Source organism: Lepus europaeus, chromosome 11, assembly GCF_033115175.1.
Source record: "Lepus europaeus isolate LE1 chromosome 11, mLepTim1.pri, whole genome shotgun sequence".
Lineage (NCBI taxonomy): Eukaryota > Metazoa > Chordata > Mammalia > Lagomorpha > Leporidae > Lepus > Lepus europaeus.
The window spans coordinates 30928323-31000411 of record NC_084837.1 but is presented as its reverse complement, the minus strand read 5'-3'; the positions used below and the strand labels follow the sequence as shown (position 1 = coordinate 31000411).

Genomic DNA, 72089 nt, shown 5'->3' with positions numbered 1-72089 from the left:
AGCCTTTTAGCTACCTGTGACCTCATATAAGAGTTGTTTTTTTGATTGTACCTATGATCACAGAATATAAATATCCCAATATCACAAGCACTTTCTTTGCATTTCCAAAACTCTTCCCACCTAAATCTAGTGACCACTATTATTTGTGAACTGTGATCTTTTTTTTAACCAAGAGTTAATTAAATTTTCTGTTTCCTAAATTCCATTTCCTCAGCTCTTTACATATAAGAAAACTAAAGCTTAGAGAAAAGGAATAAGCTCAAAATCACATGAATCTTAATTATGAAGTCAAAACTTGAACCCAGATCTGTCTGACTTTCAAGCCCATTATACCTGCTACATTATTCTGTCTCTCTCAAACGTTAATAGAAAAGCTGAAACAAGAGGAAGTGAGGTTGATGTCTAAAGGGGTCACAGAAACCAGCTTTTTAACTCAAAGCTTTGGAAAACAAAGTATGATAAAAGGATCTTTCTTTCTCAAAGTTTCTTTCTGTACCCAAAAAGTACATGTGAAATTTCAGCAGCTATACAAAAATGCTAGACATACAAAAGCTGCGCCTTTATGATTGCCCAGAATAAAGCTAATGTCTTACTAGTAGAATCAGGATCTATATAGCGCAAGTTAGAGAAGTAAACCAATGATGTGTATTGGTACCCACTAGAGGCAGCATTAGGTAGTGGATAAGGTCCTGAAATCAAACAACTTAAGTTGTTTGAGAATTCTTGGTCTACTTCATTCTACTTTGTGACATCTGGACAAATTATCTAGCCTCTCTCTGCCTTGATTCCCTTACTTATTAAATAAGAAAAATAGTAGTATGTACCTCAGTTTTGTTTTGTGAGGATAAAATAAGTTAATATATAAAAAGTAATTATATGCATGCTTGTTATTTAACAAGCTCTCGATAAGAGTTAAACTTATCATCAACAATTGATATAGAATTGCAGGGGCCAGAGCTGTGGTATAGTAGATTAAGCATCTGCCTGTGGTGCTGATATCCCATATAGGCGCGAGTTCTAGTCCCAGATCTTCCACTTCCTATCCAGCTCCCTGCTGTTGGCCTGGAAAAGCAGTAAAAAATGAACCCTGCACCTGCATGGGAGACCTGGAAGAAGCTCCTGGCGGCTGGCTTCGGGCCGTTGCAGCCATTTGGGGAGTGAACCAGAAGATGGAAGACCTCTCTGTCTCTCCCTTTCTCTGTCTGTAACTCTAACTCTCAAGTAAACAAATCTTATAAAAAAAAAAAAAAAAAAGAAAAGGAATTTCAAGCTCCTAAGCTGACATCTATGTAGTTCTAAAAAAAAAAAAAAATAGAATTGTGAAGAGAAGGACCCACCCCTTATTATCTTAGATGAACTTGAAATAGGTGCACTGACGAATCAATCATTTAGCAACAAAGTTGGATTTCTTTTTTTTTTTTTAAAGTTGGTTTTCAACATGGAGGAAGGCTGCTGCCCACAGTAGACATCTTTGCTTAAAGCCTGGAAAGTCTGACAAGTAATTATTCTATATTAAATAAAGTACACAGCAAATTTTTCAGAGAATGTGTTGCTGGGAAGGGTTAATGTCAGACCTTCTCAGTGGGAACATTGGGAATTAAGCTATGCAGGCTGAATACTTGGATTCAATGCAGCAAGACTTATCTGACATAGACTGACTCCTATGAGACCACTGAGAAGCAGTTTATGTTATACTTAATTTAGTGTATATTTGTTATTTTGCCCACCAACCATTTATCTGGCCTTCTTTAGAGCAGCATGCTCTGAATTTTAATAGAGAATCACCCCTATCTATTTGGTTCCAGTGGTGACTCAACCTCACAAAAGATGGCATGGAATCCATGAAATACTAGTGCTTTGGTTCAAGGTGAGGCATATAACCCAAGTAATTCCAAGCAGAATGAATGTTGGGATTTGATCAAGTACTTTGATCAAGTACTCTCATTATGGATGGATTTTTACCCAGAAAAATGTAGGCTTAAAAGTTCTAGGTGACAACTCTACTCCCCACACACTTAAGTCTAAGAATGAAGTCAGCAGGAAAAGAGTCAAGAAGTAAAGAGGAGAATAAAGTCTTGATAGAATGATTTGAGCCCCTGACCAAGCCACACTGGAAATAAGATTATCCTCTGGATTTTCAAGTAATACTCATATACAATCCCAAAAAATCTACTTATTTTGTGAGTGACAGTTGTTTTGGGATCTTGTGCAATAGAAACAATCCTAGCTGATGTACTTGAGAACTCGAGGGACTAAATCTACTAGTTAAAGATCGTTTCTGTAGCTGGAAAATATAGAATAGTCAATTGTGACAAATCCTTAGCATATTCAATAGTGCCCCTCAATATATTTGGCTTTCTTTCTATTCTTATCCATGCCAGAGCTGTGCCATGTTGAAGACAAGAGCTTGGAGCTTCTTTCAGGTCTGCCACGTGGGTGCAGGGGCCCAGACATTTAAGCCATCTTCTGCTTTCCCAGATGCATTAGCAGGGAGGTAGATCAGATATGGAGCAGCCAGGTCTAAAACTGGTACCCGGGCCTGCGCCGTGGCTCAACAGGCTAATCCTCCACCTTGCACCACCGGAACACCGGGTTTTAGTCCCAGTTGGGGCACCAGATTCTGTCCCGGTTGCCCCTCTTCCAGGCCAGCTCTCTGCTGTGGCCCGGGAGTGCAGTGGAGGACGGCCCTAGTGCTTGGGCCCTGCACCCCATGGGAGACCAGGAGAAGCACCTGGCTCCTGGCTTCGGATCAGTGCGGTGCACTGGCCGCAGCGCACCGGCCACGGTGGCCATTGGAGGGTGAACCAATGGCAAAGGAAGACCTTTCTCTCTGTCTCTCTCTTTCTCACTGTCCACTCTGCCTGTCAAAAAAAACAAAAAACAAAAAACAAAAAACAAAAAACTGGTACCCATATGGGATACTGGCATCACAGGAAGAGGCTTAACCCACTACGCCACAATGCCAGCACAAAAATCCTGCTTTTTCTTAACATAACAAAATGAAAATCTTTTCAGTAGAAGAAATAAAATATCTTACACTAACACTAAAACTAATAGCTTTTCACTAATGTATCCCAGATGGCCACTTACTTTTTAGTAACATCTATAAGACTCACAGCTCAAAATTATAATTATATGACCACTTGAGCAAAACCAAAAACAAAATCATGTTTCTCAATATCAATAAGGGTGAAATTAAACACAAAATTTAGTGGCCTAAAACCCCCAAAATCAGACTTTTCATTAGGCTTTATTGTATTTTACTATATAAATTAATATAAATGTCCAGTGTTCCATATGTCACTTAATGCTAACCTGCAGAAGAATTTTGTATCATACACTGTAAACATCTGAGTCCAATCAGGAGATTTGGGTACAAGAAGTTCATGGATAAATGGAATTAAAATATAAGTGTTTTTGGTGCAAAATAATTTGAAATTCATGGATATTATTTTTTATGAACTTTGTGAAGATCCCACATGAAATCACATGATAAGTAAACAGAGGAGATTAATATAAAGATTATTAAATCAAATGAGTATAAGATATATGGAAACTGTATATGGCACCTAGGAATGAGGCAAGAGAACCCAAGGAAGGACAATTTAGGAAGATATTCAGACCTTGTTGGAGAAGCTGTCATTTGCCCAGCAGATAGCGAAGGATTTTCTTGGGTCAGTCAGACCTGAACTGCTTGTGAAATGCTCGGTAAGAAATTGATAGCCTTGCAAGTGCAGATGGAGGAAAAAGAAATAAAGCAATAGATGATATAGGTATACAATGGGAGTCTTAAAGATGATGGGAACAGAAGGCCTTTGGAGCACACAGAGTATGTTGTCTAGTTTCTTTTTTTTTTTTTTTTTTTTTTGAGTTTCAACCATTGTATTACATTGATACAATCTCTATCCAAACCAAAACAGAACATTGCCTTGGTACTACAATGTCCATTCCTGTCTCTTGAATTCCTATTCTTTTTTTTTATATATTAAACTTTTATTTAATGAATATAAATTTCCAAAGTATAGCTTATGGGTTACAATGGCTTCCCCCCTCCCATAACTTCCCTCCCTCCCGCAACCCTCCCCTTTCCCGCTCCCTTTCCCCTTCCATTCGTGTAAAGATTCATTTTCAATTCTCTTTATATACAGAAGATCAGTTTAGTATATATTAGGTAAAGATTTCAATATTTTGCCCATATAGCAACATAAAGTGAAAAAACTACCATTGGATTACTAATTATAGCATTAAATAGCAATGTACAGCACATTAAAGACAGAGATCCTACATAATTTTTTTTTTTTTTTTTTTTTTTTTTTTTTTTTTTAGTTTCTAAGATAAGAGGGCTGAGGCCAGTGCCGTGGCTCACTTGGTTAATCCTCTGCCTGTGGCGCTGGCATCCCATATGGGTGCCAGTTCTAGTCCCGGTTGCTCCTCTTCCATCCAGCTTTCTGCTGTGGCCCAGGAGGGCAGTGGAAGATGACCCAGGTGCTAGGGCTCTTGCACTCGCATGGGAGACCAGGAGGAAGCACCTGGCTCCTGGCTTTGGATCAGCATAGCCCCAGCCATAGAGGCCATTTAGTGGGTGAACCAATGGAAGGAAGACCTTTCTCTCTGTCTCTCTCTCTCTCTCTCTCTCTCACTGTCTAACTCTATCTGTCAAATAAATAAATAAAAATAAATTTAAAATAAGAGGGCTGTGGGAAGGTTATAACCATGCTGAGGGCTGCAAGGTCAGGGAGGAACTTTGTTTTGGGCCCATGGCTTGGGCAGAAGCCACCAGACATCCTCACATCACATAATCAATTAAAGTCTGCACAGAAATCTGCAAGAGAATTCCTTCTACTGAGAGTGATTAACATTGTTCTCAGTTTAAAGAAGAAATGAATTAAACAATGAATAAATTTCATTGTTTATATAGAGAAGATATTGAAGGGTACATGTGGAACTGAAAGGCAATTAAGAATTTGCAGTCAAAGTTTATTGGCTACGATATGGATATTTTCTCTATTATTCTTTCTCCATTTTTGTGTTATTTCAAAAAAATTAAAAAACAACATTTATTTTTCCCCAGAAATCTTTTATTTAAGGAATACAAACTTCACACTTTTCATAAATATAACTTTAAGAATATAATGATTCTTCCCAACATACCCACCTTCCCACCCACACTCCTAACCCTTTTCCTCCTCCTTTTCCTATTCCCATTCTTATTTTTTACTAAGATCTATTTTCAATTATCTTTGTACACATACAATTAACTCTATACTAAGTAAAGAGTTCCACAAATTGTATGAAAAAAAAAAAAACCTGTTCTTCAACAGTAGAGACATGTGCTGTTCAGTCATTGCATCTCAAAGTATCAATTTCACTTCTATAGATTACTTTTTAACTTGCTCTATTAGCTACCACAGATCAGGGAGAACATATGGTATTTGTCCTTTGGGGACTGGCTTATTTCACTAAATATGATGTTTTCCAGTTTCATCCATTTTATTGCAAACAACAGGATTTCATTTTTTTTAACCACTGCCTGGTATTTCATGGTATATATAACCCATAATTTCTCTATCAAGTCTTAGTTGACAGACATTTGGGTTGATTCCATATCTTAGCTATTATGAATCCAGCTTCAACAAACATAGGGGTACAGATAACTCTTTCATATGCTGATTTCATTTCCCTAGGGTAAATTGCTAGAAGTGGGATGGCTGGGTCATATGGTAGGTCTATATTCAGATTTGTGAGGCAGCCACTGTGGAAAAACAGCATTTATTGAGTACTTACTACTCACCAAGAAAAAAATGAGGAAAAAATTAATTCTATGACCTTAAGGAATACACGCCAAAAAGGAAACAGATAATTTAAATGTCATGTGATAAGTACTATAATGGAGTTATCTATACAAAAATTCATCTCTGATAGTTCATTTAAGCCAGTGAAACTCAAGAAATGATTTAGAGATTATCTTCTCTATGTTTTAGCATAGCAGTGTTGTGAGGTTTATAGAAAATAACAGGACTGGGCGGCACTGTGTGGTAGCAAGTAAAGCCACTGCCTGCAGTGACAGCATCCCATATGGGCACTGGTTCGAGTCTCAGCTGCTCTACTTCCCATTGAGCTTTCTAATGTGGCCTGGGAAAGTAGTGGATGGTGGCCCAAGTCCTTGGGCCCCTGCAGCCTTGTGGGAGACCCAGAGGAGGCTCTTGGCTCCAGGCTTCGGATCTGCGCAGCTCTGGCTGCTACAGCCATCTGGGAATGAACCAGCGGATGGAAGACCTCTTTCTCTTTCTCTGCCTCTACCTCTGCCTCTCTGTAACTCTGCCTTTAAAATAAATAAATAAAATCTTTTAAAAAAAGGCACTAAAAATGATTAAAGCGTTGGAGTTTACATGGCATGTTTTTTAATGTAAATTTGTTTGGTAAAGTGATAAGTATAAATACACAACCGATCAAAAAGATAGGGTATGTGTCGAAGAGATTTCACAAATAAGACCAGTGTAAGCAAAAAATGAAGGATAGAATTAAAGGGAGAGAATGATCCTGCGGGGGAAGCAGGACACACAGCAGATTCATAGAATGGCAAACGCCCAAAACAGCACTCCTGCCTCAGAATCAACCCTTGGGACATTTGGATCTGGCGAAAAGGTCCATGAGAGTCTCACAGGCATGGAAAGCCATGACACAGTGGCAAAAACAATCTAAATGAAAGATCCTGGTGAACAAGACCCCAGCAGAAGGAACAGGCCATCAAGGAGAGAGGCGCCTTTCTCTGAAGGGAGGAAGGAACCTCCACTGTGAAATGGCCTTGACTAAACAAGTTGAGTCAGTGAACTCAAGGGGCTTCCATAGCCTAGACAGCTCATGGCAAGAGTCTCGGGTGATTGCTGACGTCATAAATAAGAGTGCCAATTGTTAAATCAACAACAGGAGTCACTGGGTACATGCTCCCCACGTGGGATCTCTGTCCTTAATGTGTTTTACTATGAAACTTAAAGACAACACTACTAGTTAAACAATACCCTATACCTTGTGCGGTTGTGTAAGTGCAGCCTGTTGAAATCCTTGCCTAGTATATACTAAGTTGATCTTCAGTATATGAAGTTAATTGAAAATGAAACTCGATGAAGGGCAGGATGGGAGAGGGAGTGAGAGAGGGGAGGACCGCGGGAGGGAGGGAGGTTGGGGGGGAGCCACAACAATACAAAAGTTGTACTTTGTAAATTCACATTTATTAAATTAAAAAAAAAAACTATATAACAAACAAAAAAAAAAACAAGAAAAAAAAAAGAACTTAATACTTTACCCTTTTAGTATTTTTTATGTTCTACTTAAAACTATTGGTTGAACTCTGTAATTAATACACAATTATTCTTAGGTGTTTAATTAATGCTATAACTAGTACTCAAATAGTATTTTACACTTTGTGTTTCTGTGTGGGTGCAAACTGTTGAAATCTTTACTTAATATATGCTGAATTGATCTTCTGTATATAAAGATGATTGAAAATTAATCTTGATGTGAATGGAAGAGGCGAGGGGGTGGGAGAGGGGAGTGTTGTGGTAGGAGGGAAGTTATGGGGGGGGGGGAAGCTATTGTAATCCATAAGCTTTATTTTGGAAATTTATGTTCATTAAATAAAATTTTTAAAAAATGTAAATTTATTTGGAATCCAGGTGTTCCCTGTAATTACATCTCTTTCCTTTTCTTGGACAATGATAGGCTTTCTTAAGAGGGTGAAAACTTAAAGTTACTCTAAGAAGCCCTTTGAGGCAAGAACCAAACATGATGCAAGTCTGTCGTTCATACTGCCATCCACAGTCTTGCTATGTACATAGGAATATGTTCTATTCAAAAAACTATGGCATGAGCTAAGTTAATAGAGAGCACTGGAAGCTTTTGACTGGTCTCAAATTTTCACATTGCTCAAATTTCCAATTCAACACAATTATAAAGAACCAAGACACAGTTTTGTCCGGAGAAAGAAGGTGGTTCCAATTTGACAAAATCTAAAAATGCAGGCCACTGCATTTCTCAGTCTGGAATTTAAACGAGAGATATAGGCTGCAGGATATCAATTTGAAAGTCAGTGTATTAGCTTTTGTTCAGGCCACAGGATTTCCTAAAGAGGAGATGTGAAAACAAAGCCACTATCTTAACTCTGGTTCCCTAGAAGCACAGTCTTGGGGATTCTAGTTTAAGTTATTTATTGAAGGAGTGCTCTGAGGAGAAGTGCAAGTGGAGCCAGGAGATGAAGGGGAAAGAAAAGGCAGGAAATAGTGCTTAGCAAGGACAGGATCTCAGATGGAACCTAGCTTCAGCTTAATTCCAGGGAGATCTCCAAATCAGCAAAATACCTACAACTTGGCCCTATGTTGAGGCAAGTAGTCCAGTCTTTTACAGCCCTTGTACCATCAGAGAACTGTAGGGGGCCCGTTGCATTTGGAAGGGATTAGGACATAACTTCCCAGCGAGGTGGCTCCTTGTTCAGGCAGTTCTTTAAAAGGGGCTAACTGTGAGTCATTAGCAATATATTAGCAATATTTTAAAGCCAAAAGACTGATGAATTTGACAGTTAAAAAGGGTAGGGTGCCAACTATGTCCACAACAAAAACCTAAGAATGAACTTTAGGGAATCCACATGGAAGAAGAAAATCTTGAAGAGACACAAGGGAAGAGAAGGCTAAGACAAATGATGACAGTAAAAGAGAATGATTTTAGTAGCAGCCATAACATGAAACTACAAGATGGAGAATAGAGCAGAGTGGGGCAGTAATAAACAACTCTCTGCAGTTAGCTCATAATCAGATCTCTACTCTAAGTAGTAGATACTTTTATGATTACACATATTTTGTAGTGTTTTGCTGTATAAAAGAATTGGCATAAAATAAAGGGGAAACAATGTCTACACCTGACACAAACACAGCCACCACCATCTGAGCTGTGTAAGATGCCAATCTCAGGAAGTATGGTCAACAATTAGGCAATCAACCTGGAATTAGACAAATACCACGAAGGGGAACTTGGCTGTGGCTTCTACATCCCGGTTTCCCTAGGTGTTGTCACTGCAATGTTGTGGGGAGATGACAAAAACTTCTTATTAAGTGTCTGCAAAAGAGATGTTAAACTGCACTACAATAAAAGAGAATCTTGATTATGTAAAATTAAGCAAGAATGTACTCCATGACAATATCCTAGTGATTTTTTTTGTGATTATATCTTGATAAAAAGTCTCTCTGTAAGTGGTATGTTTATTTAAAGTGTATTGCTTTATTATATTAAGTAGATAAAAGTTTTGTACTGGGGCCAGTGCCATGGCTCACTTGGTTAATCCTCTGCATGAGGCACCAGCATCCCCTATCAGCGCTGGGTTCTAGTCCCAGTTGCTCCTCTTCCAGTCCAGCACTCTGCTGTGCCTTGGGAAGGCAGTGGAGGATAGCCCAAGTGCCTGGGGCCCTGCACCCGCATGGGAGACCAGGAAGAGACACCTGGCTCCTGGCTTTGGACTGGTGTAGCTCCTGCCGTAGTGGACATTTGGGGGGTGAACCAATGGAAGGAAGACCTTTCTCTCTGTTTCTCTCACTGTCTAACTCTATCTGTCAAATAAGTAAATAAAAAGTTTTGTACTGTCTGAAAAATTAACATTTTTCATTTCTAATTTTACTAAATATTGTTTTCCTTATTCAGATGTAACCAACTGAACCTGAAATCGGAAAAGACCGTCTAAATTTTACACTGGAATGTGGCCCCTTAAAGTTCCATAGAAATGCTACCTGGGGCGCCACATGTACTACCGGAATTTGGGGTGCCTTACGATTTCACCACGGGCTTATTACTAAATCCCCGATATTAATAAGCCCGAGAGGGTTCTTGCCTAATATTTAGAGAAGAATTCTAAATACCGGCACAGATAAACGAGGCAGCATGGTACGTTTTAAGCTTTTATTTAGTGAGAAAGATGCATAGGAGAGTGAGAAGTCTATTTAGGGGAGAGAGGTGAATAGGGATTCATACCAAGCACCAGGAACCAGCCACGTGGATGAGCATCTAGGCCAGGAAGCCTAGAGCACATGGCCTGAAGGCCATGCGCCCTGGAGGCGCAGGGCTACAGCAAGCCCTGTCCTGGCAAGAGGCCAGGGAAGAAGAGCAGGCCGGGCCACACTGTGGCCCAGCTTTTAACCCACTTCCAAAGGGGAGTGGTTAATTAACCTGATTGGCTGGTGGGCACCCAGGTGTGGCCAGGTAGGGGATGAGGCCACACAGGGGCGTGGCAAAGGCATCAGGTAGGGGCATGAGGCCACACAGGGGCGTGGCAAAGGCGTGGTCTTCCAGTTCACAAATCTGATCAATTTTAACCTGTATGCCTGCCTGCTTCAAACCAATGGGGATGAACTTCTAATTATTCAAGAGTATTAGGAATTATGCACATGGTATCTTACCAAGTAGAACTCACTCATGGGATAACATACATTATTATGCTTTTGCCTTCCCTGACCTCTAAATGTAGTCAAAGAAGCTCATTCATCCACTGCATTCGGCAAAAACCTCAGGCCCCACAATTTCTTTGACACTTGTGGACTTCACATACACGTTAGTCACCAGTCTGAAGTATGGAATATCAGGTTCTTCAGAGATGTACAGTATTAACATAGGCACTCACTTGTATTTCCTTGACCCATGCAAATTCTCTTCATCCCAGTGGTCCATAACACTTTCCTCAGCTTTATTTAATTAGCAGTCACCTCTACCTACTAAGGTGCTGTCTAGGCCATTGTAGGCAGCATTACAAAAACCCCTTTTTTAGTTGTCTTGGGCCTGTGACACACTCCTGTCTGTGATAACACTTCCTTGACTTTTGCATCCATTTCCTCTGGGAGTGTAGATTGACTCCATATCCCCTTCATCTCACTTGATAGCAGATATCCAAATCAAGTTTTCCAAGTAATATCCTTGAATTTGCCAACTCTTCACTAAAATGAAAGGTTACATGCTTCCTGGGAAAATAGATGCTCTGTAATTTTTTAAAATTCACTTTAAATCCCCTACAGTGTTTTCTTTCTCATGATTAATAGCTATCTGATATTTTGGTGTCTCAGTTAAAACCTTTAATTTAACATGCTTTTACATATAAAAGTCAATGAAAAATAAGCCCTGCATCTTAGGTAAAAGCTCTGAGGAGTTGCAAGAGAGAACATACCAATTTTAATAAGTCAAATTAGGGGTGATAATAGGAGAAGCCCAGATAAACTCTGGTTAAAGAAAATAGTCACGTTATGGTCTTCAGATTCTCCCTAACCAAACACATGGGTTTTAGGACTTCCTGAAGGTGTGGAAAGAGAATGGATTAGAAGGCCTATTCAGGGAAATAACAGCAGAAAACTTACCTAATTTGGTCCAAGAAAGGGACATCCAAGTACAGGAAGCACCTATAACTCCTAATAAACATGAACAGAAAAGATCTTCACAGTGATACATTGCCATCAAGCTTTCAACAGTAAAACAGAAAAAAGATTCAAAAATATGCACAAGAGAAATGCCAGATTACCTTCAAAGGATCTCAAATTAGAGTCACAGCTGATTTTTCATCAGAAACCCTACAGGCTAGGAGAGAATGCAGACACATAGTCCAACTCTGAAAATAAAAAACAAAAACAGAAACAAAAAACTGCCAACTGAGAATACTGTAGCCTGCAAAGCTCTCACTTGTAAATGAAGGTGAAATAAGCACCTTCCATAACAAACAGAAATTGGACAAATTTGTTGCCATTTGCCTAGCCTTACAAAATATGCTTAAGGATGTGCTACACAGAAACACAGAAAGCTAGTAATCATTATGAAAGAATATGAAAACTGAAAATCTCCTAGCAAAGGTACAAAGGGAATCCAAAGCACTCAAAAGGAATATTTATGGTAAAACAGCAGGACTAAGTCATTACTTATCAATAGTCACCTTGACTGTAAATGGCAGAAGTTCTAGAGTTAAAAGATACAGTGTGGTGAATGAATTACAAAATAAGGCCCATATATCTGCTGCAAGCAAGAAACACTCCTCACAATCAAAGATACACACAGACTGAAAATGAAAGGATGGAAAAAGATATTCCTTGATAACATAAAGGAAGAATCAGCAGGTGCAGCCATCTTAATAACAAACAAAATAGACCTTAACACTAAGATTGTTAAAAGGGAAGGGCATTATGTAATAATTAAGGGATCAATTCAACAGGAAGAAATGTCTATAATAAATATAAATGCACATAATCCTAGGGAGCCTGGCCATTTTAAATAAATGTTACTAAATGTAAAGGGAGCAGAGACTCCAATACAATGGTCATGTGGGACTACAACACCCCACTTTCATCAAAGGACAGATCAACTAGACAGAAAACTAACAAAGGAACAACAAATCTAATCTACACTGTAGAATAAATGGACTGAATTGATATCTACAGAACAATGCATACCACATCTTCAGAATATAAATTCTTTTCATCAGTGCATGGAACCTTCTCTAGTATAGACCATATGCTAGACTATAAAGCAAGTCTCACCAAACAAAAAAAAATGAAATCATTCCATTTATCTTTTCTGATCACAATGGAATTAAGCTGAAAATTAACAACTCAAGAATCTCTAGGAATTATGCAAACACATGGAAATAAAACAACATGCTCCTGAATAAACAATGAGTCATAAAATAAAATCAAAAGAAAATAAAAAATTCCAGAAAATGAGTGAAAATGACAAAAAATAGAAAATAAAAATTATGGGGTAGACCAAAGCACAGTTAAGAGAGAAGTTTATAGCAATTGTTTCCTACATCAAGAAATTGGAAAGACATCAAATAAATGATCTAACAATGTACATAAAGGACACAGAAAAATCACTATCAATCAAATCCAAAATTTGTAAGAGGAAAGAAATAACTCAAATTAGAGAAGAAATTAATAAAATTGAATCAAATTACAAAAGATCAGTGAAATTAAAAGCTGGTATTTTGAAAAAATGTACAAAATTGATAGACCATTGACCCAACCAACCAAAAGAAAAAGACCAGCAAGAAGACCCAAATTAAAAAATCAGGAATGAAAAAGGAGATGTAACAGCAGATACCACATAAATAAAACAAAGCATTGGGAATTACTACAAACAGCTATATGCCAACAGATTGGAAAGTCTAGAATAAATGGATAGATTCCTGGACACATGGGATCTATCAAAATTGAGTCATGAAGACATAGAAAACCTAAACAGTCAAATAACTAAGACAGAGATTGAATCAGTAATGAAGACCTTCTCAACAAAGAAAAACCCAGGACCAGATGGCTTCACTGCTGAATTCTACCAGACTTTTAAAGAACTATTTCCAATTCTTCTCAAGCTATTCAAAATAAATGAAAGTTAGGGAATTCTCCCAAACTCCTTTTATGAAGCCAGAATCACCTTAATTCTAAAACTAGAAAAAGACACATCAAAGTAAGAGAACTATAGACCAATATGCCCAATGAACATAGATGCAAAAATCCTCAACAAAACACTAACTAATTGAATCCAAAAACACATAAGAAAGATTATTCACCTGGATCAAGTGGGATTTATCTCTGGTATACAGGGATGATTCAACATATGAAAATCAATATAATATATCGCAATAACAAATTGAAGAATAAAATTCATATGATTATCTCAATATATGCAGAGAAAGCATTTTATAAAATTTAACATCCTTTCATATAAAAACCTTAAGCAAAAACGGATAGAAGAAATACAATCAAAGCACTAAATGACAAAACCACAGACAGCATCATATCGAATGAAGAAAAGCTGGAAGCATTTCCACTAAGATCTGGAAAACAGACCAGGATGTCCATTCTCATCACTGCTACTCAATATAGTCCTGGAAGTTTTAGCCATTATGCAAGAAAAAGATACCAAAGGGGTACAAATTGGTAAAGAGAGAGTCAAATTATCCTTGTTTGCAGATGACATGATTCTGTATATAGGGGAACAAAAAGACGCACTAAATAAACTATTGGATTAGCAGACACTAGTCTTGTTTATGTGATACCTTTGACTCTTAGACCTATCAATATGATCAATTGTGAACTGAAATTGATCACTTGGACTAGTAAGATGGCACTGGTACATGCCACCTTGATGGGATTGAATTGGAATCCCCAGACACGTTTCTAACTCTACCTTTTGGGGCAAGTCAGCTTGAGCTTGTCCCAAATTGTACATCTTCTCCCTCTCTTATTCCCTCTTATATTTAACAGGGATCACTTTTAAATTAAATTTAAACACCTAAAAATAATTGTGTGTTAATTACAGAGTTCAACCAATACTATTAAGTAGAACAAAAAAAATATTAAGGGGATAAAGTATTAAGTTGTTCATCAAAGTCAAGACAAGGGCTGATCAAGTCACTGTTTCTCATAGTGTCCATTTCACTTCAACAGGTTTCCTTTTTGGTGCTCGGTTGGTTGTCACCGATCAGGGAGAACATATGATATTTGTCCCGTTGGGACTGGCTTATTTCACTCAGCATGACGTTTTCCAGATTTCTCCATTTTGTTGCAAATGACTGGATTTCACTGTTTTTGACTGCTGTATAGTATTCTATAGAGTACATATCCCATAACTGCTTTATCCAGTCTACTGTTGATGGGCATTTGGGTTGGTTCCGGGTCTTAGCTATTATGAATTGAGCTGCAATAAACATTAATGTGCAGATGGCTTTTTTGTTTGCCAAATTAATTTCCTTTGGGTAAATTCCAAGGAGTGGGATGGCTGGGTTGTATGGGAGGGTTATATTCAGGTTTCTGAGGAATCTCCAGACTGACTTCCATAGTGGCTTTACCAGTTTACATTCCCACCAACAGTGGGTCAGTGTCCCTTTTTCCCCACATCCTCTCCAGCATCTGTTGTTGGTAGATTTTTGAATGTGAGCCATTCTAACCGGGGTGAGGTGAAACCTCATTGTGGTTTTGAATTGTATTTCCCTGATTGCTAGTGATCCTGGACATTTTTTCATGTGCCTGTTGGCCATTTGGATTTCCTCTTTTGAAAAATGTCTATTGATGTTGGCCCATCTCTTAAGTGGGTTGTTTGTTTTGATGTTGTGGAGTTTCTTGATTTCTTTGTAGATTCTGGTTATCAACCCTTTATCTGTTGCATAGTTTGCAAATATTTTTTCCCATCCTGTTGGTTGCCTCTTCACTTTCCTGACTGTTTCTTTTGCAGTACAGAAACTTCTCAATTTGATGTAATCCCAGTTGTGAATTTTGGCTATGACTGCCTGTGCCTCCGGGGTCTTTTCCAAGAAGTCTTTGCTGGTGTCTATATCTTGCAGGGTTTCTCCAATGTTCTCTAATAATTTGATGGTGTTGGGTCATAAATTTAGGTCTGTAATCCATGTTGAGTGGATTTTTGTGTGTACTGATAGAATTAAAAAGGGAGAGAAGGATCTAACATGGGAAGTGGGATACACAGCAGACTCATAGAATGGCAGATGTCCTAAATAGCACTCTGGCCTCAGAATCAGCCCTTAAGGCCTTCAGATCTGGCTGAAGAGCCCAAGAGAGTATTTCAGGCATGGAAAGCCAAGACACTCTGGCAAAAAAAAAAAAAAAAAACCACCACCCAAATGAAAGATCTCCGCGAGTGAGATCCCAGTAGAAAGAACAGGCCATCAAAGAAGGAGGTACCTTTCTCTGAAGGGAGGAGAGAACTTCCACTTTGACTAGGGCCTTGTCTAAATAAGATCGAAATCGGTGAACTCACAAGACTTCCATAGCCTTGGCAACTCATGACAAGAACCTAGGGAGATTACTGATGCCATAAATAAGAGTGTCAATTCGTTAAGTCAACAACAGGAGTCACTGTGCACTTACTCCTCATGTAGGATCTCTGGCCTTAATGTGTTGTTCAATGTGAATTAATATTATAACTAGTGCTCAAACAGTATTTTACACTTTATGTTTCTGTGTGGGTGCAAACTTTTGAAATCTTTGCTTAATATATGCTAAATTGTTCTCCTGTATATAAAGAGAATTGAAAATGTATCTTGATGTGAATGGAATGGGAGAGGGAGCGGGACATGGGAAGTTTGCGGGTGGGAGGGAATTTATGAGGGGGGGAAGCCATTGTAATCCATAAGCTGTACTTTGGAAATTTATATTTATTAAATAAAAGTGAAAAAAATAAATAAACAAATTGAAATTTAAAAAAAGAAAGAAAATTATTGGAACTCATAAAAGAGTTTGGTAAAGTTGCAAGATATAAAGTTAACACACAAAATCAATAGTTTTGTATGCACAGACAATGCCTTGGTTGAGAAAGAATTCCTAAGATCAATCTCATTCACAATAGCTACAAGAAATTAAATACTTGGAATAAACTTAGCCAACGAGGTAAAAGACCTCTATGATAAAAATTACAAAACATTAAAGAAAAAAATAGAAGACACAAAAATGGGAAAAAATCCCATATTTTTGGATTGGAAGAATTAATATCTTCAAAATGTCCATACTATCCAAAGCAATTTGCAAATTCATTGCAATGCCAATCAAAATACCAATGACATTCTGGCAGAATATTCAATAGCCAGGCTCCCTGGCATTGTGTGCAATTACATTTACTATAGACACTTCTTCCTGTTGAATTGATCCCTTAATTATTACATAATGCTCTTCCCTTTTAACAATTTTAGTGGGTTTTTTTTTAGTATTAAGATGGCTACACCTGCTCATTCTTCCTTTATGTTATCAAGGAACATTCAATGACATTCATAGAAAAAATGCTAAAATTCATACTGACAAACAAGAGACCCCCTAATAGCTAAATAAATATAAAACAAGAAAAACAAACCTGGAGGCATCATAATATCAGATTTCAAGACATACTACAGGGTAGTTTTAATGATAAGAGACTGGTATTGGCACAAAAATAGACATGTAAGACAATGGAACAGAACAAAATCCCCAGAAATCAATCCACATATCTATAACCAACTAAACTTTCACAAAGAGGGTAAAATAAATTCCTGGAGAAAGGACAGCCAAATGGTGCTGGGATAATTGGAGCTCCATGTGCAGAAGTATGAAACAAGAGCCCCACCTTATATCTTACACAGAAATCAACTCAAACTGGATCAAGGATTTTTTTTCAAAGACATATCTATCTATCTATTTGTTTATTATTTGAAATGCAGAATTAAAGAGAGAGAAAAGGAGAAACAGAGGGAGATTTTCTACCTGGTGGATCACCCCTCAAATGGCCTCAATGGCAGGGTGGGCCAGAACAATACTAGGAACCAGGAATTTCTTCCTGGTCTCCCATGAGAGTTCTTGGCCCAGAGACTTGGGCCATCTTTTTTATTCTTTCCTAAGAGCATTACCCGGGGACTGGATCAGAAGTGGAGTAGCCAAGACTAGAACCAATACCTATATGAGATGCTGGCACTGTAGGCAGTGGTTTAACCTGCTGGGCCACTGTGTTGGCCCCAGATCAAGGATATAAATCTATGATGTGATACCATCAAATGACTAAAGAACACTGGGGAAATTCTGCAAGACGTTGGCATAGGAAAAGACTTCTTAGAAAAGCATAGGCCATAAACACAAAAATAGACATATGGGATTACATCCAGCTAAAGAAGTTCCTGTACTGCAAAAGAAACACATAGCAAAGTTAGCAGTCAACCAACAGAATGGGAGAAATATTTGCTAACTACATAACTGATAATGAATTAATATCCAGAATCTATAAAAAACTCAAGAAACTCAACAACAACAAAATAATCCATTTAAGAAATGGACAGAGGATTTGAACAGGCATTTTTCAAAAGAGAAATTTTAAATGGTGCCCAGACACATGAATAAATATGCAGTACCACTAACCATCAGAGAAATGCAAATAAAATCCACAATGAGGTTTCACTCACCCCTGTTAGGATGGCTCTCATACAGAAATCAAAAACAATATATGCTTTGGTAGAAGACAATATAGAGATTCCTTAGAAAACTGAAAACAGATCTACCATATGACCCAGGCATCCCATTCCTGGCAGTTTTCCCAAAGGAAATGAAATCAGAAAATGAAAGATTTTTCTGTAACCCCATGTTTACTGCAGCTGAATTCACAATAGCTAAGATATGGAATCAACCCATCTAGTCATCTACCCATCAACCGATAACTAGATACAGAAAATGTGGTATATATACACTGTGGAATACTACTCAGTGGTATAAAAGAATGAAATCCTGACAGAAGGGGCTTGATTATAATCTGTTGGGCTTTAGGCCTTGTAAGTTAAGAGGCCCAGACCTATCTATCTCTTCACATGGGGTATATCCTAAGGGAGGTGTGAACCTCCTAGGGGAAGGCACTCTGTTGACTTTCATTACTTGGCTGGCCTGGGAGGAGAGCTGGCCAGGTAAAGGCAGGTGGCATATCTAACAAGAAATTTACAGTTCTGCCTGCAATGTTGCTGACCCTACTTGGCCGTCCCCTCAGCTACAGTGGTCACTTTGGAAGTTGGGCTGAGTGAAGGGCTTTTCAGCTTAGAGCCAATAAGATCTGTGGCTCTGACCTGGGCATCCTTCGACTCCAGGGCAGGTCCATTTCCAGTGATCCAACTCTTGGCAGAGCTGCCAGGGCTCTTCACAAGCTGACTTCTGCTGAAGCCCAGGCTTACCACATTGAAAGCCACTGCAGTGGACTGGCCTGTTGGGTCTCCTTGAGGGCAGATCACTGTACAGATCAGCCATTAATAGGCCTGCCACCCATTGCTTCTGATGCCTAGCTTTCTTTTCCTCCTGGTTTGTGTTAAAGCAGACCAGAGGATGCAAGTCAAGGGAGTGCCCATGTCCCATCTCTAATCTTAGGTGGCCTGAACTACAAGTCTATAGTCACAGGCATGTTCTGTAGTAGTTTTTCTAAGGTAGACAATGCCCATGAGGAAAATTATATTCTCACTTTAAAACTTTCTTTCCCTTTGGTCTGAAAGGGAGGGTTTTTTTTTACTTACTGTATACTTCACTGATGGCGAAGTGAATCTAGCTATGAGATTATTATTTAAGTTCTTATTTTGGCTATGCTATTACAGAAAAATGTTAGCCATCTCTTTTATAAGGTCTAAAGATTAAATTGTGCGTCCTACAGATACACATGATGTGAATGGAAGGGGAGAGGAAGCGGGAGAGGGGAGGGTTGCGGGTGGGAGGGAAGTTATGGGAGGGGGAAGCCATTGTAATCCATAAGCTGTACACTGGAAATTTATATTCATTAAATAAAAGTAAAAAAAAAAATGAAATCCTGTATTTTGCAACAAAATGGATGCAATTGGAAACCATTATACTTAGTGAAATAAGCCATTCCTCAAAAGACAGGCATCATGAGTTTTCCCTGAACTGTGGTAACTAAGAGAGTACAATATAACATATAATTATTTGCATTGCAATCTGCCTAAAATTATTCCTTTGTATAAACTGCTGAGGGGAAATGGCTTAAAGTCTAAAAATGAACTTAATTATCTTATAACCACACAGGAAGCATTTAGATGTTACATTATCATTGGTTATACTTCATTAAAAGAAATTATAATGACTAATTGACAAAAAAACTGTATATGGATGAAATGGTCACTTATGAATTCAATTACTGTTTACAACTATTATCTATTCCCACTAAACTAGGGACATTTTGCTTTTTACTTGTTACACTTATTATTCAGTGAAGTATTAAGTTTGAAATTTTGAAATATGCTATCTCAAAAATTAAAAATGCAAAAAAGATGGAAGGGTAGAAGGAAGGAGAATGGGAGGGGAGGAGGGAATATCATAAGTTGTTAGACTTGTATCTACAAATCGTATTAAATCTGTTAAAATTAATTAAAACTAAAATAAAAAGATTAAAATTTTTAAAAACAGAAATATGTTAGTAACCTGTCCCAGAGTGCAAATAGGAAGTCAGCTGGCATAAGGTAGCTATTAATCAGAAAGTTTCCTTTTAGTTCTTTTTTCACTATCCCCTGCAAAGAAGTCTTCTTTTTGCTAGTGCAAAAAAAAAAATTGTGTTAGGCATTAAATCTGAGCAGACATTGTGAGTGGGTTAGGGAAGAATGGCTCAGAGGTCACCCAAAACAACTTTTTTTTCAGCCTCATTAAACTCACTATTTAAGGGGAATCACTTTCTCACTTGAAATATTCAGGTAATTATTTTAATTTTGTTTCCCTCTAGTAATATGGAACTAAGCTGAACCAACTAGCAAGAAAAAAATCTGTGATGGAAATAAAACCAATCTTTATAAAATTTAGATAATTAACTTATAGGTTTGAGCCAATATAACACACCATCAAATTAACAAATTTTTGCAGTCAACCACAACTCATAAGGTTGCTTTACAATTCACATTGCCTTGCAATTCTAATAACATACTCAAAACTGCACACTTTATAAACCAAGAAGCTGAACTAATGTTTTATGTTTTTTTTTCCTTTGGTAGAAATGATTATCATGGGGCCTGCTAAGAGTATGAAATTTTTCTTCCAAAGTAATAAACATAATATTACACTAGAAAGTTAAAATATTACACTCATACACACACATCATATTGTACCAAACTCCATATGTGCTTGAAAAGTTTTTTACTTTCATCTAGAATACTTACAAAAACAAATAGAATTATTTTGTATAAAAATAATTCAGTCCTCATTAATTTTTCTTTATCATTGTCACTTAAAGGAATTGAAGAAAGAAAAAAATATAACCATTCAGCTTAATGAAAGAGATTATAAGGCTTATCAAAAATGCCCCTTTTTTTCTCTTTTAGTACCTGGCACCGGATAGCCTGTGCTCTTTTGATCTGCTGCTCCCAGCTCCCAGTACAGCGTATGCCATGAGATTCAGAGACCTAAAAAGCCTCACCTGTCTCTGGGTGCTCAATGATTACCTGGCAGACAAGAGCTATATCGGAGGGTATGTGCCATCACAAGTAGCTTTGGCAGTATTCGAAGCAGTCTCTGGCCACACCACATACCGACTTGTGGTCATACCCTATGCTGGTATATCACATCAAATTTTATGAGAAGGAGAAGCCCAGCCTGCCAGGAGTTAAAAAAAAAAAAAGCTCTGGACAAGAATGGCCCTGCAGCTGTGGAAGACACTACAGGAAGTGGAACCACAGACAGTGATAATGACATTGACCTCTTTGGACAGATAAGAAGGAGGAACGTGAAGATGGAAGGGGCTCAGGGAGGAATAACTTGCACAGTCTGAGTCAAAGTCAAAATCTACCCTTGTTGCCAAGACTTCCATCTTTCATGATATGAAATCTTGGGATGACAAAACAAATAGGACAAAATTGAATGAGTTAGAAGTATTCAACCAGATGGTGTGCCCTGGGGATCTTCTAAACCAGTTCCAGTGAAGTATAGAATCAAAAGACTTCAAATATAGTGTGTAGTTGAGGATGACAGAGTTGGAACAGATATAATAGAGAACAAATCACAATTTTTGAAAACTAAGAGCAATCCATGGATGTGGTTGCTTTCAACAAAATCTGAAATCCTTCTTCGATTGTTTCACTTAAATAAAAGCTTGAAAGATTTTTTTTTAATTCCCCTTTAATTTATTAGAGATGGGCAATTTCTTCCTCATCAGTTTGGATTCTGAACTTTTACAATGTTATTAATTCCAATCAATTAAAATGTTTATATTAAAAAAAAAACACCTGGTTTCAGGACAATTTAAATATCAACCTACTCCCCAAAATGTTAACATTCCATTATACCCAGAAATCAATAAGCAATCAAATTTTTCTCCCATGTGAATTACAGAAAAATCACCTTCGAGGAGCCAGTGTTGTGATGTAACAGTTTGGGTGGCCTCCTATAAAGCCAGCATCCCATGTGGTTGCTGATTCAAGACTCAGCTGCTCCACTTCTAATCCAGCACCCTGCTAATGTGCCTGAGAAACCAGCAGAAGATTGTCTGAGTGCTTGAGCCCCTGCACCCATGTGGGAAACCCAGAGGATGCTCTGGGCTCCTGGCTTCAGCCTGGCTCAGCCCTGGCCATCGCATCCATTTGGGGAATGAGCCAGCAGATGGAAGATCTCTCTGTCTATCTCTATCCCTTTCTCTCTCTGTAACTGTGCCTTTCAAATAAATAAAATAAACTTTAAAAAAAAATTTTAAAATGCCTTTGACCTTTCTCTCTAACTCTGTCAAAAAAAATGCCTTTGAAATATTCACAAAACAATCATTTCATTGAGGAAGCAGTAACCTATTCTGTTTTTCTTCATTATTGTCAAAACTGTTGTACAAATATATAAAACTTTTCTAAGAGATTTTTAAATCACCTTTTACACAATGGAAAAAGTGGTGAAAACAAAGCTCAAATTTAAGAAAAATTTTGAAGGGGAAGGTTTAAGTAGGGATGAGAGACACACAAGATACAAAAACTAAAGGACAGGAAGAGAATTCTTAAATTGCATTGGTGCTCTTATAAGACTTGCAGCTGAAAGAAGTTAAGAATTTAGCATTTCAATTATTTTTAATATCAGTAAAGGAACATAGATGACAGTTACATTCATCTTAACCTGCTGTTAGTCTACTGAGAGAACCATCCTCATGTAAGTCCCCCTCCAATACCAACCAGTTTCAATTTTCTAGCCTCAGCATTTACATCAATATTCCCAAAAGGCTGCATATCTAAAATCAGAAACATTTATCACTTTTAAGTTTCTATATCTTTATAGTAAAACCTTCCAAATGTTAGAGTGTATAAAATTCATCAAGTAGACTTGCTAAAAATATACAGTGCATAGATTATTACCATCACAACCATCACCAGATTCTTAATTATTAGATCTACATTTAAGAAACATGTAACTTGTTCAAGGTTTGGACTATACTGATCTAATTTTGGGGATAGCATTCAAATTACTGAAAATATTATAATATTCTAAAGTTGATATTGCAAAGAATATAATAAATTTTAACCTGTGATATCATGAAGGAATTGACACAAACATCAAGATAAATAGATGTGTGATCTAGGAGATAGATGATGATGATGATGATGAAGATAGATAAAGAGTTCAAGAAAAAGGAAAAGATTAAATTATAATTTTAATATTTATACTAAATTCAGCGGTTATATTGTGACATAGCCACTTCCTTTATCTACATTAGAACCTAGAATTTTGGGATCTCTTTTCTTCTTATTCTCCTTTTATCTTTATCTCACACACCCATAATCAGATTACTTTCCTAGACTCAGATTTCTTCTCTTTTTGTGATTTCTGCCATTTTTTCCAGTCACTACCTCTTGATCATTTTGCCAAATTACATTACATTACCTCTTGTTATGTATACTTTTAGTGCAGATATTGCTATGATTTGAATATTCCCTTCAAAATTCAAATTGAAATGTAATTGCCACTGTGACAGTATTAGGAGGAGGATCTTTAAGATGTTTGTACATCATGCAAGCTTACCCTCAGTAATAGATTAATGTCTATATAGTGGGAATGGGTTAGTAATTGGAGGGGTGAGTTACTGATAAAAAGAATGAGTTTGGTCCCATTATCCCTGCCCCCATATGCAGGCACATATACCCACAATTTCTAGCCATGCAATGTACTCTGCTATGTCATGATACAGCACAAAGGACCTCATCAGATAAAACCTATTTTGGTTGGACATTGAAGCTTCCAGAACCATAAGCCAAATAAGTTTCTATTGTCTATCATTTACTCAGGCAACGGTATTCTGTTATTGCAGCAGAAAATGAACTAAGGTAGGTAATCACTATGGTGTGATTAAAAGGACCTCTAGCAATCTTATGTCTTCTCTACTCCTATTGGCTCCACCCTTGTAATGTTAGAGCTCTTTTTCTTATAGGGTAAGTATCGCCTTATCTATCGACTTCTCTTTTTAAATATAATTATGGAAGGGAAATATACTTCTGAAAGATCAAGTCACTACTAACTGGAAACCCTTTCTCCCTGACAGCACACTTGAAAGACTTTTGGTTTCTAACAGAAATAGAAGGGAATATATTGGCCTACTTTAAATCTGGAGGCATCTCACAATATATACTCACTGTACATTATTCATCTTCACTTACTTATTTTGGATATTTTTTATTACTAAGAACAGCAAATTTTAACATGAAAACCTTTCCTTAGATTCATACATTCAGAAAAAGTGAAGAAAAAAGCTGAAAAGAACAGCAATCCACCCTTGAATATCATTTCCACATCCATATTTAATAAAAAGAATTAAGCCATCTCTCAAAAATATAGTCTTAAAACAGACACACACACACAAACACACACATACACAAACACACATATATACTCAGGCTAGGGACATTAGGAGTCATATACCCACCCCAATAGACATGTGATATTTCTTATCTTATCCTCCTTTCTTATCTAAAAATGTTCCACAACCTCCCTTAATAAACCAGTCTAACACTGCAAAAGGCAATGGCCATTTTTGGAAAGTTCAAGTATCAGTTAAAAATTTCTAATAGGTGCAGATATTTGGCATAGTTGTTAAGACACCACTTAGAAAGCCTGCATCCCATATCAGAGTGCCTGGGTCTATGTTCTGCTCCCAATTCCAGCTTCCTACAACTAATGTGGCCCATGGAGGGCAGCAGGTGATGGTACAAGTATTTGAGTCCCAAATTGCATTCCTAAACCCTGGTTCTCTCTCTCTCTCTCTCTCTCTCTCTCTCTCTCTCTCTCTCTCTCTGTGTGTGTGTGTGTGAGCACACATGCACAGTGCACCTTTCAAATATTTTTTTTTAATTTCTCATGTTATGGTTTAATTTTTCTTTTATTTTGCCATACTGCAGAAAAACAGTAATCACAGTCCTTTAACAGTTTTCTATAATCAAAACTTAAAGACAGAGGTTATCCATGTTTGTTTTCTATTATAATGTATGCAACCCTTCAGCAGAGGTCAAAGGATTTTTTATTACTCTGCTTCCTCACAACCACCCAGAACCAGAATCATTATTAAAATTCATTTTCATTTACTGCTTATATCTTCAAGAGACTTCTTCAGCATTTAAAAAATATTTTTAATGATCAGCACTTAAGGAACAGCATTCTTCAATATAACTGGAAACAGAAAATAATTAAAGTTTGAATTCATTGGACACTCAATAAATGTTTATTGAATTTCACTGGAGTGTCATGAATTTTTCTATTTTAAGTCTTCATTACAATTTATTTTCTATTTTCACTTATGAGAAAACATGCCCAATAGATTAGTTATATTTATTTTTCCTCTCTTGGATAATTCTTTATTTCCTGTTATTATGTGTAATATTTCAAGCTCAAGTGTTCTTATAGAAAGTCTCCTATCTTCGTGTGTCTTTTTCTTACAATAAATAAACACATTAAATTTCCTCTCCTATAACAGTAATTTTCATAAACTACCTGGCCTACAGAAATATTATAAAGACTAATGGGGCCATGAGTAATAGTTGAAATACTGTTTTATGTTAAAAAAAGAAAATGGGATATAATGAAATATAGCAGCATTCTGTTTGTTTTTCTGTTTGTCAAGAACCTCACAATAATTCCTTAAAGGATACCTCACTCCTTTTTGTCCTTATAATCAAATTATGAATAAACATGGACTATATATAATATGGATCCCTTTTAATAAGAGCTCATTCATTTCTATTTGTTACAGACGATAGGTTCACTATTGTCCATTCAAATAACAACTAAATGGAGCATGACAGGACCAACTGATTTCAAATTAAGATACAGCAGTTTAATAGTATATTTCAGCAGTTGGCTTTTTCCTAGCTAACTCATCAACAAATAGAGGAAATATTGTCTCTTTAAAATCAAAGATTATAAAACTCTTGCTAGGAAATTAGATTTTAGAGTAAGCTATTTATTCTTCTGTTCGTTGCTCTTTCCTTCATACTATTAATAAGTTCCAATGGTTATTTTACTCTCATTTTGCACAAGTAGTATATGAAAGAATAAACCTGATATCAGACAACCTGGGTCCAAATCCCTTTCCAAAACTTACTAATTAAGAAATTCTCAGCAAATATTTCTTTTTAAAAGATTATTTTTTTATTTATTTGAAAGGAAAAGTAACAGAATGTGAGAAAGGTGGAAACACAAAGAGCTCTTTCACCCACCAGTTCACTCTCCAAATGGCTGTAAAAACTTCAGCTGGGCCAGTTCAAAGCCTGAATCTCAGATCATCTGGGTCTGCCACATGGGTGGTAGGGACCCAAATACTTAAGCCATCATCCACTGCTTTCCCAGGCACATTAGCAGGAAGCTGAATCAGAAACAGAGCAGCTGGGACTCAAACCCGCATTCCCATATGGGATTCTGGCATCACAGGCAGCAGCTTAACTTGCAGTACCACAAAGGCCCCTGAGCAAGTGCTTCTATATCTAAATTATCTTGTATAATATAGAATACTTTTCCTCACCAACTCATAAAGTCTTTGATAAGATGGAATTAGAAAATGTATGTGAAGATACTCAAAAAATTTTCAGTAGCTTGTACATGTAAGATATTAATATTCTACCAAACCTAGACTTGACACTCTACTCCACAAAGTACATCCTTCAATCAAATCATAATTCTCTCATAAGAAGCAAGTGGGTGAAGGAGATCATTAGCACATTAAATTGGGTCTTCCCTTTTAACTGCCCAGCCCTCAGCACCATGTAGATTTATTTTTTTAAAGAACTTTCCATTTATTTTGAAAGCCAGAGTTAGGGAGAAAGTAGGAGAGACAAAGAAATAGAGATCTCCCTTGCTGGTTCACTCCCTAGCTGCCTCCACCTGTATCTCCCCTGTGGGTGGCAGGGGCCCAAATACTCGGGCTATCCTACACTGCTTTTCCCAGACTACCAGCAGGGAGCTAGATTGGAAGCAAAACAGCTGAGACATGAGCCAGTACCATATGTGATGCCCATAATGCAGGTGGCAACTTGACCTGCTATGCCACAATGCCAGCCTCCAACATGTAGATTTAGAGACACCGATTTTATAAGGGTCAAAGCACCTCTCCATGTCTTCTGTATTCCTTCCTTGCACTGACCAATAGTCCTGTCTTTGTTGACCCTTGACCCTTCCCTTGGCTGGCCCAGATCCTTTATCCTGGAATATCTTATTAGATATTATAGAATCCTACTTATTAATATCCTACTAATCCTTGAAAGTGCCATGTTAGAGTCACCTCTTATATAAAATGTTCCTCAGTTTTTTCAATTAAGAGTAATTTTTAAAATTTAATTGTAGCACCTATATTTTTGTAAAATGAATTCCTTATTTCTCCTCCAGGTTATGACAAACTGAGTCAAAAGAAGGAACCATTTCAATTATCACTGTATCTTACTGCCAGAATAGATCAAATATGAAATTTACTAAACAAATCTGTTACTCATACTTATCTTTTTTACACAAAATTACAGAATTTGTCTTTTATTTGTTTTCATTTCATACTATCCACACCAAAAAAAAATTTCTATAAGGATATATTATGGATATAATTTCTATATATCCTTATATCCCTATAAGGATATATTATGGGTATAATTTGAGTACTTTATTACTAAACTCTAGACCTTATATTTTTACCCGCTGCCCCTTTCCCATCCTTCCTATCTCCACACATATGATTTACTCTAGTGTTTTTTCTCCTTAGCATCTTGGAGAATTTTTTTAAAGAGTTATTTTATGGGTCCAGTGCTGTAGCATAGCAGGTTAAGCTGCAATCTGCAGTGCTGGCAGTCCCGGCTGCTCTACTTCCAATCTAGTCCCTTGCTAATGATCCTGGGAAAGCAGCAGAAGATATCCCAAGTACTTGGGCCCCTGTACCTGTATGGGAAACCAGGAAGAAGCTCCTGGCTCCTGGCTTCGGCCTGGAGCAGTCCCAGCTGTTATGGCCATTTGGGGATTGAACCAGTGGATGGAAGACCTCTCTCTCTCCGTCTCTCCCTCTCACTGTCTTTTATTTTCTTTACCTGAAAGGCAGAGTTACAGAGAGAGAAAGAGTGAGAGAGAGAGCGACAGAGACAGAAAGATAGAGAGGAAGAAGGAGAGAGGGGGAGACAGAGAGAGAGAGAGAGAGAGAGAGAGAGAGAGATTGAGATCTTCCATCATAAAAGTTAACCTTTTCAGACAGGGCTCAGATAATTAACACCTCCACGTAGTTCTTTCATAGACTGCAAGCACTAAGGCATCAGAATAATATTCTTATAAAATAAATGAGAATATGTGATTTCATAGTACAAATGCATTATTATATAAAGCTTAAAAGCAAAATTGCCTTAAGGCAATTTCTCAATACCCATAAGGGATTGTTTCTAAACCATGAAAGTAACAACTGCCGAGTATAACTTTTAACAGTATATATATGCAAATATTTTTTATCCTTACATTTTTGTTTGCATGAATTGTATTTCTTGAAAGCAGAGAATTTTATACTATGTCAAGGTTTATATTATGAAGACAAAATGCATAAGCAATGACTGCTTATTTATCATAATATCTTTCAGGAAATAATTTTATGAATTAAATTGTAATACAGTGAATCAAAATTGTTCAGATAAGAAACAATTCTCAACAAATGTTTTAAAAATTTGAAATCCTACCCTAGTGTGTGGTCTATCCTAAAGAAAGTTCCATGCACTAATGAAGAGAATGCGTATTCTGCAGTTGTGGGATGAAATGTTCTGGTCTATACTGTGGATTAGTTCTGTTGTTTCTTCATTGATTTTTTTGTCTAGTTGATCTATCCTTTGATGAATGTGGGGTGTTGAAGTTCCCCATTATTATTGTATTGGATCATATGTCTCCCTTTACATCCAGTAACATTTGTTTTAAAATGCCAGGTGCCCCCGCATGGGGTGCAAATATATTTACTATAGTCATGTCTTCCTATTGATTTGAGCCCTTAACATAACATAATGCCCTTCCTTCTCTATTTCAACAGTTTTTGTATTAAAGTCCATTTTATCTGACATTAGAATGGCTATTCTTGCTCATCTTTTATTTCTTTTAGCACAGAATATCTTTTTCCATCCTTTCACTTTCAGTCTGTGTGTATCTTCATTGGTGAGATGTATTTCTTGTAGGCAGTAAGTGCCTTTTGTTTTTTAACCCATTCAGCCAGCCTTTATCTTTTGGGAATTTAGCCCATTTATAATCAAAATTATTATAGATAAGTAATGACATGGTCCAGCCATTTTCCCCTAAATATTCCTATTGTTTACTTTGGATTTCTTTTGTACTTTTACTAGGAGCTTTTCTGCCTTTACATTCTTTCATGAATCTCTGTGTCAGGTGTAGCATATTCTTAAGTATCCTTGGTAAAGGCTTGGCAACTGATGACAAATGCTTTCAATTTCTGTTTTAGAGGGTCTTTATTTCACCTTCATTTACAAATTAGAGCTTCATTGAGTACAGTATTCTGGGTTCATGGTGTTTTTCTTTTAAGACTTAGACTATGTCTCTCCATTCTCTTAGCCTGGAGAGTTTCTGATGAGAAGTCAACAGTCATTCTAATTAGAAATTCTTGGAAGTTAACTAGGTACTTCTCTCCTGCACATTTTAGGATTTTTTCTTTATATTTTACTCTTGAAAATTTGACTAAAATGTGTTGTGGTGAAGATCTTTTCTGATCATGTCTATTAGGAGTTTATGTGCTTCCATTACTTTCCTTATTTCTTCAAAATAGAGAAATTTTCTGCTATTATTTTATGTCATAAGGCTTCTAATCTATTGTGTCTTTCCACACCTTCAGGGTCTCCAAAGACACATGTTCAGTTGTTTGATGGTGTCTCCTAAACCTTGAACACTATTTTTGGTGTTTCTAAATTTTTTTTCTGAGATATTTCCAAATATCTATCTTCTAGCTAGGATATTGTTTATTCTGCCTCACTGAGTCTGTTATTAAGGTTTTCCACAGTATTTTATTAAAGGATTTATTTATTTGAGAGACAGAAATGCAGGCAGAGAAAAAGAGGGAGAAACAGAGAGATCTTCCATCCACTGGCTCACTCTCCAGATGGCTATAACAGTCAGAGCTGAGTTGATCTGATGTAAGCAACAGAAGATTCTTCTGGGTCTCCCATGTAGGTGCAGGAGCCCAAGCACTTGAGCCATCTTCTGCTGCTTTCCCAGGTCATTAGCAGAGAGCTAGATTCGAAGAGGAGCAGCCAGGACATGAACTGGTGCCAAAATGAGATGCCAGCACCACAGGTGGAGGCTTAATCTACTATACCACAGCACTGGTGACTTCCACTGTATTTTTTGTTTGATGTACTGAATTCCTCATTTCTAAAATTTGTTTGATTTCTCTTCAATATCTTTACCTCCTGTCAGAATTCCTCATCCATGACATGTATGGATTTCTTTAACTCATGTACTTGCCTCTTTGCATTTTTGAGTAATCTTATGATTATTCATTTGAATGTCTTTTCCAGCATTTAATCAATCCCTTTGTCTTCACATTTTAATATTGAAGTGTTATTGTGTTCCTTTTGGGAAGTCATATTTTCCTCTTGGTTCTTGTTTCTTATATTTCTATGTTTATTTTTTGGCATCTGTGGAAAAACTTGTTCATTTTCTCCTCTGAGAGTTTTCATCTTTGAAATATGCCTCTGTGGCTTACTAGAGTGTCTGTTCCTTCAGAAGACATCCAGAGAAGTGTACTATGTGGGGCCAAGGAGCTCCAGCCAGTGTTTAAGGGCAGGGCAAGAGTCCAGAGTGACATCCAAGTTGAGCATGGTAGATCTCTATTGTCAGCATGGTATGATGTCAGAAGGGTATGATTGCATCAGCTGGCACATTGATAACCTGAGTGTAGGATCCCTTTTAATAATCAGGTGGAAAATTTACCTAAGACTTCAAGGCCAGGACCTGTTTCTCAAACTGATTAGTTTTATCAAATGGGCAGTCTGAATCTCACACTTATCATAATTTCACTTTTGTCTCGCTAAAAAATTCAATATTTAGACACTGAAAATTTGATAACATGTATCAATATTTAGACACTGAAAATTTGATAACATGTATCCCTGTCTACTTTTATTGTAGCTCATTATGTTATTCTTCCTTATTTCATTTTGCCTTTTTTACATTTTCTTTTCAGTCATTATGGTGTATGCACCATATTTGCTTGTCTCCTTAAAACTCAGGAGATGTATTTTGGGTGGGTAATGCCATAGGTTTAAAAAAAAAAAACTAGTCAGAGAAATGCCATTAACTTAATGGAAAGCAAAGAGAGAGATTCTATCATTATTAACTCATTCATTTCTCAGACTCTCACAAATACCTGCCAATGAACCTCTTCTAGCAGTCCAGAATCACCAAACCTCAATTTCATTTTTTAAAATTTATTTATTTTTATTTGAGAGGCAGAGATAGAGAAAAGAAATCTTTCATCTACTGTTTCACTCCCCAAATGCTCACAACAACCAAGGCTGGGCCAGGCTGAGACCAGGAGCAAGGAACTCAATCCATATCTCCCACATGTGGCAGACACCCAAGTATTTGAGCCATTATCTTCAGTGTCATAGGTACTTTCATCTAGCTCAGAACTTTGTTTCATCAATTAGTCCCTCTTTCTCTCTTCAATATCTTCAAGTGGCTCCTTTCTATTTATTCCATGTTCAATCGTAAATATTTCTCTCTTGCTTTTGTACACAACCACATATCCTTCCTCACAGCTTTCCTTTACTGATGGTAAATTTTCTAATTCCCAGTAACTTATCCAATTTTGCTTCTATCCTCCCCCAGCATGATTCTTGAACTTTATTGGCCATTGTCATCACTGCCTTCCACTTTGCCAAATACAGTGGAATAAAAATTCCAGCATGACACTGTCAAATAGTCTTTCTTTCATAAAACATTGCCCTCCTCTGACTTCTATGACATCATCTTAAATAAAAGGGATTATTTTCCAGTCTCTTTCACTGAAACTTTTCACTCTGTTCATCCCAGAAAAGATTCTATAATAGACCCCTCTTTTCATCATACATTTCTTCCTCAGTGTTCCAATCTATTCCCATAAATTGATATGGATAAATGAGTCCCAAATTAGAACCTCTAATATCAGATATTTCTTCTGAACTTCACCATATCTAATAACCCATCATAATCTCTATTTGATGTCTGCTTTTTTGTGAGTCATGTCTTGAAAAACGAAACTATCCTATTTCTAATGCCAGCACCTCTTCTAGCAATCCAGAACCACCAACCTCAATTTCATTTTTTGAACTTATTTACTTACTTATTTTTATTTGAGAGGCAGAGATAAAGATTTTTTCCATCCACTGATTCGCTGGTTTACTCCCCAAATGCTCACAACAACCAGGACTGGGCCAGGCTGAAGCCAGCAACAAAGGCCTGTGTATATAATAGGACTCCAATACAAATTTTCAGCATTGAGGCTTGAGTGAGCTACACTGGTTGGCAATACTCTCTGCTTTTGATCACACATCAATTCTAAGAGGGTAGTAAACTCTTAGGACATGAGAGGCTTCTGGAACCCTGCCAGACTCTGTACCACACCAAAGGAAGAGTCCTTTGGCCAATTTTGATCTCTGACTGATCCATAATCTTTACAGTTTCCATTGAGTTCTGTAAGTCTCTCTAGTGAATGCTTAGGGCTGAAGGTGGTTTGGTGGGACCCTCAAGACTGCAATTTGTGTCAAAAGTGAGGGAAATCTTAGGGACTGTGTTCTTGCAACCTTGCAGATTGCTAACTCTGAATGAAATGAAATTATTCTATATCATTGAAGCTCATATTAATGGCAATTTTGACAAAGAACTTACTATTTGTGGTAAATAATGAGCAATTTTGTTCTTACACATTACTGACCTGCCAATTATACATTTTATCACCATTAAAAATTATCAAATAAGTATATACTTCTAAGAACCTAGTCCTTGTTTTATTGAAGATATATTTCACTATTTTATATGGAGGACATTACCATAGGATCTACCCAAACATCCAATTTTTATGCACAATTGAAATGAATTACACTATTGTAAATATTGTGTTTTTCTATAAGATAATGATGAACTTGGAAAAATTGTGGTATCCAGGCCAGGGTCCTGCAAACATGACAAAATTTTTATAAGTAGCAAATGATATCCCTCCTGCCTTTTACCGTATTTGGAAAACATTTAGATTTCAACAAGTCAAGTTTGGGAGTCTATGTCATGTCCTGGAACACCTGGAGAAGTCATGGGATAAAGATTAGTTGATTGCTGCAGTTTTAGTTCCAGTAAAAATATTTTTTTTAAGTTTAATTAAACTACAATCAGTGCTCTATTCTTGCTCTACAGCAATGACACTCAACAGCATGTGATTTTGTCCCCAGGGACATTTGGTGATATCTGGAGACATTTTTTGGTTGAAACAGTAAGGTGGAGAGATGCTACTGTTATCTCATGGGTAGATACCAGACTTGCGGCTGGTAAACATCAACAATGCACAAGACACTGCCTAAAACAAAGAAGTTGCTGACCCCAGATGTCAATAGCGCTTGGCTGAGAAAACCTGTTCTAGAGAAAAGTTATATTATCTGTGCAACTGAAGGTTTGTCGCTGAGATATGTATAAGAGAATTCTATTGATCTTTATAAAGATATCACTATTTTTCCCACATTTAAAGAGACAACCATGCCAACAAACCCAAAGCAGATACCATCTCTGGTTTGAAGTAAAATCTTTAGGTCTTTAAGCCACATAGAGCCTATCCACTAGTATCCCCTGGGGAAACAGAAACTGATTTCTCGAGCTCTTCTTCCAGATATTCTTGATCAATATGTTTAGTTAGGTCCTAAGACTCTCTGTATATTATCAGCTCACCCAGAGATTCTAAAGAGAAGCCAATTTGAGAACTACTGACCTACAGAAATATCTAGGTCATTTGTGTCATTTTAAATTTGTGTTAAAATCACAAATTATACAGCCTACCCTAGAAACATGGACTCAGAATTCCCAAAAGTGAGACCTGCAAAGTTGTATTTTTAAATTTTAATTTATTTTTATTACTTTTACTTGAAAGGCAAAGACATAGAAACACAATGGTCTTTCATCCGTTGATTCATTCCCCACATGGCAGCAAAAGACAAGGCTGGATCAGCATGAAGCTAAGAAGCCAGAACTCAATCTGGGTGTCCTTTGTAAATAGCAGGGATGTTAAGTACTTGGCCCATCACCTGACATTCCCTAGGGTGTTCATCAGCGCAAAGCTAGCATTAGAAATGTAGCTGGAACCAAACTCAGAGGACATAGGTAACCCAAGAGATGAAAGAGATGTCTTAAATGTTGTACTTGATGCCCCCAACCCTGAAGACTCTCATCAGGCACATTTGGGAAACACTGGCCAAAAGAGTATCTAAAAAATCAGATTCTATGATGATGACTTATAGAGCATGCAGCATCCTATGATGAGAATGGAACAACTGAAAAGCAAAAAAAAAAAAAAAAGTTAAAAATACAAATTTGTCCCATAAGTTCCAAAAGATCTAGGACCATTAATTTCTCAGAACATAAAAGGAATCAAAGTGTCACAGCCTAGCATGTAATAAACTTCTTGACCTCTGGTTCTGTTCTAAATGCACTTTAAGTTTTAGGGCTTTTTAAATCTTAAGTGCCTGTATTGCTTATTCTATTTCAGAGATGGGGAGATACAGAAAACAAAGATACCCCCATCTTCTGGTTTACTCCCTAGATGTCCAGGAGTCAAAAACTCAACAGAGTTCTTCAAGGTGAATGGCAGGTAAACTATCGCCTACTGCTTCCCACAATATGCAATAGCAGGAAACTGGAATCAGAAATGGAGCCAAGAATCAAACCAGGCACATGGAATGAGGACATCCTAATTGCTTGGCCAAATGCAGGTTCCATAAATGCAATTTATAGAGGGAAATACCATTTCCCTTCCATGGATGTTGTAAAAAGAGTTTTTCCAGCCACTGCTTTGGATTCTATGTACAGTTTTAAGAACATTAATATAGGCCAGTGCCACGGCTCACTAGGCTAATCCTTTGCCTGCGGCGCCGGCACCCCAGGTTCTAGTCCCAGTCGGGGCGCCGGATTCTGTCTCAGTTGCTCCTCTTCCAGTCCAGCTCTCTGCTGTGGCCCGGGAAGGCAGTGGAGGATGGCCCAAGTGCTTGGGCCCTGCACTCACATGGGAGACCAGGAGAAGCACCTGGCTCCTGGCTTTGGATTGGCACAGAGAGCCGGCTGTGGCGGCCATTTGGGGGGGGGTGAACCAATGGAAGGAAGACCTTTCTCTCTGTCTCTCTCTCTCTCACTGTCTAACTCTGCCTGTCAAAAAATAAAAAATAAAAAAATTAAAAATTAAAAAAAATTAATATATTGATCAATGCAGATGATGAAGAAAGACAAACCAAGGACCTTACGTGTTTAATCCTTTGCCAGAGTTGAATTCATTCAAAATTCATATTCCCAGGTTATCTTATTGTATTTGACACATAAACTCAGCCTTGAATTTACTCCTGCTAATATTTCTGGCTCAAGCACTTCAGAGGCAGCTCAGTGTTGATGAGTATCTAGACAGCTCACTTGTGTCAGGCTCTCTGCTGTATGATAAAAATTCCATAAGCGAGCCATATTTCATAAACAGTGGGGAGGCCAAGTGCTGGCCAGCCACAGAAAATAAACTAATAATTTAGAGGCCAGCTGTTTCATAAAGCTGTAAAGAAAGAAGGGGACAATACTTGTTGAAAACACTGTTGTTGGTCTTCAGTATGTGATCAATTAAGACCCACAGTCTCAGAATAGAAATGATAGAAGCTATCATATAACTCAACCTCCAGAGATTCAAAAATATTCACTACATCAACCAGTTCAATAGTACCAAATCTGGTTACATGACAGATATCCTGGGAAGGTTGGTTTTGTTTGGTTTTGTTTTTAAGTACAAATTCATGGTACTCAGCTCTGCTGTACTAAAATTTGCAGAAGTAACAGAATCTATAGATTAAGGCTGTGGTTTCCATCTGTGGGTAGCTTTTTAAATATCTAATTATATTGTTATAAGAATAATTCTCCATAACTTCCAGCCGTTGGTTCTGGCTCAACCACCTGAGGCCCATCTTGTGTTCATTTTTCTCAGTTAAGGTCTGCAATATTGCCTCTGTTCAACATATGATATGATATTGAGTCATTTGCTTCCCATTTATAGCCGACTAGAAATGCAACATTCTAGTACTCTGTTTCTATTAATGCAACCTATCTCTTCCACTTACTTACTAAACTGATCTTACCTTAGATCACAATGCCTCCTTACAATCATTTTATATTCCCATTATGATATTCCTCTCCCACTTCCTGACAGACTAGTCAATGTCTTTACTTAACAGTCTAAGTCCTCCCTCCACCCCTTTACTCTTAGTTGAAGATAACATATTCATAATCCATGTAGAAAATTCAGAAATTCAGGCCTATGATGTCCATTCTCACCAAATTCACATCTGAGCACAATATATATATATGAATTTCTAAATCATAACCACACATATCAGAGACCTTACCTAGTAGCAAGTTTTGCTAATTAAGTCAAGTGCATAAGCTTTCAGGATGCACAAAGAGTGAGACATCTAGAAAATCTTGCATGGTTCTCAAGGCTCTTGCTTTCCATATTGGACAGGAGCCATCTGGCTCAGAAGAATATATGATGTCTCTAAGTGAGGTCTGTGGGTCAACTTATACAATTTGGATGACTCAGCCATGGAACATCTCCATTTTATTCCCCCAGAGAGTTGTGAACCTTATGTGACAATTTTCATGTCTCATAAATCCATAGATTCTAGATGCATTTAACATGTGCAATTCTAAGGCAAGACAACCTATATTCCTTAGGGCAGGCATTTGGTGCAGTCATTAAGACAGTGCGTACTGGAGTGCCTGAGTTTAAATCTTGTCTCTGCTTCTGATCCAGCTTCCTGCTTGATGTCCACTCCTAAGATGCAGATGATGGCTTAAATACTTGGGTCCCTGAAACCCATGTGCAAGACCTGGATTGGGTTCTGAGTTTCTGGCTTCAGCCTAGCACATCTCTGGCTGTTTCAGGCATTTAGGGAGATGAGCAATCTCTCTCACTCTTGCTCTCACTTTTGCTCTTACTCTGTCTCTCAAATAAAATAAAAATAAATTTTAAACATTTGGAAATAAATAAAAGGTATTACATAGATAAAGACTCTGGTCCTAAAAGAAAAGGACCTATTACCATGTTTACAAGAAGCTCAGACTGGGCTATCTTCCTTACTTTCTTTCACTCAGAAGAATCACCCTGGTAATCAGGGCAGAAATGAACCATAGATCTATTGCATCTACTCCTTCCCAACAATTATACACATATTTCCTCATCATAGAGAAAGAAGTCCTGCTTCTCACTAATCAGGTGCTCTAAATTATCATTCCCTCAGCTATACTCTTTCATCAATGAATGTCCTCTTATATGGCTTTGCTTTTCTTCATATTTATCATGTATTCTTTTCTCATTTTAAAATATTTCTTCTTATCTGAGAGACAAGAGACAGAAGGAGAGAGAGAAAGACATATACAAAGACAGAAAGACAGAAAGAACATTCACATCTGCTGGTTCACTCCCAATGCCTGCAAGGGCCAAGACTGTGCTGGGGATGGAGCTCTAAACTAGGATTGCAATCCAGGTCTCCCACATGGATGGGAGGAATTCAATTACTTGTCATCACTGCTGCTCTCCCGGATATGCATTAACAGGATTCTGCAGCCAGGAGCCAGAACTAGGCATCAAACACAGGTAATGTGATGTGGGACATGAGCATCTTAACTGCTAGTTTAAATGCTCACTCCCTTTTAATATTTTATTAGGCCTTCTGCTACAGCTTTAACACCTTCATGCCTTCCTAAGCATCTTCTCCTTAACCTACAGGCCTTCAAAAGGTTCATGGAAAATTAACTTTATGAAAAAAACCATGCATGACCTTCAATTGCTTGTACCAAATGAAACATCTTTTAATTCCAATTATATAAGCTCATTGAAATAGCCTGATAAAAATATACTCATTCTCATTTAAACTATTTATTAGAATGCCTGCATCCCATACACAGTGTCTGGATCACGTCCTGGCTATTCTGTGATTTTGATCCAGCTTCTTGCTAATGTACCTGGAAGGCAGCAGATTATGGCCCAACCTGGGATCCTGCCCCCCGCCCCATGTGGGAGGCCTAAATGGAGTTTCTTACCCTTGGCTTCTACCTGGTCTATCCCTAGCGGTTGCTGGCATTTGAGGCATGAACCTGAAGATGGAATATATCTCTTCACCTCTCTGCAACTCTCTTCCAAAAAAAAAACCTATTCCTAGAGATAGTAGTTCCTCTGACTTTACTTAGAACTAAAAGTCTTGCCAATTGCTTAGACCTAAGAAGAACTATTATCTCTAATATGTGGCATTTGCATGTTTCCTGAGCCATAGAAAACACTTTTAGCTGTCTGCCGAGTATTTCATCTGGTTATCCTACAGAGGCCTAAACCTCAGAATACCTATAAATAAAATTGTCGTCTCTAGTTTCCAAGTATTTCCAAGGTGCTTTCCCCACTTTAATGTGAATTGAGCATACATATCTAGATGTGGAAACTGGAAATTTAAAAAAATGAACATTTCTACACTGAAAGTGACAATCGGCAAGTACCATTATTTGTATCTCCAAAATAATAGTCAAATCTATTTTATTTCTACCCTCAACAATAGTACATTCATGTGAGATCAATAGCTACATTTAATCAAGACATAACCAAACTCCAGGTCTCCATATTTTCTAGTCATCATAAGAAACTTTATTGGGGTTGGTGCTGTGGCATAGCAGGTTAAGCTGCCGCCTGCAGCACTAGCATCAATATGGGCAATGGTTCGAGTCCCAGATGCTCTACTTCTGATCCAGCTTCCTGCTAATGCACCTTTGAAAGCACAGAGATGGTCCAAGTGCTTGGACCCCTGCACCCAAGTAAGAGACCCAGATCAAGTTCCAGGCTCCTGACTTTGGTCTGGCCCAGCCCTGGACATTGTGACCATTTGGGAAGTGAACCATTGAATGCAAGACTTCTCTCTCTCTAACTCTGCCTCTCCCTCTCTGTAACTCACCTTTCAAATAAATAAGTAAATCTTTAAAAAATAAAGAAATTGTATCAATTCCTGAAGTCAGAATATACTAAATCTAACATGCTTTCTTAATCTACCATTCAGAAAACTTGTCTTGAAGAAAATGAACCAGTAATGTGGTAACACTATCTTCTCTATGACATTATTTGAATATTATTTTTTTAACTTTTATTTAATGAATATAAATTTCCAATGTACAGCTTATGGATTACAATGGCTTCCCCCTCCCATAACTTCCCTCCCACCCGCAACCCTCCCCTCTCCCACTCCCTCTCCCTATCCATTCACATCAAGATTCATTTTCAATTCTCTTTATATACAGATGATCAATTTAGTATATATTAAGTAAAGATTTCAACAGTTTGCACCCACATAGAAACACAAAGTGAAACATACTGTTTGAGTACTAGTTATAGCATTAAATCAAAATGTACAGCACATTAAGGACAGAGATCCCACATGAAAAGCAAGTGCACAGTGACTCCTGCTGTTGACCCAACAAATTGACACTCTAGTTTATGGCACCAGTAACCACCCTAGGCTGTCATCATGAGTTGCCAAGGCTATGGAAGCCTAGCAAGTTCGCCGACTCTGATCATATTTAGACAAAGTCATAAAAGACAGGGTGAGGATAGTAACCAATGATCCTAAGAGTGGCATTAACCAGCATTAAGTGGGGAAGAGGACCATCAGTACACACAGGTTGGGAGTAGAGCCATTGGTGGCAGAGTAGAGGTTATGATTACAAAGGAATGAGGCCCATTTGAATATTATAAGACTTCTCGGGGCCGGCGCCATGGTACACTAGGTTAATCCTCTGCCTGCGGCACCAGCATCCCATATGGGTGCTGGTTCTAGTTCTGGTTGCTCCTCTTCCAGTCCAGCTCTCTGCTGTGGCCTGGGAAAGCAGTGGAGGATGGCCCAAGTGCTTGGGCCCCTACACCCGCATGGGAGACCAGGGAGAGGCACCTGGCTCCTGGCTTCGGATTGGCACAGCTCCGTTCATCATGGGCATTTGGGGAGTGAACAACGGAAGGAAGACCTTTCTCTCTGCCTCTTTCTCACTGTCTGTAATTCTGTCAAATAAATAAATAAATAAATATTTTTTTTAAAAAAAGAAAAAGACTTCTCATTTGCTTTGTTATTGGTGGTGGTGTTACTTTTGTCTTAATGCCAATTCTTACCCATAGCCATAAAGTCTGATCCTCAGTTCCCTTGGTGATATTTTAATACAAGATTTGGCACAGGGTGGGAGGGCAATATATGAAGATTTGTTTGAAACTCTGATAAATAACTTGAGCAGGTCAAACTTTGGATACAAAAATCTTTCTATCATAGTCAAAAGTTATAATTTTTGCACCACAGAAATATTTAGGAGCCTAATTTTCAGAAATCCCTAACAATTTCTAAATGGTTAATAATCTGTTCAACCGAATTTATGTTATTTTACTTAAATGGTGATACATATTCATTAAGAAAAATGTAGTCAGTAGAAAAGTAGAAAGAAAAAAAGAGCTGTTGATAGTCCCAGGCTTGCAGATAACCACTTTATCAGTGTCCTCCAGAGAAATTGAACCAAAAATATAGTTGGTAGCTAGGTGGGTAGATAGGTATAGACTTAAGGAATGGGCTCACAACTGAGGAGGCTGGTAAATCCCAAATCCATGGAGCTGGTTTGTGGGCAGAAAAGTCAGGAAAGCATTGAGGTTTCAGTCATTTGTACAAAATTTGTAAGGTAGATCTGTATGCTAGAAACCTAGTGTGAGTTGATATTGAAAACTTCAGGCAGAATTTCTTCTCTTGGTAACAATGGTTTTTGTTTTTGAGCCCTTCAAATGACTGTGTAAGGCTTACCCACATTATCACATGTGATTTCTTTTATTTAAAGTCCATTGAGGCCGGCGCCATGGCTCACTTGGCTAATCCTCCGCTTGCAGCGCTGGCACCCCAGGTTCTAGTCCCGGTTGGGGCGCTGGGTACTAGTCCCAGTTTCTCCTCTTCCTGTCCAGCTCTCTGCTGTGGCCCAGGAGGGCAGCAGAAGATGGCCCAAGTGCTTGGGCTCCTGCACCTGCATGGGAGACCGGGAGGAAGCACCTGGCTCCTGGCTTCGGATCGGCGCAGTGCCAGCCGAAGCGGCCATTAGGGGAGTGAACCAACAGAAAGAAGACCTTTCTCTCTGTCTCTCACTCACTATCTATAACTCTACCTATCAAGTAAAAAAAAATAAAAAATAAAATTGAATCATCACAGCTCCAAAATACAACCACAGCAACAGATAGATTAGTATTTGACTGATTAAAGGATATTATAGACTAGTCAACTTGACACATAAAATTAACCATCACAACCATATAACAATTCTTTCCAGTCTTTTTCCAGGCATAAGCAATAAAATTAACCATCACAACCATATAATACTTCCTTTCAGTCTCTTTCTAGGCATAACAGGAGCACACATATGAGAGCTATGATAATACATAACAGAAAGAAAAACCTTTTAGGAGGAGAATTCTTATATCAAATTAAAGAATCATCTCAGTACTTAAGAGCTAATATTTTTTAATTTCATTCATATGTTGTTGTGAAAGAAAATACCAAAATCTGCACATTCTCAGGGATGTGTTTAATTTTGGCAATTTGATTATGTTACTTGGGTTCATAAATAACTCTTGGGACAAACTGGAATTTATACCCAACTGATGGCCTTCAAAGCACTTCAAGTTCTCTGTTTTCCAAGATTCATTCTTAGAGTTCTCTGAAGCACATGGAATATTCTACCCAACCTAGTTATATGACTACCAAAATAATGGAACACACAAACTATAATATTCAAATATGCTCACAGCAAGGCATTCTTTCTACTCCTTCTGATTCCCATCTCCTTTTTTGAAAATTACCTCTGTTAAGATGAGATGTACTTCCACCAATATTCTTTTATTTCTTTTATACTTATTTCTTTTCTGAAAATTTGTTTTGGTATCTTAGGTGCCAATAAATACTTACTAATGGAAAAAGAGAAACTATATTCTGACTACTTCAAAATCATAGTACCTTTCTGTAGAAGGATGTCTATTACTCATACAAGTAGAGGTTTTAGGTAGGCTGTCTGAGAGGCTTGTTGGTCTTGCTTACATGACATTTATGGCCACAACACTAAATGAGCTCACTAAGGAAGTAAATGTAGACACAGAAAATAAGAAGTGGGAAAGTTGAACCCTAAGGTTTTATAGCATTATAGACATGAAGAGAAACTACCAGAGATGATTGAGAATAATTAGCCAATTAGGTTGGAGGAAAGCATCCCAAAAACAAAGGGGAAAAGTTATTAAGGAAGTGTGTGTCAAATGCAAGTGATCCCTGTGTTAAACGATGTGATCAGGCCAAATGAATGGGCATTGACTACTGAATTTGGTAATGATCACTAGTGATGGCTCATACAAGAGGGGTTTCCCTGTAACAGTGTAAATGAAATCCTGATTGGAAATGATTCCTGAGAGAATAGGCAGAGAGAAATTGAATACAGTGAGTAAATTACTTCAAGTTCTGCTGTTAAGGAAAGCCAAGAAATGGAGTTTTTGCTGAAGGAGAAAGTATGAAGGGAATGTCCATTTGCTTGTTTGTTTGAAATCTATGAGAATAAACAGAAAGAGAAATTTTGATGACAAAATGATGATGCAGAAAGAAAAGAAGACATGACGTATATCTTTAGGTAGGCAGGAAGAGACAGAATCTAGTTCCCAAGTGAAGGACTTAAACTGGATAAGAGCAGGGATAACGTATTCATAATAACAGTAAAGAAGGCACAATCCAGGGACAGATTATTATAAACAGTAGTCACTATACTCAAGGAAATTTACATGAAGAAGATATTGGTTGAACTACTAGGACTAGAAGTACTAGAGCTAGACAGTGGTAATAGAGAACATTCCAAATAAAAAAATAATCCTTTTGTCATGGCAAGATAGAAGAAACTTGCTTCTCTCTTTTCCACCCAGTGTTTACAAGTATAAACACTGGAAGTAATATGAGGCAACCAAAGGAGTATTCAGAAAGGTGGAAAATGGAAGTCCCAGGACTAGAGAAATAGCATTAGTGGCAAGGCATCCCACAGTCAACCAATCCACTGAAGAAGGTATACTCTTTCCTGCTTTCCAACCTAGCAATAGAAGGTGGTAGTGTAGGCTCCTTTCTCACCTGGATGGTAAAAAACGTCCATTAACAAAAACACACAAAGCCTGCAGTCACCAAACCTAGCACTGGAAATGGGAGCCCTAGTAATAGAGAGCCAGGGAAAGTGTTTGACATACACACACACACACACACACACATTTCCTTATCTAGAAACATTGTAATTTACAGGGTGATGGAGTGGGGGTAATGATACTCATGGAGGGTATCCCTTTAATCTTATTCCAAAAGCCGATGTCCATACAGCTTAGACTCCTCCCAACTCAATAAGAGGCGCAGGGATAAGTAGGGACATCACAAAGTGGATTACCACTACACCAGCACCTACCACGGAAGCCTATTTTTCTAGATTGGAATAAAACTCATGTCCCCTTCCTAGAGCCTCCGGGCATCCTGCCCAGGGGAAGCTCCTTCTGCTCTCTCAGGTGTCACTAGCAAGAGACATGGGAAGTCCCAGAATAAATTAAGCAGACCAAAATAGTATCACAAAGGTTCTGAAAATTAAATTTTCACCAGAAGCACTGCCCACAAATGTAGTCCAGGAATTGGAAGATAAACCTAAATAGAGTGAAATAAATAAATAGAGCTAAAATAAAAGACTTAAAAGGACTTAGTGTCTTCTCACATAACAGCAAAATACCTAGGATACGAATGACTAAAACACAATAGAGAGGAGGCACTGAAGTATAACAATCATTTTCAGGTACAGCAAGAACTTAAATACAGAAAAGGGATGTCACAAGAAAGAAAATGTACAGATAATAATTATAAGACACAGAGCCAGAATTTTTTCTAAGATATTATTCTAAGAACTTAATATAGATTAACTCTTGTGTTTAAAAATTCTATCAGTTGAGTACTGTTCTTACTATCTTTTTTCAGATGTGCAGACTGAGACATGTGGAGATTAGTCAACCTGAGCTAACCACCCAGCACATAAGTGATGGTGTCAGGATTTGCAAACCAGCAGTCATGTTCTTCACATTCACTCCATATCACCACCCTACATTTTATGATGAGATATCAAATAGGTTAAAGGTGCTTGTGAAAGGACATGGCTACATTTTTAAGAAATCTAAATGTTATTCTGTAGACAAATAATTATATAACCAAATCTGTGTTTTAAAAAAATACTCTAGAAATAATAAGAAGTATTAGTTATAGGAAGAAAGACCAAAATAAGAAAAGTACATAAAGGCCACAATAAGCAAAGCAAAGGATATTAAGATTTTAAACTAGACAAGTGATAGAAGAAATACTATTACTGGAGTAAAAATGGTCTTTAGAAAGATGAAATAATAATCCTAAAATTTTATGTGGTTAATATTAAAAATTCAAGATTCAGAAAGCAAAAACTGACAGAACTTCAAGGAGAAATAGACAAACATACAATTATAGCCAGGGATTTCAACAAACCCATCTCCATGATCTATAGAACAGCTAGACAGAAAGTCATTAATGACACTGAAGAATTGAGCAATACTGACAACCAATTTGTGTTTCTAAAATTGGCATTAATAGAGCTCTCCAACCAGGAACTGCAAAATATTTAGGATTCAGAAGACTTAACAAGATAGGCCATATGGTGAGCCATAACAGAAGTCTCAATAAATTAAAGAGGATCAAACCACATAACTATATTTTATGACAGCAATTAAGGGTAAGTGTGTGCCTTAGCAGTTAAGACATTAGTTAACATATCCACATCCTATATCAAAGTGCCTGTGTTCAATTCCCAGTTCTGGTTTCCTGCCAATTTGGAGATGGGAGCCACCCCCCACCTTCTGCCTGTCAAACAAATAAAATAAATTTAAAGGGACAGGCATTGTGGCAAGGCAGGTAAAGTCACTGCTTGCAACACTGGCATTTCATATGGGTGCCAGTGGAGGCCAGCTGCTCCATTTCTGAACCAGCTTCTTGTTAATGTGCCTGGGAAAGCAGTGGGAGATGACCCAAGGGCTTGAGCCCTTGCACCCATGTAGAGGGACCCAGAAGATATTCCTGGCTCTTGGCTTTGGTCTGGCCCAGCCTTAGCCATTTCAGACATTTGGGGAGTGAACCAGTGAATGGAAGATCTCTTTCTCAGTCTCTCCTTCTCTCTCTCTCTCTCTCTTTCTGTATCTCTGCCTTTCAAATAAATGAAATAAATCTTTAAAATTTTTTTGCAATTATAACCTTTTAATGAAAATAAAAGCAACATAACTACTGGAATTTGTGGAATGTTGTGAAAAACAATGCTTAGAGAGAAATATATACTCCTAAATCCTATATTATAAAAGTAAAGGATAAATCCAATAACCTCAAATTCCATCTGAATGAACTAGAAACAGAGTACATAAATAAGTAAACTAGGCAAAATGATAAAAATAGCAAATAGCAGAAGCCAGTGACATAGTAAAAAAATAAGAAAATCAATGAAACCCAATGCCTTTTTTGTGAAGATACATCCTAAACAAGATTGATTTGAGAGACAGAGAAAACACAACTTGTTAATATATATCAAAATGAGATACAAAAATTACACTATAATCAGAACTAAAACAGGTCCTACAGTTATTCAAAAAGATAAAATAAATGATTTAAAAGATAATACAGATATCCCTATAACAATGAAAGTAGTAGGCATTTAGCTAAAATCTTTCTAGAAGTAAAACTAAACTCGGAAGTTTTCACTAGTGAATTCCATAAAAAATTAGAGAAGAACATCAAAGCTATAAAACATCATCTCAAAAAATGAAGGTGAGAAAACACTTCTCAATTCTTTATAACACTTCCCTCACCCTGGAGCACTGAACAGAGCTCCCTGGCCATACCCAGTACATGCCTCTGGGTATTAACTGAAATAGTAGACACTCCACTAATCCATAGCAGCATAGCCTCAAGATTAAAGCCATCACAGGGAAAAAAATTAAACAAACGAGTACCTCCAGAAATGCCTAAAAATAAACATGGCAATTCAAGAAGCAAGAATAAAGAAGACAACATGATGCCCAAGAAACACAACATTTCAATATTAAAATGTGAAAATAAAGAGACTGAAAAAATTCCAGAAACTGAATTCAAAAAAATTAATAGGATTACTGACTTAGAAGTAATCTGAAGCACATCCACAAATTAAAGAAATCCATATCAGATATAAAAGAAAATTTTTCTCATGAAATTGAGATTTTAAAGAGAAATCAAAATGAAATATTGGAAATGAAGATTTCAATAGAACAAATAAAAAATGAGGTGGAAAACCTTAACAACAGAATTGGTGAGCCACAAGAAAGAAAGAATATCCAAGATAGAAGATAAAAGACAAATCTAGAAATTTTACAGTAAGACCAAAAAAAAAAAAAAAGAAGAAGAAAAAACTAGAAAATTAAAAATAATATTGCAATATTGGAGATTTATGGGATACTATCAAATGACTGAAAATACAGGTCTTCGGAGTTCCTGAAGGCATGGAAAGAGATAATAGAGTAGAAGGCCTTTTTAGTGAAATAATTATAGAAAATGTCCCTAATTTTGAGAAAGAAAGGGACACCAAGCACAGAAAGCACATAGAACTCCTAGACATGACCAGAAAAGATCTTCACCACACACATTGTAGTCAAACTCTCCAGAGTAAAACATAAAGAAAAGATTTTTAAATGTGCACAAGAAAAATGCCAGATTACTTTCAGAGGACCTCCAATTAGACTCATATCAAACTTCTCATCAGAAACCCTACAGGCTAGGAGAGAATGGCAAGATACATTCCAGGTCTTAAGAGAAAAAAACTGTCAAACCAGAATACTGTATCTTGCAAAGCTCTCTTTATGAGTGAAGGTGAAATAATGACCTTCCATAACCAACAGAAATTGAAATAAATTGTCACCACTTGTCCAGCCTTACAAAAGTTGCTTAAGGATGTACTATACAAAGAAACACTGAAACAGGGTGATCACTATGAAAGGTGAAGGCAGAAAATCTCCTAGTAAAAGTACAAAGGAAATCAAAGTACACAATAGGAATATTTATGGAAAAATGGCAAGGCCAAGTCATTATCTATCAATATTTACCTTGAATGTAAATGGCCTTAACTCTCCATTTAAAAGACACAGACTGGGGTTTGCTGGCGCTGTGGTGCAGTAGGTTAATCCTCCACCTGCGGTACCGGCATCCCATATGGGTGCCGGTTCTAGTCCCAGCTGCTCCTCTTCCAATCCAGCTCTCTGCTATAGCCTGAGAAAGCAGTAGTGCTTGGGCCCCTGCACCTGCATGGGAGACTGGGAAGAAGCACCTGGATCCTGGCTTTGGCTCAGCACAGCTCTGGCCGTTGCAGCCATTTGGGGAGTGAAGCAATGGAAGGAAGATCTTTCTCTCTGTCTCTCCCTCTCACTGTCTGTAACTCTACCTCTCAAATAAATAAATAAATAAAGACACAGACTGGCTGAATGGGAAAAAAAAAAAAACTATTTTCCGTCTACAAGAAACACATCTATCTAACAAATATACAAGCAGACTGAGAGTGAAAAGATGGAAAAACATATTCCATGCTAATAGAAAGCAAAAAAAAAAAAAAAAGCCAGTGTAGCCATCCTAATATCAGACAAAATAGATTTTAACAGAAAAACTGTTAAAAGAGACCAAAAAAAGGCACTTGCTATGATTAAGGGATCAATTCAATAGGAAGATGTGACTATAATAAATGTATTCACCTAATTACAGGGCATCTAACTATTTAAAAGAAATGTTAATGGATCTAAAGGGAGACACAGAATCCCTTACGATAATGGGGGGTAATACTCCACTTTCAGCAGTGGACAGATCAATCAGATAGAAAATCAGCAGCAAAATAACTGTTAATTGATATTAAGCCCAAATGGACCTAATGGATATCTACAGAACTTTTCATCCTTCAGTTGCATAATACACATTTTTCTCACCAGTGCATGGAACTTTCTCTAGGATAGACAACAGGCCAGACCATAAAGCAAGTCTCAAGAAATTTGAAGGAATCAAAATCATACCATGCATCTTCTCCCATCACAATGGAATGAAGCTGGAGATTCAAGAGTCTCTTGAAAACAAACATGTGCAAACACTTGGAGATGAATGGCATGCTCCTGAATGAACAAAAAATCAAAAGGGAAATCAAAAAACTGTTGAGAAACAGTTTCTTTTTTATACTACTTGTTGAAATCTTTACTTAGTTTAGAGCTAATCTTCTGTGTATAAAGTTAATTGAAAATAGATCTTAGTAAAAAATAAGAATGGGGGGCTGGCGCTGTGGCACAGTAGGTTAAAGCCCTCACCTGAAGCGCCAGCATCCCATATGGGTGCCGGTTCTAGAAAAATAAAAAAATTTAAAAAAAAATAAGAATGGGATTAGGAGAGGGAGAAGGAAGAAGGGTAGGGTTTGGGGGTGGGAGGATTAGGTAGGGTGGGAAGAATCACTATCACTAGGTACTTAAAATTGTATTTATGAAACGCATGAAGTATGTATACCTTAAGTAAAAGGTTACTGGGGAAATATTAAGCATTCAGTTCCAATGAAAAAAAATTCTCAACTATCTGGAAATACAAGGGAACTTCATCAACAAGATAAAGATCATCAACAAAAAAGATATATAGGTAACATTACAGTAAATAGTCAAAGTCTGAATACTTTCTCCCTAACATTAGGAACAATAGCAACAAAAATGGATGTCTGCATCTACTGCTTATAGTGTTACAAACTAATAAATAAGATAAACAAATAGGAAGCAAAATTAATACATTTTTAGATGACATGATTGTCTTTACAGAAGATTCTAATATTATACAAAAGAGCTACCAGAGGTAAGTGAAATTAGCATGATCTCAGTATGCAAGTTCAATTCAAAAGTTCAATTTTATTTCTAATTTAACAGCAATAAAAATTGCAAAATAAAAAACATCAAGATGGAAAAATACAAATTATTGCTGAGAGAAATTAAAGAAATTCCAAATGAACAGAGATTTATATCCTTAAGTACATTCATGGATCAGAAGATTTGATATTATCAGGATCATTTCTCTACAACTTGTTCTTCAGATTCAATTAATTCCATTAGAAATTTTATTGATTCTTCATTTTGTTTGAAAGGTAGAAAGACAGATAAAGATAATCTATCCACTGGTTTATTCTCCAAATACCCACCCCATTACATACAGGGCTTGGTTAGACCAAAGCAAAAGTCAGGAATTCAATCCAGGAGTCCCACATGAGTAGCAGAGGCACATGTACTTGAGCCATCACCTGCTACTTCCTAGAGTATGAACAGCAGGAAGCTGTATTGGAAATGGAGTAGCCAAAAATTGAACCAGGCACTCTGATATGGGATATGGGCATCCAAAGCAGCATCTTGAAACACTAAGCAAAATGTCTGTCCCTTAGAAGAAAAATTTTGGAGATTAAAAACTAATTCAAAAATGTGCATGGAACTGTCAAAGACCTAATTTACATTTTAAAATCATTTAAAAATAAGAAAATATTGGAGAACACTATCTGATTTCCATATTTGTTATAAATCTGTTGTCAAAACAATGCTGAACTGATATAATAGACAAAGATATCAATGGAACAAAATGAAGTACAAAAAGACACCTACAAATTGGTCAACTAATATTCAACAAAGGCTCCAAAGAAATTCAATGAAAACAAGATAATCATTTAAACAAATGGTGCTGGGACAAGGGGTTACCCACAAGACTAAAAAGTAAATTAACTTCATACCTCTCCTCATATCACATTAAAAAAAATGTACAATAGAGTCTGGACCTAAGTATAATAGCCTAAGTATAATAATGTTCTGTGTAATATATAAAACAATGAAATACCCAAAAGGAAACATAAAAAGAAATCTTGACAATGCTCAGTTTGGTAAATATTCTTAAATATTACACAAAGAAAGCAAATGCATATGTTTCACCAAAGAAGATAAGTAGGTAGCAAATAAACACATTAAAAGATTCCCAAAGTCCTTATCCATTAGGGAAATATAGAATTACAAGGAGACATTATATTATTCCCACTCAAGTAGCTAAAATGAAAATGATTGACTACACCAAGTACTAACAAGAATATAGGACAACAGCAGATAGAATGTAAAATTGTACGTGATTCTGAAAAACAGGTTGGCAATTTTTTTTAGTTAAACATCCACAACACACAACCTAGCCATTCTCTCCCTAGGTAATTTCTCAAGAGAAATCTAAACATATGTCCATACAAAGACATATACATGAACGTTTATGACAGCTTTATCCATAGTAACCATAGAAAATGTACAATATTTATATAATAGAATACAAATACACTATTATATTCTATTTACATAAAAGTCCAGAATACAAAAAAAGTATAAAAATGAAACATATCATGATTCGATTATTGTTTATAGCTCTTGTCTATATTCCTGTGGAACAGTGATGTTTCTACTTTTTACTTAAACATTATTGTTAGTGATACATTAAACCTGTGATTGAAAGTAAACTGAAAAAAAATTTTTTCAGATATATTTATTTGAAAGGCAGAATTACAGAGAGAGTATAAGAGACAAAGGGAGAGAGAGAAAGGTCTTCCATCTGCTGGTTCACTCCCCAAATAGCTGCAATGGCCAGGCTGTTGTCAGACCAAATCCAGGAGCCTGGAGATTCTTCCGGGTCTCCTACGTGGGTCCAGAGGCCCAAGCACTTAGATCACCTTCTGCTTCCTTCCCACAAGCATTAGTAAGGAGCTGGATGGGAAGTGGAACAGCCAGGACTCTGACCAGCACCATGTAGAATATTGGTGTCACAGGCAGTGACCTCGTCTGTTATGCCACAACACTGGCCACAGTAAATTGAAATTGTTATTACAAAAATTAAAGGAAAAAAAGAAAGGAAAGAAGGTGGATTGATGGAGGGAGGGAAGTATGGCTGTCTTCTTAGAAGAGTATCTATGAAATACATGAAATCTGTTCTCTATATATCAATAAAAATTTTAAATGCAAAATAATACATAGTGACAGAAAACACAGGTGACTAGGGGGCTATGCCTTGGGTGTGGAAGTGAGCATTGAGAAAAAAAGTTATGAGTGGTCATGATGGGAACTTTTGAGTAATGGTTATATTCACTATCTTGATTATGGTAATGATATCACAATTATACAGGATGCCGAACTCATCAAACTGTAGGATTAAAATAAAGGCAATTGTTGCATTACATTATACTTTAGTAAATCTATCTTTAAATGGATTTTTAAAATCTTACTCCTAGCAGTCTAGTGTCATTCTTACATTAGGTAGAAACTATTCTGTGTATATATTCCTATTCATCCTGAATCTTTGCCAGCACCTGATTTTGAAAATCAAAATCTCCCTATTTTCTTATTCTAGCTATTCAAAATATTTTCATACTTATATCTGTCTCTTCAAAACTGAAAGTCAGTGTTTCCTATCCTAAGTTTCCACAGCTATCTCTGCTATAATTTACATCTACAATTCTCTTGATTCCAAAACCTTCAAAACATATTTTACTATATACAGACTATTTTTATACATTTGGACTATGCCATAAGCTCCACCTCAGCTCTAAGCTCAATTTTACCTTTCAACTGTAAAAAGTTCTCTAGTGTTACCAGTTGATAAATTCCTTTTTATTACACATACTCTCACTCTACTATAGTTCTGATTTCTCATGATATATGGATTTAAAAAGAAAAACAACAGAATGGAGAATCAAATAAAATTTTTAACACTTCTTCAGAAAACCGAGTTTAACTAGATTTAAGTATCTCAGAAAACATAAAATGGAAAGAATTTGGAAATTTCAAAATGCAGCATTCATTCTACATAGTCTAGAATAAAGTTTCTCAAACTTAAATCTTTAATACACAAAAGACACAAAAGAGGATGCTACTTGGTGGTTCTGGATTGCTAGAAGAGGTAGCGCACTGGGGCCTCATTCCTTTGTAATCATAACCTCTACTCTACCACCAATGGCTCTACTCCCAACCTGTGTGTACTGATGGTCCTCTTCCCCACTTCATGCTGTATAATTGTTCAAACCTGGTAAATGCCACTCTTAGGATCATTGGTTACTATCCTCACTCTGTCTTTTATGACCTTGTCTAAATATGATCAGAGTCGGCAAACTTGGAAGGCTTCCATAGCCTTGGCAACTCATGACGACAGCCTAGGATGGTTACTGGTGCCATAAACTAGAGTGTCAATTTGTTGGGTCAACAACAGGAGCCACTGTGCACTTGCTCCTCATGTGGGATCTCTGTCCTTAATGTGCTGTACATTGTGATTTAATGCTATAACTAGTACTCAAACAGTATGTTTCACTTTGTGTTTCTATGTGGGTGAAAACTGTTGAAATCTTTATACTAAATTGATCTTCTGTATATAAAGAGAATTGAAAATGAATCTTGATGCAAATGGAAGGGGAGAGGGAGCGGGATAGGGGAGGGTTGCGGGTGGGAGGGAAGTTATGGGGGGGGGGGAAGCCATTGTAATCCATAAGCTATACACTGGAAATTTATATTCATTAAATAAAAGTTAAAAAAAATAAAAAAAAGAGGATGCTACAATTTTTTACAAAATTCTAAAAAATTCACTTAAAATGTCCTATGCTCTTGGTTACTGAAGTAATTAAGAATTTGACCCAAAAATGTTATAATTAAAAGACAACAGCTAGCAAAGTGTTGAATCATTAGCATGCTCAGTAAACAGGGAAATACATTGACCAAATAAAAATTTTCTAAGAGAATCATCTCAACATTTTAGCACATTGTAACTGATTTGTAGCTAGATAAAATATTTTCATAGAAGTTGTCATAAACATAGAAATCTAAAGGTTCTTCAATAACAGACATAGAAAATACTTAAGATTCTGCTAACCTTTGAAACTCTTTAAAGTCTTTAATACTTTATACTATAGTAATCCGATTTTATCTTAAGTTTTTCTTCATAACAAGTTCAGTATACAGAAAACCTAAGCCATGCTTCCAAAGGACTCATTACATTTTCATTTGAAATGAAATGAAAACTATGCAGGGATATGCCTTCCAGGCCATCTGAGCATATTTCTTTATATTTACATACCTTTTTAAAATACTTCATCTATGACCATCTTTATTTCACTAGAATGAAGATTTTTGAAAAGGAAATAAGTTTCCCTGTCTAGACATTGAAATGTAAAATATGCAAAAATACAGGGGAGAACATTTAGATTGAAACCAGGAAAGTAATGCTTGTCTCAGAAGAAATTGAATGGAAAGAGAAAAAGAAATGAAATGAATTATAATAAGTAGAACATTTTAAGTTTAGCTATGTGACTAAAACTCAAAATTTAAGGTAGATGACAGATTTGAGGAAAGGAAAGAGGCATCTCCAATGGAAGCAATCTGTATTTATGAAGCAAAGGCAGACAAATGAAAATACGGATGCAGAGCAGACTCTGTCCTTGTCAATGGTTTACTATAGAAAGGGTATTTTGAGCAATGATTCAATCATAAACTTACTTCATTTCAAAATACGTATTTTTCCATGCTATAAATTTGAATGAAAATAATACAAGTAATTCTGAACTACTGTAGATTTTATTGCTCACTTTCCAACTTAATTTCAAGTACTTGAGTTCCCTTCATTTGCCCTGTTCACAAAGCTACTTGCAAATGCCTACAGTTCTCTGAAGGATGTACTTGCAGAATCTTACAGTTTCTGATTACACCTTCTTTGAGACCAGGCCATGGCTCAGGAGGAAGCATTTTTTATTTCTACATGAATGACACCCTCTACTTCAATAGTGGGAATCACCATGTCTTTGGTATTAGAAAGATCTTCAGGAACAGGATCCACTTTTGAAGCATCTTCAAATTTTTTATCAGCTTTCAAACCATCTGACCCTTTTCCACCTGCAGTGCCTGTGACCAGGGGAGATTGCAATTCAGTTTGCACATTCTCCACCAGAGCCCCATCTGCAGAGTTTTGGTCCACTGGCTGCGGAACTTCAGCAGGGATCTCTTCGACAGGAGCCTTCTCAGCAGATGGGGGCTGAATTTCAGTAGTAGCCTCATCAGTGGGTGGAAACAGAGCTTCGGCAGAGGCCTCTTCTGCGGGAACTGCCTCTGCTCGTGGAGCCTGTGCGTCATTCGGCGCCTCTTCTCTGGTAGCCTCATCTGTCAGAGACGGAACTTTAGCAGGGCCCTCTGCAGCTGGTGGCGACAGAACTTCAGCCAAGGCCCCTTCTTCAGCTGGTGGCAACAGAACTTCAGCCAAGGCCCCTTCTTCAGCTGGTGGCAACAGAACTTCAGCCAAGGCCCCTTCTTCAGCTGGTGGTGACAGAACTCCAGCCAAGGCCTCTTCTGCTGGGGCATGCTCATCTGACAGGATCTGAACTTCTTCAGGGATTTCATCTACAGCAGCCTTGTCAGCTGGTGGAGACGGAACGTCCTCAGGGATCTGTTTTCCTGGAGCCGATGGAGCCTGAGTGCCAGCAGAGGCCTCTTCTGTGGGAGCCCTCTCATCTAGTGGCGACTGAGCTTCCGCAGGGCCTCCATCAGCAGGCACCTTCTCCCCCGGTGGAGACTGATGCTCAGCAGGGCCCTCGTCCGCAGGGCCTCCTTCAGCAGGCACCTCCTCCCCCGGTGGAGACTCACTCTCAGCAGGGCCCTCTTCTGCAGTAGCCTCTTCAGATAGCGGAGCCTGAATTTCAACAAAGGCCTCTTCCCTGGGAGCTTCTGCAGCTGCTGCAGACCAAGTTTCAGGAGCAGCCTCTTCTTCTACGGAAGTCTCCTCAGCTGCAGGAAGCCGAGCCTCATCAGGGGTCTCTCTCATGGGTGCCTCTTCAGCCTGGGGAGGCGCAGTGTCAGCAGGACCCGCCTCGGCGGGTGGGGGCTGAAGCTCAGGAGGAACCTCTTTGGCGGGACTCTCTTCGGCAAGAGCCGCCTCAGCTGGTGGGGACTGAGCTGTAGGAGGGGCCTCTTCAAGGTCATCCTTAGCTGATGGAGATTGAACTTGGGCAGAGGTCTCTTCTTTAGGGGCTACCTCCACAGAGGTACCTTCCTCAGGACCCTCTTCGGCGGGTGGAGACTGCACGTCAGCAGGAGTGGGCTCTACCTCAGCTGGGATATCTTCAAGGATATCCTCAGGGGGTTGAGGCTGGACATCAACAGGAGATTCTTTGACTGATATAGGTGGTTCCTCAGCAGGAGGTCTCTCAGCTGGTGGCCCATCTGCACCGGTCTCTTCAGCTGGAGGCTGTTTTTGGACAGGGGTCTCCTCCGCAGGGCTAGGCTCTACTTCAGCTATGACCTCCTCACCTGGTGGAGGCTGCACTTCACCATGTGCCATTTCTACAATAGGAAGATACAATTCACTGCAGACTTTTTGCACTGGTGGAATCTCCATTGCCTCAAAAGAAGCCTCTTCTACAACAAGTGTAGTTACCTCTTGCCTAAATTCATCTTCTAAGGGTACTACAGTACCTTCTGCAGTTTCCTGAGTAAAAGAAGATGTGCTGGCACTTTTCTGCCTAATTTCTTCACAGCTACTTGTTGCTGGCTGAAATTCAGGATGTTCATCAGCAAAAATCTTTTCTGAGGATATAAACTTCTGGACACCTTCCTTTGGCGTTGTAAAAGAACTACTTGGCTTGGAAATAACCATTATCTGTAATTCACTAAAGGATGTCTGCTGCTCCTTGTCGACTTTCTCTTTTGGCGGAATGTTCAATATGGTCCAGTCTCCAGTACAACTGGTCTGCTGAGATCTGTCTATTTTTTGGTGAACTGAGTGTCTGCTTGATGGAATTTCTACTTCTTGAGCACCGTCTTGCAATTCAGAGGCTGCTTCTCCCACACTGGTTGGCTTTTCATCAGGTACTATGGTCTCATCAATGAGTTTGATTTCTTTTTCCTCTTCTATGAGGGTGTCTGTCTGCAGCGATCTATCAGTCATTTCCTGACCACGCTTTCTCTTCATCCAAGTTTGTTGAAGTTGGGAAGATACTCTAATGGACTCATATTCTTTGGCACCATAGTTGCCTTTGCATCCAGAAATATTACCAATACTGAGAGTAGCTTTGGGGCCAGATGACTGTGGCATGGCCAGGTGTTTCTTTTTCTCTATCACTTCAGTCTGCTGTGATTTGTCTACCATTGGTTGGCTAGGTCGTCTTCTCTTTCGAATTTCTTGCCTCCCTAGAGAGATAGGCTGATCAGATTCATCAATTTCTTCCATTTCTAAGACTTGTTGAGATATACTGATCTTTAAATAACTAATCATCAAGAATAACACATGTATCAGGTGTTAAGTCTAGCCTTCCTTCATTAAGTGTACATATGTTGAGCTCCCTCAGAAAAAGGTAATCCATAAATTATTGGAAACTACTACCCTCTTGTTGGATCCCATCTTATTCAGTAATCATCTTTTTTGTTTAGTATCTAACTAAATAGAAGGTTTAGTTGTAGAATTTTCCCTCAGGAGTCTATGACATCACAGGCAATTCTCCCCACAAGGTTCTGTTAGTAGTATTCCCAAAACTTTTTAAATTTGGTGTATATTTGTAGGCAATGGCTGAAAATCAGACATCTACTTTTTGAAATAAAGTAGTAAAAAGTATTTTTCCACTGAAGAATCATCAAGTAAACAATAGCAATGCTACTTTCCAATTAATTAAGTTGATGCTTTTAAACTTTCAATTCTGTTCTTTTCATCCTAATATCAAAGATACTTATAATGCAGAATTCAGAATGCAGCAGCCTATTTTCAATTGTTGGATAAAACAACTAACACATGTGTGGGAATATTCTATCAACGTATGCATATATACTTAGAAGAACATTAATATTTTTCCAAAGACTTTTGAGTCCTAACATTCATCTCCATGCAAGCTCCTTTCCTATGTCCTTGTCTTTCAAGCTCCTTTCCTATGTCTTCAGTAACTACAACCACTTTGTATCAAAAATAAGAAGGCATGTTTTCCTTCTCAAACAACTTATTTTTTATTTCAACTCTTTCAAAAAAAAAGGTCCACATAAAGATTGCCAAATGAAAGAATAAGTCTATGTCAAGTGAAATGGAATGCATCTTTTGAGGAAATCATTGTAGACTCTTAAATAACCACATGGAGTAGAATCCTCCACTGGAGATAAGAACTTTAAATTGAAGCTTTGAAAAAGAGGAACATCAGTTAATCAAATCATAGATAAAATTATTTTGGATTTCAAATACAGATAAAAGAAGCTCATAGCATAGAAGAATTTTACTAGAAAGAATAAAATTGGACAAGAATGGTTAAAACCAAAGTGCTTTAGTCTGAGTAAAGTCAAAGAGGAGAAAATAGACTTTTAAAATATAGTCTCAGGAGACAAAGTAATTAACATATGCTAATTAATATGTATGACTTAATTAATCTGGAAATATTTTAAATTTATTTATGTTGCATTGCCCCTTAGAAAACACAAAAGTAAACTGAATAATTTTCTTTATTTTACATGACTTAGAAAATTCATAAATTTAAACCTAACACCCAGTGTTGTGGTATTAGGAGATGGGAGGGTCTTAAGTGATAAAGATGCAGCCCTCCTGAAAGGGGTTAATGCCCTTATCAGAAGAGTCCCAAGACAGCTTGCTCTGTCTCTGCCCTCCAGTAGCTAAGGAAACAACTAGAAGGTAAATATCTACAAAATAGGAAACAGGATCTTCACCAAACACTGGATCTGCCAGAAACTTGATCTTAATTTTCCCAGCCTCCACGGTGTGACAAATAAATGCTTGTTCTTTAAATTACTAAGTCTAGGGTTATAGGGCTTGAAATGACTAAGACAATTGATCATAATGTCAGAAGATTATCTTAGCCAAATATATAAGTTCTTTTCCCATTCATGGATCCAGAACCATAAAACAGCTCCTGTCTCTTGGCAGTGCTCAAGGAATATTTCTTGAGTGCAACTGAAGGAAATTTGATTAGAAAAGATGCTGCTCCTGCAGATTAACCTGTTGTGGTTCATTTTTATCTATTCTGCACCACTTTGTCCTATATTTCTAAGATGTAAGGAAGTTAAAAAATATTCAATTTATAAAGAAATTGACACAGGTTTTAATCAGACTGCTCTGATTTGAAAATTGTGTAATCAACCTCTGTGGTATGCTGTTCCTCTCAGTCATATATGTGAAATATTGTATGTGTATGTTGTAGTCAAGTTTCTGACATTTCATTTGATATCTTCAAAGTCTATCTTATGTCAATTTGTAACAAGAAATAAATCTCCCAACCAACATTGCTTTAATTAGCTTAAAAAATTACATGTATTGGATTAATTTTGCTCCCTCAATTTAAATATGATTCTACCAAATGCCCTTAAAAAAACTGAATTGCCAATTTAAGATAAATTTTAAATTTTCTTTTTTTTAACTTTTATTTAATGAATATAAATGTCCAAAGTATAGCTTATGGATTACAATGCCTTCCCCCCTCCCATAACTTCCCTCCCACCTGCATCCCTCCCCTTACCTGCTCCCTCTCCCCTTCCATTCACATCAAGATTCATTTTCAATTCTCTTTATATACAGAAGATCAGTTTAGTATATATTAAGTAAAGATTTCAACAGTTTGCACCCACATAGCAACACAAAGTGGAAAAATACTGTTGGAATACTAGTTATAGCATTAAATCACAATGTACAGCACATTAAGGACAGAGATCCTACATGATATTTTTTAAAAATTGATTAATTTTCTATGCAATTTCTAATTTAAAACCAAGTTTTTTTTTCATTTTCAATTATCTTTATATACAGAAGATTGATTCAGTATATATTAAGTAAAGATTTCATCAGTTAGCACCCACACAGAAACACAAAGTGTAAAAATACTGTTTCAGTACTAGTTATAGCATTACTTCACATTGGACAACACAATAAGGACAGATCCCACATGAGAAGCAAGTACACAGTGACTCCTTTGTTGATTTAACAATTTGACACTCTTGCTTATGGTGTCAGTAATCTCCCTAGGCTCTAGTCATGAGTTGCCAGGGCTATGGAAGCCATTAGGGTTCACCGACTTCGATCTTATTCCGACGGGGTCATAGTCAAAGTGGAAGTTCTCTCCTCCCTTCAGAGAAAGGTACCTCCTTCTTTGATGGCCCTGTTTTTTCCACTGGGATCTCACTTGCAGAGATCTTTCATTTAGGTTTGTTGATGTTGTTGGTTGGTTGGTTGGTTTTTTTTTTTTTTTTTTTTTTGGCCAGAGTGTCTTGGCTTTCCATGCCTAAAATCCTCTCATGGGCTCTTCAGCCAGATCTGAATGCCTTAAGGGCTGATTCTGAGGCCAGAGTGCTATTTAGGACATCTGCCATTCTATGAGTCTGCTGTGTATCTCACTTCCCATGTTGGATCATTCACTCCCTTTTTGATTCTATCTGTATTAGCAGACACTAGTCTTGTTTGTGTGATGCCTTTGACTCTTAGGGCTATCATCATGATCAATTGTGAACTGAAGTTGATCACTTGGACTAGTGAGATGGCATTGGTACATGCAACCTTGATGGGATTGAATTGGAATTCCCTGGCATGTTTCTAACTCCACCATTTGGGGCAAGTCCGATTAAGCATGTCCCAAATTGTGCATCTCCTCCCTCTCTTATTCCCACTCTTATATTTAACAGGGATCACTTTTCAGTTAAAATTTAAACACCTAAGAATAATTGTGTGTTAATTACAGAGTTCAACCACTAGTACTAGAACAAAAAAAAATACTAAAAGGGATAAAGTATTACATTGTACATCAACAGTCAGGACAAGAGCTGATCAAGTCACTGTTTCTCACAGTGCCCATTTGACTTCAACAGGTTTCCTTTTTGGTGCTCGGTTAGTTGTCGCCAATCAGGGAAAATATATGATATTTGTCCCTTTGGGACTAGCTTAATTCACTCAGCATAATGTTTTCCAGATTCCTCCATTTTGTTGCAAATGACTGGATTTCATTTTTTTTTACTGCTGTATAGTATTCTATAGAATACATATCCCATAACTTCTTTATCCAGTCTACTGTTGATGGGCATTTGGGTTGGTTCCAGGTCTTAGCTATTGTGAATTGAGCTGCAATAAACATTAATGTGCAGATGGCTTTTTTGTTTGCCAAATTAATTTCCTTTGGGTAAATTCCAAGGAGTGGGATGGCTGGGTTGTATGGTAGGGTTATGTTCAGCTTTCTGAGGAATCTCCAGACTGACTTCCATAGTGGCTTTACCAGTTTACATTCCCACCAACAGTGGGTTAGTGTCCCTTTCTACCCACATCCTCTCCAGCATCTGTTGTTGGTAGATTTCTGAATGTGAGCCATTCTCACCGGGGTGAGGTGAAACCTCATTGTGGTTTTGATTTGCATTTCCCTGATGGCTAATGATCTTGAACATTTTTTCATGTGTCTGTTGGCCATTTGGATTTCCTCTTTGGAAAAATGTCTATTGAGGTCCCTGGCACATCTCTTAAGTGGGTTGTTTGTTTTGATGTTGTAGAGTTTCTTGATTTCTTTGTAGATTCTGGTTATCAACCCTTTATCTGTTGCATAGTTTGCAAATATTTTTTCCCATTCTGTTGGTTGCCTCTTCACTTTCCTGACTGTTTCTTTTGAAGTACAGAAACTTCTCAATTTGATGCAATCCCAAATATTAATTTTGGCTATGACTGCCTGTGCTTCCAGGGTCTTTTCCAAGATGTCTTTGCCAGCACCTATATCTTGCAGGGTTTCTCCAATGCTCTCTAATAATTTGATGGTGTTGGGTCATACATTTAAGTCTTTAATCCATGTTGAGTGGATTTTTGTGTAAGGTGAAAGGTATGGGTCTTGCTTCAAGCTGCTGCACGTGGAAATCCAATTTTCCCAGCACCATTTATTGAATAGACTGTCCTTATTCCAGGGGTTGTTTTTGTATCCTTGATCAAATATAAGTTGGCTGTAGATGTTTGGATTGATTTCTGGTGTTTCTATTCTGTTCCATTGGTCTATCCATCTGTTTCTGTACCAGTACCATGCTATTTTGATAACTACTGCCCTGTAGTATGTCCTGAAATGTGGTATTGTGATACCTCTGGCTTTGTTTTTGTTGTACAAGACTGCTTTAGCTATTCGAGTTCTCCTGTGTCTCCATATGAATTTCAGCATTATCAATTTTTTGATATCTGCTTCTTGCATTTCTTCTATCTTATCATCTTCATAATCTTGTATTGGGTTGTCTTTTTCATTTGGGGCATCACAGTGTCTTCCTTGTTCTTTTTACCTCAGTTTTTGCATTTATTTGACAGTGTGGAGATATTCTTTGGTTTCTTCGCTGTGGTGCTTTTTCTTGTAATACTATGACTCTAGATTAAGTGGACTGTCTGCTTTTGATGGATCCTTAGAGGCTGTGATGGGTGTGGCCAGAGAGCTCTGTTTGGTTCTTCAGAGTCAAGGGTGTTCCAAAGGTGACTCACCCAGATTGTTCTCATGCTTGCTTGCTTTTCTCTCTCTCTCTCTCTCTCTCTCTCTCTTTCTCTCTCTCTCTCTTTTTCTCAGTTGGGAAGTAATTTCGCACAGCTGAGTGGAATTGAGGGTAGTTGATGTATGAAATCTGGCCCCTGTGGGTATTCATCTGATCTACCCCTGGGACCACAAAGAGTTTATGCAGCCCTCAGTGTGGTCTCAAATTTCTCCGCAGTCTCTCACTGGGTTGCCAAAGTTACCAAGTTTGTGTACTCAGTGAGTTCTCTCACCCCCCCTCTCAGATTTTCACAGTCTCAATTTGTTTACTCCACATTTAAAATAAATTTTAAATTTTCAATACTAGATATTTACATTTTCCCTTCCAACAGAAATCTAAGAATTTGATCATAATCGAACACTAAACTCTCATGGTAAACTCCCATTTACTCACAAAATTAACTGGAAATACAATCAATTTATTTTGTGTTTTTTTTTTTTTTTGACAGCCAGAGTGGACAGTGAGAAAGACAGGGAGAAAGGTCTTCCTTTTGCCATTGGTTCACTCTCCAATGGCCACCGCAGCCTGCGCACTGCGGCCAGCACACCTTGCTGATCTGAAGCCAGGAGCCAGGTGCTTATCCTGGTCTCCTATGGGGTACAGGGCCCAAGCACTTGGGCCACCCTCCACTGCACTCCTGGGCCACAGCAGAGAGCTGGCCTGGAAGAGGGGCAACCGGGACAGAATCCGGTGCCCTGACTGGGACTAGAACCCGGGGTACCAGCACCACAGGTGGAGGATTAGCCTATTGAGCCATGGCGCCGGCCAGAAATACAATCAATTTTTAAATCACTAAATATTCCAAATACAAATATGAAGGATTTCATGGAGCTGTTTCTCATTCTATTTCTTAAAACTCATGAGTGCTCCTTTTGCTCTGCTGATCTAACATAACTATATTACTTTTACTCAATTACTCAACTTTTATCTGACATTATGGAAACCTCACATGATTCAGATCTCTTCCGTTCACTTGTTTCTGACCTGTGATGGGTTGAATTGGGTCTCCCAAAAAAGATAAGTCCTAATCCAGCACCCAACAAGACTTTATTTGGAAATAAATTATTTGCAGAGTAATTATATTAAGAAGAGGAAAATATGACAGAGATACATAGGGATAATGGCCATGCAAAAAATGTGGCAGAGGCTGGAGTTAGGCTGCCACACAGGATGGGAAGCCTTGAACTACCAAAAGCTGGACAAAGCAATGAAGGATCCTCTAAAAGCTTTACAGGGAGCTTGGTCCTGCCACCACCTTCCTTTGCAGTTCCCAGGCTCCAGAAGTGTAAGAAAATTAATTTGTGTTGTTTTAACTCAGTCTGTGATACTTTCTTAGGACAATCTTGGGAAACTAATACATCTTCCTTTCATAGTACCATGATTCTAACTCCTGCCTGGCAAAATTCTGATTCTCTCTTAATCTCTAGTTTCTGTATTTCTTATTCAAATTTCACATCTGGCTCCATTCCACATTTGACTTATTTTTAAAATCAGAAACCAGAAAAGAATTTACAAAATGCCCTCTTACCTGATTATTTGCATTTAATTTTACCAAAAATGAATTTGCTGAGTAGCATTTAATTTCATTATGATTCTAATGACTTTGGAAGCTATTATTTAAAGATGGCATAAATGCTTCAAATTAATATGGACCACATATCTCAACTGTGACCCATACTGCTTTGTTCTTAAGTGAACAGATCAAGGAAGATGAAACCTAAAAAGTGTCCATTAGATGTAACAACCAACAGGTCATTGATAATTTTATTAAGGGTAATCCCAGTTGATGAGTGAGGTTAGGAGCCATAAAAATTAAATCTCTGTACATTAAAAATAAAATTAAAATGCAATAAGAAGGTCAGGCATTTAACTTAGTCATTAAGATGTCAGTTAAGACACTTGTATCTCATAACAGAGTGCCTGAGTTTGATTCCCCAGCTCCATATCCTTACTCCAACTTCTTGCTTATATGTACACTGCTAGGCAGCAAGTGAAAGCTCAACTAGTTGGTTCCTTTCACTTGTGTGAGAGACCTGGATGGGTTCTTGTCTCCAGGCTTTGGCCCTCTGGCTGTTGCAAACATTGGGGGTATGAACCAGAGTATGGGAGATATCCCTTTTGGTCTCTGTCTGCCTTTCAAACAAATAAAAATTTCAAACAAATACAATAAGAAACTAAGAAAAGTGCAAAATATCACATGAACAAGAGGTATCCTTAATATCCAAAGACCTTACAAATAAATAAAATAACAACATAGAAAAACAAAGACATGAATAGATATTTTACAAAGGAAAATTTAATGATCCTGAACATCCTGAGCCTGAATCTGTGAGAAGACAACAGTGCCACTCAGCTTCCTCTCTCGATTGGTTCACACTGGATTGAAATTCATTGTATGAATCATTACAAGCAGGGAGATCCAGAACTTATGGAGCAAGTGATTGTACTTTTACTGTAGAAGTCTAGGGTCCTAAACATAATCCTTGGTTTCTAGTTCTTGGCAGACTCAGAAAGGTTTCTATGTTACACTGAGACTGGTGACCTCTGCCCAGAAGAGCCACCAAGACATTTTGATTATCTGCATGTGAACATGCCAGCACAACATAAGCAACCCCATGATGGTCATGCTACATTCAGCAGAGGCCCACTGTGCTGTGAGGGTTGAAAAAAACAGGCAAAGTGTGATGGAATTTTTTAAAATGTCTTCCTCATCAATGGCTTGCTCTGCAGAGACAAGGTCAAGCTAGTCCTCACCAATTTCAAAGCTACCTCTTGCTATCCTACATAGCATATGAGACCTTAATGACCATTCACAAGGATGGGCACCTAGAACCAGGTGAGTTTGCTGTGTTCATGTGCTTAGTGCACTGTGCCTGTACCTGAGAAGGAGCCTGTGCCTTCCATACTGTCACGAATCTCCATGCCCCAATAAAAGGAAGGACATGTGTTGCCTAATGCCATGCTTGCCCTGCCCACCAGGCCCTTGCCCAAAGCCTCTAATCCATGGTATCCCAGGGCAATCTGAACAGCACAGGGAGCTTTTCTCCAGAGTACTCAACCAACAGGCAGTCAATGTTTACTTCATGGTGCTGCAAGCAGACATGATTGGAGAAACATTCCTGAAGACAACCTGGACCTGTGCAGCTCTGGGAGTGGCCAGGAGCTGAAGGATTTCTTTTTGCCTCACCCGGGACATCTAGCATACGTAAGAGACCCAACTGATAGAAGGCAAACAGGGAACTTCAACAAAGACCAATTCGTGTTAGCTCCAATTTCAACCACCTGATCAATAACAGCATCTACCGCACTCCCACCCCAATCCTCTCAGGGACATGATTCCACCCTTAGAGAGGCACTGCCATCCCTAACAGCTCAAGTTCTTCTGTAACAGGTGAGTTGATGGGTATGAAATGTCTTGATGATATCCACCATGAAATGGCCCAGTTACAAAGAGAGAAATGCTCACTGGAACAAGACATGAGAGAAAGAAAAAAAGACAATCCAACAGAAAACCAAGAAAGTCCAGGAATTACAAAATTGCCTAGACTTGGAAACCAGTAGTTTGTAAGAGCTAGAAGCTCAGAAAGGAGACTCTCAAGGGATCCTGGACAAAATGAACCCCGAAAGCCAAGCTCAGAGATATGCTGAGCAACACCAGGCAGAAGTACCAAGAGGAGACTAAGCTGATCTCATCGCTGAAGACAGAAATCCACTCTCAGGAATGTGACTTAAAATTCCAGGAGTATGAACTGAACTGGGGAGGACTGATGCTAAACCTGGTTGCAGCAGGAGGTACGCCAGGTGCAGCAGGGTATTCAAGCTGGTGGAGTCCAGCTGGAGACCTGCAGCAGGTTTCTGAAGTTCACACAGGACAAAAGCAACCAGGAGGGAAGCAAGTTTTCCTAGTTGCACAAGAGCTGTCAGGAGGGCTCAAGGAGCCTAGAGCAATAGGACCAAGCCCTCATGGGATTCATGGTTCAGCCTGACCAAGCTAGCTCACCTAGGCTGGCAGAGAGGGGAAGGTGTTCAGGCCATCACTGATCCTTTCAGAAACGAAGACTTGTTATTTAATAGCAGCACACAGGCGTTGCATCTTGGTCCTTTCCAGACAGAAGCCCTTCCAAGGTGACCTGTTTCAGAATGAACCCTTTGTAGAGTGACAGTGCCAACAGATCCTTTGGGAGAGGGTCCTTTCAAAGAAAGCAATCCATTCCACAACCCCACCACCAATGCTAAGGAAGAGAGATCCATTTACCTCAGACCCATTCATGAAAACCCTTAATTACCTTCAAAGTCCTCATCTGTAGGCCCTTTCAGCTCCTTCTTGGGAGGAACAGGATCCTCAGATGACCCCATTAAAAGCAAACAAGGCATTTCTATTCTGCCTGCAAATAAACCTGCTCTTCTATGGCCTAAACCATCCAGAGGTAAAAGTATACCTGTAAGCAGCTTGGTTCTGTGAACTGCTCCCCAGACCCTTGATGTATTCCAGCCACTTAGGCTGACAGTGGTGACCTGTCCCCAGATAAAAAGGGGGCAGTGGACCTATTTAGCAGAAAAAAATCCATTTGTTCCCCTCTCTTCAAACTTTCTGCTCCAACTTTGCAAACTTTATTTCTTTCACAATGAGCAGCAGCTGACATGAACCAAGCAGGAAAGCAAAGAAGCAGAGCCGGAGGAGCTGGTACTGGACCTTGCATTGGGCAAGGTGCCTTGCCCATCTAGACTGGAGCAGACAACTTCACCAAAGGAGAAAAAGCAGATGTGTCTGTACACACATGTCACATGGAGACACGCCACTATCACCATATGTCAAGAACTAAGCTGATCAGTGGCTTTGTCTCTGGGGAATTCACTTGGGGTTCACAAACACAGTTGTGGGAGTCCTCTCCACTGCTGCTGCTGATCAGTCTCTCCACAGTGGCATCCCCTGTGGAGTGGTCATTTCCTGCTATTCCTTCCAGAATCTGTATACTACAAATGGATAGCCAACAGGCAGCTATGGCAAGTCCCACTGGATACCCAGGGTCACCAGCCCCAGTCCCTCCCTGCGTCAGTGAGACACCCTCCTGGGCAAGGAATATATTCCTTGTGTAAAATGAAATTCAAATGATGAACATAAAATATTTTAAGACAAAAATAAAGAAAAGAAGCTCACTCCATTTGGAACAGTGGGTGCCTCTTTGGTCACCCAGATTCCATGACAGAGTGCCTAGTTTTAGTCTTCTCTCCCCCCTTCCAATTGAGCTTTCTGCTAATGCACACCCTGGGAGGCAGCAGGTGTTGACTCAAGCACCTGTGTCCTTGCCACACATGAGTCAGACCCTGATGGAGCTCTGGGATCCTGGCTTCAGCCTGGCCCCGCCTTGGCTGTTGCAGGCAATTGGGAAGTAAAACAGCAGATGGACTCTCTGTCTCTTCCTCTCTATCTCCCTTATAAAAACAAATACTTTTTAGATAGAAAAAAAGAAATGATCAATATGTAAAAGAGATCAAATTCACTACTAAAGCAAAAAATTAAAATAATACCAATAGAAGCTTACCAAAGATTTTAAAGATAATAATCAAAAAAATAAGTGCAAATGCTATGTAATGAATAGTCTCCCACATTACCAGCTAGAATTTGAATGGATATAACCTTTGTTCTTAATAGTTTCTAAGTTTTGGTCACTTATACAACATGATAACTAAAGCTAATAATAATGTCTGTACAGCTGAAATTGCTATGGGAATGGTTCTTAAATGTTCTCACCACACACATGCAAATAGTAACTACATGAGATGAAAGGTATGTCAACAGTGGTAATACAGTACACATGTACATCAAAACATTACATTTCACATCTTAAACATGTATAGTTTTTATGTCAAAGTACCAACTATCCTTCTTCCAATAAATTTTAGAAACAATTATTCACTCAACAAATATATTTTGAGTACTTGTATATTCCAATGATTATTGCTAGGTATTAGGGAAACAACAGAAAACAAAAGATATTGTTTCCTGCCCTTGAAGTCTATTGAAAGAAACTTAGAGAGATATCAAGTTTTAAAATTATGAAAAGTTATTAAGTACTGAAAAAGGAGTACACTTTACCTAGGGTAATAGGAGCAGAAGAAATTTGTAGGAGAGAGTACCTAATTGAGAAACCATCCAAAGGAATTACTTCAGGAAGAACGTTCTATGTTCTAGGGACATTAAGAGTATGGAGATAGATCTACCATATGATCCAGTAATCCCTCTCCTGGAAATTTACCCAAACCAAATTAAATCAGGATTTGAAGGAATTATCAGTACCACCATGTTCATTACAGCTTAATTTACAATAGCTAAGATTTGGAATCAACCCAGATGCCCAACAACTGATGACTGGATAAAGAAATATGGAATACTACTCAGACATAATAAAAAAAATGAAACCCTGTCATTTGCAACAAAGTACATGCACCCAGAAACCATTGTACTTACTGAAATAAGGCAGTCTCAAAAATACAAATACCATAAGTTTTCCCTGCATAGGAATGAAATTGACATTTTTAGCATCGATGATTGTTTATGGCCCAGTGGTTTTTTATTATTATTTTTATCTTCTTACTATTTGTTGAACTCTTTACTTAGTGTAGGATTAATCATATGAGTATAAAGTAAACTGAAAGTTGATCATTGTAAAAAGAGACAGATTAGTAGAGGAAGGAGAAGGAAGGGTGGGAACATGGGCAGATGGGAGGGTGGGTTGGAAGTATCACTATGTTCCTAAATCTTTATATATGAAATACATGAAATTTGTATAATTTAAATAAAAATTTAAAAAAAGAAATTTTGCAATTAAAGGAAGTGGCATTTGAGGGAAACAAACATAAGTCCTGGAATTGGCTTTATGCATGCTAGACAAGAACAAGCAACTTTGCCAAAAAAGAAAAAGCAGATGTTTCTGTACACACATACTCTGAGTGGCCTGCATTTCACATGCCACAGTCACCATATGTCAAGAAAGAAGCTGATCAGTGATTGATTCGGGGCAGACAAACACAGCTGTGATGAGTCCCCTCCATTACTACCAGTGGTGCATCTCTTCAGAATTGCATCCCCTGTGGAGTGATAATTTCTTGTTACTCCTCCAAGAATCTGTACACCAGATTGAAGAAGCAGATAGGGGTAAGGGCCTAGTGATCAACAGGCCCTAATGGTCAACACACTTTATCAGAAATTGCTATTGTGTTTTAAATGCTCTATAAAGACACTGAGGGTTTTAAGGCTCCTCTCTGACCAAGCTCCAGGAGCACTAGCAGCATTCAATTCCTTGTGGTTATGGGACTGAAGTCCCCATTTTCATGCTGCCTGTCAGCTGATTGGCTCTCAGCTCTGAGAGGCTGCCTTCAAGGCCCACATGTGGCCCTCTTTCAAAGTGGCAGCTTATTTTTACAAAGTCAGCAGGACAATTTAGTTCCAGTGAGTTTCAACCAGATCTTCTATATGCACAGCAACCATAAACATAACTGATAATCCCATCACCTTTGTCATATAATATGACCTGGTTAATATCACTCCATGATAGTTAGAAGTCCTACTCAAAGTCAAGGAGATGAGATTACCATGGAGAATGCATCCAAGGAGGGGCAGGGATCTTGGAGGTCACCATAGAATTTTGTCTATGAAGATAAGAACAGAATCATGAAAACAAGCTGGAATGCCAGTGAAAAAAAGGGGATCCAAGACAAAGCTTTAAAAGAGGAAGAAGGGCTGGAAAAATATTATTACAAATAGGTAATAGTTTGGTTGTAGTGTATGTGGAGAAAAGAGGATAATTCTTTGCATTTGGAAGTTGAAATCAATAGGAATTAGTGAATATATCTTATAAATATATACAATATTTTATACATGCTAACATGCTCATGGATATATATCACCTATTTCTATATATATTATATGTAGAAATGTTTATATACATTTATAAAATACAATTTTCATTTATGTGCACATGTGTGTATATATTTATTTTTGTATATTTATTATATATTACAGATATATGTAATATATCAAACCAGGCTATTTTTGGGTGAGACAACTATAAACAACTCAGACTAGCAGTGACAATCCTACAGAATCCTTGAAAACGTACAAAACTGCTGGTCTAAGGCCCAGTATCTGACCCATGGCATCAGGGTTCTCTGTAGCCTCTGACTTTGTGCATGTGCAGTTCACATCCATCATGTATCAGCTTTGCTTGGATCTGCCATAAGCTGGAACCTAGTTTGGCTATACACCTCATATATAGGGTAAGTTTATGGTTAAAAAATAATATATACAGGGTAGGCTTCAGGTTTTTATGTACAGTTTCTGTTATTATTTTACTAGAGGAAACACCTAGAAAACACAACAAATTATAAGATTGGAATAGAAAGATATTAGTTTTTCCTGTGGACACTTTGCAATCCTTCGTTTATTTATATAACAAGATGCCATATGTATCTCCAGTATTAGCCCAATAAATCAAGTTCTAGACTATATCTGTGAGTGGTGAATTAGTGCAAATTCAGAAAAATTTCCTAAAATATTTCACAAAGAGAATCAATACTCATGGTAACTCTTTTTATTCAGAAATATTTTGGTGCCTTCTGAATTTTCAAATTTTAAATTACATATTATATTGGTATCTTCTGTTTATCACCTAGATCTTTTCTTCACTCTCTTCTATCTTACACTGTACTGAGTGATCATGAATAGTCATGAAATAAGTAAATGGCCCAAATGGACAACAACAACAGATGGCCTTGCTTTTTTAGCTTAGTTGAATTCAGCAAACTGAGGTTCCCTCAGCCCCTCTACTGGATTTCTTATAGAATAATCTCTTCATTAGAGATGGCTTTTGCTCCTCCTTTATCTAATCCCAAAATTACATTAGAATAGGAATATACTTCTTACCCACTCAACTGCTTTATCTTGTTTGGGAAAAAAAGAGGAAAAAAATCTAACGCAGCAGACTAAAATATTCTTGTGGGCAGCAATTTACAATCAGTGTACGAACTTAACATTCCTTTCCTTGCTTTATAGTCCCCAGAAAGACCTAACATTTGATTTGTTCTCTTTTTTTCTATTCCTGGAAAAGTTAACTGGAAAGAGAATTTAACAAAAACATAATCATTTATATACATATATATAATATTTAAAACCATATGACAAAACAGATATATAATAAACATTAAATTACCTCTCCAGACCATCTCAATCTAAAGTCTCATTTCTCCTAATCTACAGAGTATAGGAGTTAATCAAGTCCTATGAATACAAATTTTCATACTTGTGCACGTAGCTTACCAGGATCCACCTAACTTCAGTTTCTCCTTAGAGAAATTATGCATGCATATGCGCAAAGAATTGTTTCATGTATAACAATTTGAACAAACTCTGAGTGAAAATTTCTGTTTAGTACATTACTACTTTCTAAAACATCTTATTTAACATTATTTAATTAAAATAGTGCATCATAGAAATATGAAAAAAGTGTAAGGTCTACTTTGAATTTTTCTAATTATATAGAAGCAGAAGTGTTCAAGCAGAAAAGAAACTATTGAAAATGCAAATTCAGCTATTTGAAAGGCTATTAAAAATTCTTTATGAGAAAAAGGAGACCAAAGTTTTTAAACATGCCAAGAAAAAAAAATGCTTAGAAAAATCCTCCAGGGACAAATTATGAACTTGCTGAGAAAGAACTTTGGAAGACTATAAGAATCCCTTCTATCCATTCTTACTTTAGATCTTGGATGACTTGCAGATCATTTCTATAAATATACCCAACTAGAAGTTTCTATAAAATGAATATCAGGCTTAAATCCTACTTTTAAAAATTAGGCTGCCTTATCAGAATAAACCCACCTCCCTCTTTCTCTACCCCTCTGTCTTCATTTGAGGAGAATGTCAAAGAGGCTCATCTGGGACTAGTGTTTTGCAATAAGATAGTAGGATCTGAGGTGTGTGCTTTATTCAAATGTGATGTGACCTCTAAAATTGGAGTGCTCCTTGGATAACTGCCCATGGGGACAGCACCTCTCATGTATCAAGTAAGTTAAAAAATCTCCACATCTCCCAGCCCTGAAGCCTAACATGCACATAACAAAAGTAAAGCAGATGAGAAAAAAATATATCCCTATCAATGAAGACATTTGAAATAATCCTTTGTTTAAGGGACTGGATGTACAAAGGACTA

At 37.7% G+C, this 72089-nt stretch overlaps 1 protein-coding gene and 2 pseudogenes across 1 annotated transcript; 2 read left to right on the top strand and 1 right to left on the bottom strand.

The window, feature by feature from the left end:
* The first annotated feature begins 20896 nt into the window (after positions 1-20896).
* LOC133769397 (elongation factor 1-beta-like) lies at positions 20897-21563 on the top strand (annotated as a pseudogene).
* Positions 21564-54112: 32549 nt separating this feature from the next.
* Positions 54113-56599, bottom strand: FSCB (fibrous sheath CABYR binding protein). Its single transcript, XM_062206576.1, has one exon. The coding sequence runs from the start codon at positions 56597-56599 to the stop codon at positions 54113-54115; it is 2487 nt and encodes an 828-aa protein (XP_062062560.1).
* Positions 56600-63004: 6405 nt separating this feature from the next.
* On the top strand, positions 63005-66166 carry LOC133770448 (epidermal growth factor receptor substrate 15-like 1; annotated as a pseudogene).
* Positions 66167-72089: the final 5923 nt, after the last annotated feature.

Bases quoted from the DNA above. Each gene is read 5' to 3' on its own strand.
- FSCB (XM_062206576.1), bottom strand. From the start codon at position 56,599: ATGGAAGAAATTGATGAATCTGATCAGCCTATCTCTCTAGGGAGGCAA.